We start from the raw sequence: 71,291 nt of genomic DNA on the forward strand, positions 1-71,291 counted from the left end.
TTGTTTCTCTGGAATCCTAAGTTCCTGTTGGAAAGATTATATAAGCTGTTTCTGTATTTTGTCAAAGGACAGACTTTTTCCAGCTCCTGAAGATGGTAGAAGAGAACATGTTTTAAACTCTGCCTCAAGTATTGTTGCAATTGCATTCTTTGACTGCCTGGACCTCAGGTGAAATTGTAAGATATATTGCTCTATCACGTGCTCAGTTAACTTAGCAGATCCTTGCTCTACTTCAGCAGTGAATTGTGATCCTGGTAGTTTTTGAAGTGGCATGGCCAGCACAAAAAGTTGCTTCTCTACCAGATTAACAATTTCCAAATTGCTAATTTGGCAGAGCCCTGCCTACTGAACAGGCATGCCTCCTACACCGAGGACTTTTTCCATACCTGTCGACCGTAAGTACTTCAAGCTGGCTTTTGAGTGAGTTGCATTTGAGAATAGTGCAAGTGCTGATATGTAGGAAAGAAATACAGTCTGTTTAAAAGAATGAAAGAATGCCTAGTGACATGCCAGTGTGGTACACATCCTCATTGTGTTGGGCAGTGTACAGCAATGCAATTAGTCAGGACAGGCACTTTTCCCTAGTGCTATTTAAAAACAGTGAAGCAGACGATCCTGGAGTGCCTTCACCATCACTTTAAATATCCTGGGTTTAAAATAGAAGCAGCATTTCTGTGCTCGCGGTGTTTCCCTGGCAGGACTGCGGGGGGACAGAAGGGGACGCTGTGTCAGCAGGGAAAACTCAAGAGGCATCAGCTGCGAGGAAGTGGAAACCTTTGGGGGTGGGAGTGTGGGGGTGTGTATCTCAGTTGAGGGGGGCTGTATATCCCGCAGCGCTCAAGCATTGGGAGTTACAGTTACGACTCATGTCAGAAAACATCCCTGGTGTATTTGTGTGCCAAACAGAAGATCCGTTTAGAAAGGTGAGTCCCGGAACCAAAGTTCCTCGGTGTTAATCAGTAATCCAATAGAGAGCTTCATCCTCAGGATAAAGCAGTGCTAGTGAAACTCAGAATGTTCTATGTCCTACAAAACTACTTTCAACTTCTAGGTTGAAAGTTTCAACCTTTTAACAGTCATGTATAGCTTAACATGCTACTGTGTAGGGTTATCAAGAGAGCAATGACATCCCAGGAGGGATGCTTTTTATACCACAAGTGACACAAAGTGAGGCTTCCAGGATACGGCTTTAGCCCTCCTCAAATCTCAACACCCATTTCACATCCTGGTGGAGTCTCTGGGTGCTAAAACTGTTTTCCTGATGATCTGCATTGGCTGCCACCTTTTCATTTCAGCATGGAGGAAGATGTTTGAAAGAAGGAAGCTGCTTCCTCATTTGCTTTGGCTATTTTAGTCATGGCACAGCTGAAGAGGAATTACAGAGTGCTTTCTTCTTTTTATCAGATGAGACAACTTATTTCTATGATTCTGTGACATTTGTGGCTTTTGCCTTTGGAATGCTATGCCACCAAGTCATGGTATATCTAGCTTATCAATACTTTCAAAGAAAACAAGTTTAGCCTGTTAATAAGCAGTCAGTACCATTGTGGTAATGTTACAGTTGCTGTCTTTTCCCACACAGCACAGATTCAGCTCTCTCCCTTCACTGTAATCACTATATATTATACTTTGCAGGGAATGTGATCCAGACAGGAAATGCCAATCCTAGATCTGTACTGGTATGATTGGCTATTCATGTAAACACTGTTTATATTTTTTTGCCTGATTGTAACATTGCTGTAGTGATCTTTACGTACTTCATAAAATAATGGGAAGATGTAAGCTGGTGTTTATCTAGGAAATGGCACTGGGGGCATCCTGGTATTATTTAATTTGTCTTTTTTTTTTTTTTTTTTTTCCACAGTGGACAGCTCTGTAACTACAGCTGCGGTTCTGATAAGTCCTGTATTATCCCACACTGGGAATGGAAGTTTATAGGTCATTAGCCAGCTCATTCTTCAAGCCATAGGACATTTCATCTACATGAGTGAAATGAAACAGATTTCAACAGTATACAAGACTTGAAAAACATTTGGAAATACAAGCTTTGTGGATGCAGGTTTTTCACTGAAAGATGGTCTGGGATCTCAGAAAAAGAACAATTCAGTGTAACACTTTTTTATTTTGCAATGTAAGTTGTAATTTCACAAACCTTCATTACAATCACACAGAAGATAACCCATCTGCCCAGTCACTGATAAACTCCATTCCCACCACAGTAGACAATAAGTACTGGGACAAGAATATGTTAGATGACCATCATCTCACAGAAAAAACCTCACTGTTTTATGCTTACCTTTACAAATAGGTTACAACCAAATTAAAAGTACAGAGGAGAGAGGTACCTCAGCAGATTCTGTGGAAAGCCTGGAGTACAAGCATCTGTTCTGCTGTGCTGAGATGATCAAGGGATAGGGACAGCAGTGGCAGGGCTCTCAGACAGCTACTCCACACACCCTGGTGTATCAGGAGCCAGACAGGAAACAGAGCTGGGCGAGGCAGGTGCAGAGGAGAACCTGTATGATTTTGCACAGGGAGCTGTGTTCTTCCCTGTGCCATTGCCTACTCTGTCTCTGTTTAGAGCTGGCTGTGGTGATTATAACAGCACCATACCATTTTCTTTTCTAAGCGCTTTTGTCTCCATAAAGCATCTAGAAAATTATGAGTGTTTCAGTCTCAACAGATTGGGAAGTGACTGTTGTTTAATCAGAGCAGTCATGAGTTTGGGAGCTGGCAACAGTTTTCTCTTGGCTAACGTGGAACAAAAGAGAGCTGATAGGGTCGGGGCATGCTTGCCAGAGCGGTGACTATTGGAGTAATGTCAATGTCCTTGGGATCCACAATAGGCTTCAAAGTAAAGTTCTGCAGGATGGATGTTAAGAATATGAATATCTCCATCCGGGCCAGACCTTCTCCTGCACAGACACGTTTTCCTGCAAGAAAAGAGAATAATAAAAATTGAGGTGACGCAGTATTTTGCTTGCTAACTGCTTTTAACCACTGTTCCTTGACAGTTCAGACATCTCAGAAGGCACAGGCAGCACTGCAGCATTTTGGGGAAGCGAGTGAATTAAACTGGGAACTAAGGGTCTAGAACAATAAGAGTGTTCAGTGGGCAAAGGTGGTTTGAAGGCTCTGGTTTCTCTTGTTCTGCTGCTGTTTGATGGTATGTTTGGAGAGAGAGAAGTTGCATGGCTGAGTCCCACTTTATACACCTCTTCTTGGAGAAGGCATTGAAGGAACTTCTGTGGTTGGTAAAAAAGGAAGTCAACTGCAACTCTAATGCAGGGGTTACAGCTGCCCAGAAGTGAGTAGCAGATGTCAGCAGACATCACTGTACAGATCATGGCAATGGAGCCACTGCAATTTGCAAAGAGATTCTAGGAGAGGATAGTCTAGGATCTGAAATAGGAAGAGGTCTTACCTGTAGAAAATGGCATAAAGTAGTCACTCTTTTTAAAGGTACCATTTGCATTCAGGAAATGTCCTGGGTCAAATTTTTCTGGATTTGGAAATTCCTTGCTATCATGTAGGACAGCAGTCAGCATAGGGAATACTATAGTGCCCTGAATTGACAAAAAGAAAGGTACAATGGAGATTTGCTAAAGCAAAGAGGGATTAAGAAGTTCCCAGAGCTAAATAGAAGGGTAGTCAAAGTTTAACCAGTTTAAAATGAGCATTTAAGGAGTGAAAATATAGGACATTGGTATGGCAAAGACGGTTTTTTTAATGAATTTTAGTGGTGAGTCTGTTTAGAGTATTTCAAATTGCTCCCAAATAGAATACAGCTTACATTTATGTAAAAAAATAGAAAGCTCTACTGCCCTCTTCTCATAGAGGATGAAAAATCTTTTTTTTTCCTTTTCCTTTTCTAATACAAGGAATTGGACTCAATAACTACCAGAATCCCCTTCCAAACAAAACTGTTCCAATTCAATATCACATTTCAGCGCTTTTAAAAATTAAATAAAATACAAAGAATAGAACATATAATTGTTTTCAGGAGATTATGACCTTTCTCAGACACAATGCAACAGACCTTGGGGATAAAATAGTCTCTGAACTTGGTGTCTCTGGTCACAGCATGTGGGACATTCAGTGGAAGGAAATCAATGTATCTCTGGATTTCATGGATCACAGCCTCTGTGTAGGGCATCTGGCTCCGATCTGCCATGCGGGGGCTTCGGTCCCGGCCAATCACAGAATCAATCTCCTTTTGCATTTTCTCTGTTAGGAAATAAGGAAATGCTCAGTGGACAAGTAGCCCATCTGTTTGCCTAAGTCTCTGCCTGTATTTACAACACAACTTGCTTTTAGTAAATTGGGAATATATGAATATACTTAGTACTAACATCTCCTTCTTGTGAATAGGACTAAGATAATACACATTTCCACACTGCAAAGACATGTTTCTTAGTCAGGGGACCATTGCCACATGCAGAAATGACAGGAATTTTCCAGATTGATCCTGTAACCTACTAAAACTTTTTACATCATTTATTTCCTTTTCTATTACCTACTATCTCTGGGTATTTTTGGAGAATCAGAATTCCGTATCTCAGTGTGAGGCTGGTGGTCCCAGTTCCTGCAAGGAACAAGTCGAGAGTGGTTCTGGTCAAGGTCTCAGTGGTGAATTTTGAATCGACATTTCCTTTCTCCTGCAAGAAGATTTGGCAGAAGGTTTTGAATGACAAAATCAAGCAGTGATTTCCTTATAATCCAACAAATCTATACTCTTACAATACCTGTTCCATTTTGTTAAGAAAAGCATCAATAAAATCTCGAGGACAAGTGGGATCCAAGGTTTTCTGGTGCTCCATTACAATTTCTGTTGTAAATTGATCAACTTGTTCAATATTTTTTATCAGTTTTTTATGCGGTCCTGGTATTGACTCCATGAGAGTTGGGAAAAAATTATATAGCTGTAAAAATAAAATGATAAAAAAGCACATTCTGATTAATGCACATACAATAATATTTTCCCCTAATTGTAACTATGAAAATGGGGCAATTAAACTGTTTTGGAATGGTAGGTCTTTTTTACTCAGGATTTGAATGCCATTTACTTTATGGTTTTACTACACTCAAGGATAGACTGCACTTCAGCAACTTTTGCAATTATATCCTTTGGACATACAATCACAATTCCATAAGATAAGGAAAAAACAGTAGGATCTGGTTATTTAACTGTCTTTTTCACTTTCAATTTTTTTTGTTCCAAATTTAGGAATATCCCGTGTAATTAAAAATTAATAATATGAATAAATATACATTAATAAAATATTATAATAATAAATGTATTAAATATAACCATACACACCTGTGTTTGTAGAGAGGACTGAAGCCTGTTGTTTTCATCTATCAAATCGATTAAAGTTAGAAATTTCTTGTCCTCATAATCAAACCGATCCCCAAAGACAACGGAGCAGATGATGTTGGAAACAGCATGGACTAGGAAGTTGCTAGGGTCGAAAGGTCGCTCTGCCACAACAAACAAAAGAAATGTTATCTTGCTTTCAGTATTTTGGGGATCATCTCCCCCTCTAACACCACAGGGTAGTTTTACATCCTCTTGAGATCCAGAGTTTTGCAGTCCTTTGAAAGAATGGTGAAGGGCTTGTCCAATTTATTCTTCTCTTCTTGAAGTGAACTAATTTCACTTCAACTAGAATGGTTTAAGTATCTCTTTTGCCCTGTTCTCAGCAGAAATCTTGTCTGAGTGCCTTAGTTCTCTTCAGCTGGCACACACCTGTCTGCCTTATACATTGTTTATTAGAAATGGCCTAAGGATTCCCACAAAATCCCAGTGAAACCATGAGGACTTTGCCTGAACCATGGGTTTAGGTGATTGCATTCTGTTTATGAACTCTATTAGCATAAATTCCATTGTAGAGCCCTCTCCTAGGGGTTCAAATGCCTGTGATCAAAGTCCAGTTTCAATAGCACAGCTGCATTAATTTCTAAGAAGAAAACTACAGCATAAGAAAAAAGCAAGATTAGACCCAAGAAAGAAGGAAAAATGTAGTGATAGGTTGCATCTCAAGGTTTCGAGAGGAGAAACAACAACATGAAAAGGGATAAAATCCTGAAAGAAAACCAAGGAGTCAGAAAATGTCAACTTGACAGCATTGAGAATCAGCCTATTCCAAGCAGTAATGGCACCAACCCTTCTCTGCCTGGCTGGTGACTCCCTGGCCACTGAAAACTCAGCAGATGTCTCATCAGAGGTGGTGAGGATATTAATGCTGAACTTAGAAGATACTAATCATAGCTCTTTGTTATTTGCACTAGGGGTAGATAATGGCTTTATCCTTTTCAGTGGTACATATCTGGCTTGCAAAGCCTTTTAGTACACAGCAAAAGATGCTGTAACGAGGTAAGCAAGAGTTGGAGGTTTGTACAAGGGCATAAGAAATACTTATAACTGTATAAAAGCATAAGAAATAAGTATTACTGTGTAAGTCAAAGGATAAAAGCAATGCAGGTGAGAGTGTATTCTCTAATTTGTAACAGGAATGTTTATCTATGAAGCCAGACTGAATTAGTGGCTCATGGAAAACAGTGATGCTTCATCATTCTGTCAGATCCATCTGCTTTTTCCGCCTTGCACAGTTAGCCCACACTGAGAGCTTGCTTGATGGAATGTGGAATGGAAGCCTGGAATTCAGGCTGGTACTGTGCCACTCTCAGGGGAAGGATTTAGAAGTAACATTGACCTGCCTACTACCAGAAAACACATTTATAAGTGGAAACCAAAGGGCTTACCTTATACCCTGCCCTCAGAAGCAGCCCCTGGTCCCACTGGACAGCCCCACCAATGTGGGAGGTGTGTCTATCTAGCGTTCAGATGGACTGGACCCAACCCCAAATATGTGTAAATGAGTTCTCTAGTCACCCACTTCTTCAAGAACTGTTTACGTGGAGCTGCAGGAGACAAGGGGAGGAAGTGCATGTTGTTTGCATGCTGGCAGTGTCCAGCCCTGTCTCCATGGCTGAATTCCATCAAACCCTTGGCTTTGTGGCAAAGCTGTTCATTTTACCACTTCCTGTCTTGTCGCTCAAGCAGAACAGGTAAAATGATACTTTCCAACCCTGTCTCCTACGTTTATCCTCCCCACTGTCACCGAGCCTTTGATTGACTGACTGTCAGGAGTGACAACTTTGCCTATTGAAGCAGGGAGCAGAAACAGCAACCATATGCCCAGTACTTGGGTCATGGATTTTGTGAGGCAGCCCTATATGCCTCTGTCTCATTGCAAAGATGCATGGTGTCTCAGCAGGCACAACGTCCTTATCTTACCGTGAGTGTTCTTGATCCTCTCCACCAGAAAATGAGCTTCCTCCTGGATTCGCTCCTCGATGCTCTTTTTCCCCATCCCAAAATCCCGCAAGGTGGTGAGTGCAAATCGTCGGAGCTGCTTCCAGGTCTCGCCATTGCTAGTCACAATGCCTGGCACAGGGAGGAAAAATAGACCTTCATGAGGAAACAGATGTTTTTTCCCTAAATGGGAGCTACACAGTAAGTACGCGACCTGAAAAGACAGCTCTCTGTGGAGTTACACTGCTATTGCTATATACCCAGAGCATATACTTATTGACAGGATCATTGGAACTGCACTGTATATAATGCCATGGAATATGTTCTGTTTACCCAGAGAAATGCCATACTGGGGACTGACCTGGTGAATAATCTCATGGCCTAATCCTGAGTCTGGCCCTTACCGGGTCAGCCTATATTATCTTATCTTTGTTGTGCTGTGGACTTTCCTTTTACTGATTCCTTAGCTGTGTGTATATTTAGAGTATTTTCAGAAATGGGAGAACGAATGTAAGACCTTACAGGTACATTTAATGAACAATATTTTAGCCAGAATGTGAGGCATGCTGAAAATAGAAAGGCAGTCAATGAAGCTGTCCTGGGACCTTAAACAGTTTTCCAGGGGACCAGTTTACTCAAGGGTCCAAGCATGAGTTGGGCTTTTGATCTTTGATTACTGGTTTGTTTCCACAAAAGTAGTAAATGAAATCCACCACTCCCTCCTGCACTGCCCTCTCAGCTGTGTTCCTGCAGCACTGAAAGAATGTGTTTTTATGCTAACATTACCAAGGACATACCTGTGCCTTTGAAGAGTTTTTCAATCAGTGGTAGAAGGCCTCTTCCACTGAAGTCATCTCCTTGATCAATCAGAGCTTCTTTCATAACATCATAACCATACAAAACCACAACCTTTTGTGGGCCTAAATGTACTGTGAAGACAGGACCATACTTCTCACTGAGCTGTAGGAAAGAGGAACACAAAGAACAACAAGTCTGAATGTTAATCACGTGAAAAGGATTTTGTAGCAAAGGGGTCTGAGCGGTGATCTGCCATTGTCCCAGCATCGCTGGGACATGACATTGATTAACAGCAGTGCAGAGCTCTTTCAACTATGAATTACAGACAATTATACAAGAAATAGGTGATAAGAATGGAAGCAGTAAGGTATCAAATCCAAATCTGAGAAAAGAAAATAGTCCTTCATAGGGCTGGCAAAACATTCTGGGAGGCCTTTCTGCAGGGCATAGAGGATAACAGTTTACATGAGCTCAAAACCAAATTGTATACACACATGGAAGCAAATGCCTAAAGGGTTTTTGAGCACAAACAGCAAAGCTGTTTCTCAAATCTCCTGGGCCACAGACCCCTGAAAACTGAGTGAGTGTATCAGCAGTCACAGCATCCTTGCACTAATCATGTACTCCTTTTCAGGCATCTGCTCTTGGCTACAATTGGGGATTCTCGGGCTATGTGGTCCAATCTGGAATGCTTCTCATGGTCACTTTATAAGACCAAAATAGATGAAATCCTGTGGTTTTTTCATGGTGGGAAACCAAATCACTTAGTGCTCTGAAACACAGCAGAATGCCTGCAGGTGCTCATGATTCTCAACATTCACAAGCACAAGGGCAAAAATGAGCTTATCTGAGTATGTGTGCATCTGACAATACACACAGTGATGTCAGCCACCACCACCATTTTGCTCTGAAGAACCCGGGGACACCAGCCCTTTCCATATATCTGTCACCATACCCTCACGATCCCCTAAGGAACAGGCATTTTGGATGAACATTCCTTCCAGACCTTGCAACACAGAGGGGGTTTTTTGCCAGAGGGGTGACATCAGCCAGGGGAGGGAATGGACTGCACAATCCACCTCCAAACTTTTTTGTTTCAACTTCTTAACTTGCTAGTTCCACTCCCAGGTGATCGTACCTATCTGCTGGGGAGCAGAGGCAGCAAAATGGAGCAGGGTTCTCCCCAAAAGGGGGCCAAGCCATCTTTCCATCACGGTGAGGAGCTGGGCACAGGAGGATTATAATGCATATTGCAATAGCATCAGGGCCTTGATTGCAAGTCCAGTGCCAATTGCAGTAATGCTGTGAGGTCAGCGTGGGACTCCTCATTAGTATGATCATTGCAAATACATAAACTGACTTGTAATATATAGAATTAGATATATAGATTTCAGAAGCATGTGTATCTGGGAAATCTTTTGTTTCTATTTGAGTCTAACCTTTGGTCAGTGCAAATTAAGCTTGTGAATTAAGCTGAGACTGCAGGGACTGGGCTTTATTTTATATACAGTGAAGATAACATAGAAAAGAACAGAACAGTCCCTTACCTTCTTCAAGCTTTCAGGCACATTCCACGGGTTCAGCTGGAGCAGGTTTCCAACAATGGGAAGTGAGAAGGGACCAGGAGGCTCCTTCCCTTTTTGTGATGTGCTTCTCCATGTGGCCAAGAGAAGAAGGCATGAGATACAGACAAGCAAGAAAATAGTAGTTGTTCCCAGGAGCTCCATGGTGGGCTGAGGCAGAGAAGTCAAGTGTCAGAAGAGCCTGATGTTGGACCTGTAAATCCATGCTTATTTATAGGCTGTGATACCAAAGCACGTGGTTGAAATTAGCCAATAGTGCCTTCCTATTCCTGCAGAGATATGAGATTACTTATTAATCTGCTCTAGATAAAAATGAATGTTACTAAAGTTGATTTTTGTGAGTTATGTAATAATCCTAAAGCAATGGTAATTCAGACCCAGTGGAGCCCCAGTAAGGAAACTAATAAACAAGAGAAGAGGACATGTGTAGAGAGCAGAAAATGCTAACATCTGCAGCTTAAGAAGGGGAGTGGAAACATCAGTGGAATTTAAAAAAAAATAGTTTCATCACTGAAGGAAGTTTTCGTGTAGTAAGAAGGAGACATGACATTACTCTTAAAGCCACCCTGAATTAGAATCAGTGCAAAAGGAGTTTATCTCTGTTTCTCTCTGATCTATGAAACTGGTTCCAACATTATCCAGCAGTGGATAATAAAAAGAAAAATGGATAATGGCAAGAAAAATGAAGTTGGTCAAAGAGAGTTGCTCTGTACCAAAATCTCCCTGGAGAGTTCTGTTTGAAACAGCTTCCTTCCCTCCCCTCCTGCCTGTCCCCCCCCCCTCACCACCTCCCCTCTGTTGTTGAGGAGCTTTATGTTTTACAGCCCCATATCTCTAGCAAGAGAGCAAAGTCCCCCTATCTGTGCTCCCTGGGTAGGTCTTGTCCCACAGAAGAGCCCTCCCCCATCACCCCATAAACTCTGCTCACACTGACCCCTCTCCTGTTCTTTGCTTCACATACCCAGGTCTCTGTAAAGCACCTGGTAATGGGTGAGCATTAAATGGGCATCCGTGTCCTCTGGCAGGGCCTGTTTCTCTTCACACACTGGAGACGGAGCTTATCCAGATTTTCAGACAACTAATGTCACATTAGGGGGATTCCACCCAACCAACCACATCAGGGACCATTTCAGTCAGTGAAACAGGCTCTGCCACCTGCCAACACTCAGCCCATCCCATTCTTTCCTTTGGGATACAAAGCCAAAATGATACTGACCCCTTAGATGCTGTGATGGTGGAGGGATGTGTTAAAATGGATATAATCTTATATTATATTCTGTATGTATATACTTACATATGCACCTGGATCTCTTATTTATCTCCCAGGTAATGGTAATGGGCTGGGAAGGTAATTTTCTTTCTTGCATGAACTCATTGACTCAGGACTTAAATCCACGTCGGTTCAATCAGTTTTTGAGTGCTCATGTGCACAGAAATAGCCAGACATAGTGTAAACACCAGACTTTGTTTTCTATGGAGTTGTCCAAATGGGGTTTATAGGATGGGCAGACTTTATCTTTAGCTTAATTAGCTGAGTAATAGCAGATTCTGCAGCACTGAAGAAGGAAACATGTCCCACCTAAATTTAGATATGAAAAAGGTATACAAATAAGCTTGTCTGCCCTGTTAGTGAGGAAATACTGATAATTCCAGGGAATGGGTCATCTGACTTTTCTTATGAGCTTATTGTAGTGTGAGTCAGTCACTGAAGAAGTTTGTTTCTCTTGACTGCAGAGGGAGGCTCACAAAACATATACAGATGGACATGTCCGACTGCTAGGGATCTGTTTTGAGGCAAATGACTCTAATTCCCTGTGCATTTCTCCTGGTCCGAATGATGTTTTATATCATCAGCAAATTCTGCAAATTCTAGTACAACAGGCACTGCTCTGAATACTGCACACCAGGGTGTTTAAAACCAGAAGTTGGCAGATGAATGAAATTGAAAGCAGCCTTCTAGGCTTTGGAAGGATGATTATATTGTTGAGAACAGTCAGTTTTACTGTCATCAAGTTAAAACTTGTTTACATTGTTGTTTACATTTTCTTTTCCTTTACTGTTGTAGATAAAGTGCCTTGCACTCCTTTATTGGCAGCCTTGAGGGTGACAAACTGCTGCAAAGCCCAATGCACCAGAAAAGCAGGGCTTTGCTTGCAGCATCATCTCACATCCAGATGTGGCTTTTTTATTATTTATCTAAGTACTCATGTAATCCTTGAAGGGTTTCAAAATGCTGCTTGGAGGGTTCCAGGAGTTTAACTGGAAAGAGATTTAACTGCCAAAGGCCTTAGGTCACTTCTGATGACAGAAAGACAGGAATTATTCAAGAGTGAAAGGCTATTTCAGTGTGAAAGGATTATCTGGGTATACAAGACCCAGTCTGATACAGTTCACAGTCACAAGAAGCTCCTGAAAAGACTCTGCTTTCTTCCCAGTAGAGTAGGAAAGCAAATGCTGGGGCCTCTGGTCTTCACAGAATCACAGACTATACCCAGTTGGAAGGGAACCACAAGGACCATTAAGTCCAACTCCTGGCCCTACACAGGATTATTGAATCCAACTCCTGGCCCTGCACAGGACCATTCCCAAGAGTAACACCATGTGCCTGAGAGTATCATCCAAACACTTCTTGAACTCTGTCAGGTTTGCTGTGACCTCTGCCCTGGGGAGCCTGTTGCAGTGCCCAACCACCCTCTGGGTGAAGAACCTTGTTTTAATATCCAGCCTAAACCTCCCCTGACACAACTTCAGGCCATCCAACAGCAGCAACAGCAACAATCATGATGATGATGATGATGAAAAGGAAATTAAAAAATCAAAATAAAACTCCAGAAAGACAAGGGATGGAAATTAAAAACTCACTACTAACCAACTGATGCCCAGCCACCACTGAGCAGTGGCCCCCAGCATATTTCCCCCTAGTTTATATGTTCAGCATGGTGCTCTATGGTATGAAATATCGCTCTGATCAGTTGGGATCAGCCATCCCAGCTGAGTCTCCTTGTGTTCTTGTGCAACCCCAGCTTATTTGCTGGCAGGGTGGTAGGAGAAGTAGAAAAGGTCTTGAGGCTCTGCAAGCACTGCTCAACAATCATTAAAACATGCCAGAATTATCAACACTGGTTCCAGCACAAATCCAAAACATGACCCCATACCAGCTATTGCGAAGATTAACTCCGCCCATCCAAAACACGGACAGCAGGTTGGCAGAGTAGCCAAAGGAAATTATCTTTCCTTGTCTGCTGTGAATAGCAACAGCTACTAAACTTACCACTTTTAGATAGGACTTTCCTTAGTGCCACGTAGAAAATAAAAATATCAACCTCTGCCTTATTTCTGGCAGCAATTTGACAAAGGATCTGCCGTGACCAGCAGATATTAAGGTTCAGTGATAACTTCAGCATTCAAAATGTGTGTAGCACCCATATTTGTAAAATGCTACACGTAGTTCTAGAGATAAGATGCAAAGCACATTGGTAGTTTTCAGATCACAGAAATTACATTTGACTAGGGAGATCAAGAAACTTGGTTAAATATTTGTGTATGAACTCACTAGACCCAAAACATAACTCAGCTGAAAAAGGATGAAATCAGTGAAGTTCATCAGTCATTCGCAATAGCTGGCAAACTGCTTTTTAGTCATCAGAAGGGCAAGGAAATGAAGCTGATAACAGCCTCCCCTTGACCTGTACTATGACTCCACCAACAGTTAATCACTATATTGCTCCTATACCCCATCATCTTTCAATAAAGCCAAGGTGCTTAGTTCTAACCTATGGCCAGCATTAAGAAAGAACAGGCACTTCCAATCAAAAAAAGAGTTAGGAAATGGGAAAAGTGATGTGCTATACATGGTAAAGAGAAGCACAGAAGTGAAGGCTGTGAGTTTCCAAGAGGGTGTCTGAGGTCAGCAGAGTTCCTGAGGCTGCTGCTCTCGGCTGTCTGCACGAGCAGTGGAGCTCCTCCTGAGCCAGCTGCAGAACCACCATGGTGCACAGCAGGTCATCCAGAAGGTCCATGCCCTCGGAGATAAAGCAGCAAAGGGGCAACATTATCAGCTGGCCCCATCTGTAACACCGTCATCAAAGGGCAGAGGGCCCACTGTGTCTTTCCAAAAGCTGAGCAGGGAATCTGCAACATGAACAGGACCTGAACACAGACCTGCTCAAACTCGGGCTAGGGCCCTAACTAGAGGCATTCTGAAACTTTAAAAAGTTACTTATCATCATCTCAAAAGATCATGGAAACATGGAACTTGCTGGTAATCTTTATAGTCTGAAAATAGTGTATATCATGAATAAAAATGATAGCGTGAAAATTCACCAAATGGCAATTTAAAATTCAAGAAGAATTCAGCAATCATCAAATAACAAAACCTTTGTTAACACTTCATGATATCCAGTAACAACAGTGATAAGGAAAACAGATTATGAATCATGCATTTAAAATACAAAAAAAAAAATAGCAACTGATGCTGATGCCAGGTGATATAATGTAGGCCTTCAATGTGCCTTTCAGTCCTGCCAGACACAGAAGCAGGGAGGTGGCAAAGTGGCTTGAGAAGTTAAAGGAGGAAATCCAAGAAATAGTACAGCCCTAAGAAGTGATCACACCACAGTGTCACAGCCAGTGCTGGACCCTTCTAGCAGGAGGATGATGGTGGAAGAGGAATCTTCACCTTGGTGACACCATCCCCCTGTTGATTGTGTAGATAGTCAGGCTACAGCAAGTTCCTCAGTATCATGTAAGAAGCCCCTATTGCAATACTCCCCAGGTAGAACACAGAGAACACACCACTGGCTAATCTTCTCATCTTCCAGACCAGTTTCCACTGATGGATTTACATCATTTCCTACTGTTTGGGAAGTTGGTTTTTGAATGAAGAAAATTCTAGAAACTAGCAACATTTTAACTTCAAGTTTACAGGTAATGGTATCTGCCAGTCAGGCTGTCCTCCTAAACATGCAAATTATGGCAAGTGCAATAAAAGTGCAATTCATGTTTCCCTACTCTAAATGGTAAGCAAAGAAATGCAGAGAAACTTGAGAAAGAAGAGCTGTGTCAGAAGATGGAAGAAAGTGAGAGAAACATTTACTACAAGTCAAAGAGAAAGGCAGAGAGCCCAGGACAGGGTGGAGGGCACTGCCTGGGAAGGACCTTTCTCTATAGAAGTCAGTGCCAAACTGAGTAGGTAGTGTATGTAGTGGGGCTGGAGGGTCCTAGGACAGAGACAGGTGAGACAGAGAGGACCAGTGCTTGCCGTGGCCAAAGACCCCAGGTCATTCCCTGTGTGAGGGTTTACATCAGCTACATGGTGACTGAGGGAAAAGGAGAATTTGCAGGGCCAAGGGAGAGTTTCTAGGATGTCTTTTCTACTTGTCATGATGGAAATCAGCCATGAAATGCTCTGGCAGTGAATAGTGAACTGTCGCATCAGTCATGGCCTGCATCCCACAAGGAACAAGAACTGAAAGATATATTTTCCCCACTAAAGAGGTATGAAATATATGATATTTCAATGAAAATATTGTCAATAAAAAATTAAATAACTGGGTATGTACCTCTGCCTTTTTTCTCTGTGACTGTCAAATAAAGTTACTAATTGCAGTGAGTCTCCCAGTAGTGCTAAGGCAAAAGATGAAGAGTGATCCACATGTGGCACTGTACAATACATTCTGTTCGTATTCAACAGCTCAGATGGCACAGCTGCTAGAAGCAAAACAGCCATTGCACAGCTGATCTGATATTTCACAAGGACTTGGTAAGAAGGACATTTGATTTATCAGTGCAAATGGATTGGTTAAATATTTCTTAATGAACTCAGTTAATCCAGGCATCAGTTGAAAGGTTTCCAACATCAGACTTTGTAACTAGGTTTTGCGGAAAAGGAAGACTGAACTTCCATGACCTCTTTCAGTATTCCACAACCTCTTTCACTGCACCTTTCATGTAAGGTACATTGGCTCTTTAGACTATTTGCTATTAAGAAAGGATTATGGTTTATTATTTGATCCAGCTGTACCTTATAGAGAGTATTTAGATCATATGAGGGCCAAGGCCTGCCTAAAAATTTTTCAGCTTTAATGAAGGAAAAATTGAGAAAGAAAAAAAAAAGGAACTTTGCCACCCTCTTTTTACATAGTATAGGGTTTTTCCTAAGTGCAAATCAAGTTTCACCAAGCCCTAGACTCATTACTGGATTCATCCTTAAGAGTGGTTTGTGCCATTCCTGGAGACAGAGCAATTTGGTTTGCTTTCCATTGGTCCATCTTAATATTGCTTCCAGACTGCAGTCAGCCTCCTGGGGGAAAATAAGCCATTGAGGCAGAAAGTCATCAGCCAACCCCCAAGAGCAGATCTTGAACGTTGAGTGTCTCAGACTATGTATTTGGAGGCCAAGAAGAGAGAGGGCTCTAGGTAAAATATGATCCTGGAAAACCGGCTCCAAGCAGCGTGGATCCACCATCATTCCCCATAAGAGACTGCTCAGATGCAGAGGTCTCAGAGTGCTGCCAGCAGGAAGCTTCAGCACAAAAACCTGGTCAGTAAGCAAGAACTATCTGGGGGTAGCAGGTTGACACAGTTAAAATACATGGCAGAATAGATGCAGGATGAGGGCACAGCCCATGAGCAGCAGGTTTCTCAAGGGGGGGAGTGACTCCACTTCTGAGATCCTGCAGGGGACTAGGGGCTGCAGAGGAGGGAGCAAGAGGGAGAGATAGTGGTAGGTGCCCAGGCAAGAGGTCTCATTTCATTCCATAGACAAAACACACTGTGCTACTGGAAAGTAAAGGATGTACAAAGATCAAGAAGGCACTTTTGAAGTGCTTCCCCTTCTGCCACAAAGGCAAATATATCCTGGCTTATATAAAGAGCAACAGAAGGCAACAAACAAATTTAGGTGAGATGAAACAGTATTTATAAAACCAAACACAGCTATCTGGATAATACATAACCATGGTATACAAATTTTAAAAGGATTCTAAACTACTTGCCTCAACCATTGTTTTTTCATTTAATTATTTACTCATATATAAGGAAATTTGAATCTTCTGGAGTCATGCATATATAGTCTCATTCTATCAGTGTGATAATATGATAAATTCCTTATGTCTGTGCTGGGTTAAGTAGATTTTTCTCCATTTTAATTCAGCAGCAGAATATTACTGCTGGGAGTAAGCTCTGAAGAAACATACACCAAGTCAGGCACCTACAGACAACAGTCTATGGGAGAAAAAACCCTTAAGGAGCCCTTCCTAAGAATTTTCTTCCAGTCTTGTCTGGCACTGATGTGGGAGAACTTGGAGTAATGTCAGTAGACCCCTGTTCTACCTCTAGTTACACAGGGGAAGGTCTTCCTTGCAGTCCATCAACATCACACCAACCAATGCTGCAAATATTTGCTTTCCTTATTCTTCATACTCCAGACATATTTTTATTTCCCAAATCAAAACCCTAAATAAGAAGAAGCCCCAGTGAGAGGTGGCACTGCACAAAGACAAATGCTACAAGTGTCCCTCTTTTAAGAGAAGAAATATTCAGAAGGAGCTGCAGAGCCAGAGTCTTACAGGTGCAGCAAGGTCATCTCCATCATGACAGAACATTTCTGCAGAGCACTTCTTATGGACCTAGAGATTTGTTTGCTCCATATGAAAAAGTCCTGTGTCACTGTGTAGTCACAGACTGACCTGATGCTCCCAGCCTGAGCAAGAGACCCTCTGCTCCCTGATGTGAGAGAGCACAGAGCAAAGACAACTATGGCAGAAGGACTTCTCTTTCCCCTCCCTATCCAAAGACACAAGTCACTATAACTATTGTTTTGAGAGCTGGATTACAGAGATCTCTAACTTCCATGACCAGGCCATTTGGTAGGAGTCCTTAAAACAGGGAGAGATGAGCTATGGGTGGTCTAGGACATTCTTCCACTACTTTTTTACTGCTGGCTAGCTTATCCCAGGTCCAAGGAGAGGTACCAGGGTTCACATTGTCATGATAAACAAAATGACTCCTTCAGATCACTGCTCACCAAGTTTTGTGCTGGAGAAGGTGAGGTGCTGCAAATGTGCTGCTTTCTCAGATGCTCTGTGGAGCCTCTTTGTTTCCAGGCCTCTGGCCAGACACGTTATTTGTCCCAGTTTTGACAATGTGTTGTACAACCTAAATGGCCACGTGCAGTGTGATTGCATCAGTAGAGGAGGCTCATATGGACCATATCTGACATACCTGAGCCTGTAACATGGGGATATATGCAACCTTTAGATAGGCTACAGAAATTTGGACGAATTTGTGTGATGTTCATTTAAATCTTGTGCTGAAAGTCATACACTCCTTGACAGAGAGAAGGATTGCTCTGTGCCCATAGAAGCTGGATGCCTACACAGGTGATGTAACACCTGAGATCCAGACATCTTACTTTCTGTGTTACAGGCTGCTCCTAAAGCAAACATGAGACATCAGTTTATCCCTCAGGTCAGTTTTTGGTGCTGCCATCTAAGGCAAAACAGCTCTGTTTTCTGTTCAACCTAAGAATTACACCCTTAATCTCATGAACTAACCAATTAATCCCATCAAGAGTTACACAACTGAAATTCCTGCTACAGTCCCTCACTCAGTCCTCTTCCTGTCCTGTGACTGAAGGGGTAAGGAAAGCCTTGTCTTCTCCCTCAAACTCCACCCTTCTGACTCTTTGACTGTCAATACAGAGTGTGTTGCAAGCAGCCAGAAGTGCGTGCCCTACACTCATATATCATGCACTCCCAGCCACTATCAGACAGTTTTTGGCATAGATGGAACCTTAGCCTGACCCAGGCTTTGGGGCTGGCTCATTTTACACTTCTTTCACACACATTTCCAGCTGTATGTTGCTATACAATTGAGGATGTGCTTAGTTCACTGAATGGCAGAGATGATGTAGTGGGGGGACAGAATTTTAACTCTTCAGCAGGAAATGAATTCTGGTTCTGTAGTCTAGTTTTCATCCAAATCCACCAACAATGTTTTCAAAGAAAAAACAAAACCCAAACAGAACACACACACACACAATCCCCCCAAAACCAAACCAAACTGTTTGTTATCACAATTGTGTATCAGCAAAGAAAATTGCCTAGTTCCCAAAGGTCATGCACTCATATATTAACATTAAAAATGCTATTTAAAAGTGAACAGAAGCAAAGTCCTTGAAGTACAAAGTCCTTGTGGAGGTCGTTTATAGGAGGTGGCTGGGTTCCTGGCCACCACTGATGCATTCTCCTTGCCAGAAGAGAAATAGTGTGGAATGCTGTCTGGAAATAGTGTCATTATTAAACAGACCACAGAAAGGCTGGTAGGTGCCCTATGGCAAAAGAAACCCCCAACCAACCAACCCAACCCAACCCATAATAAAAGCCCAAACCAAAACAAAATACAATTGGGTGAATACTCTCTGTTAACTGGTACTATGTTATTTTGAGAAATGAACAGCTTCTGTTGCTTGGCTAGTTTGTAATAATCAGAATGGGGGGATGCAGGAGGGGGTGTGTGCTATTGCTATTCAGTCCCTGTGAATTCAGTGACTGTGGAAGCTGCTCAGGGTCCTCTGAGTGTTTTGAGGTCCCAGTGCCCTCTCCTGGCTGGTATTGCCTCTGCTGGAGTTTTCATCGGCCACAAATTGAGGATTTGCAAAGGTACAACATCTTGGGTTTTCCATCTTTGTTTTTTTAAAGTCAGTTAATGCCAGTATTATATACCATCCAGTCTCCTTGAAAGCAGCTGGGCTCCTATTTATTACCCTCTTTGCCTCAAACTCATAAACCACCTCTCCCCATTTGTCTCATTTGGAGAAACCAAGATCACTTCCTTCTAACAGCTGGACCTGGGGGTAATGCCAAGGTCCAACACGTTGCCCACAGCTAGTGGAAGATCAAGGTCTGACTCTAAAACCATATTGTAAATATGGCTGAAGGAATCCTCCTCTCTCCACTGCTGTTCAGCTCCTTGAAATGCACAACAGGCAGAGTAGCCAACAGCCACAACCACAGAGCACTTCATGCAAACAGTTATGGCTACATGGTGATTTCCCTACTCAGGGAAGGACTTAGCAGCCTTTACCAGGCAGTAAAGATTTACAACGTCAGCAAAGGACAAGAAATATTTCTAAAAAATTAACAACATGATCTAGCAGCAGCAGAGGGCACCAGTGACAAGAACATCTGACTTCTTCAGAGCCCAGAGTAACCCTGGCCAGGGCAGTCCCTTTCACCCTGCAAGGTCCCTTGGAGGCTCCAGCAGTTCTCCAGGACTCTTCTTTGCATCTCTGCCAGCCTGCTTCACTTCTCTGGCTGCTCAGCTTTGGACTCTGCTTCAGTTCCACTTACCTCTCATGTTACTTACCCCAACTCCTTACTTACCCCGGCTCCTCCCTGTGTGATCCTCACCGATGCCATGGCCATTCCCACCCTCAAAGCTTGTGCTCTAAGCACCCTCAACACCTTTCCCTCTTTACTTCAGGTGCCCTGCCCCAGCTGGAAGAAATCCCATCACAAGTACATTTCCCTGCCTGCGCCACACCCTGTGGTACCTCCCCAGAGATGTGCCTGCCCTGTGATTTCCCCTCCAAGGCTTTCACCACTCCTTCCCATCCTCCACAATGACCCACACCTGGAATTTGAGAGGTCATGGCCACTATGACTCTCATTTCGTAAATCTATCGTAAGACACTCTAGAAAACTCTGATCTCATAATTTTGCTATGAAGAGAGAGTTTCTTTTCTCAGCCCTCCTGATGATCTTCCAGGGCACAGTGGACTGGCTAAACATAATCACAAAGCTACTTCCAAACTAAACACCTTCCACCTGAAACAAGCTGGGTTTCAGGAGTGCAAGAGAATAATGGTGGCAACTATGGAAGACCCACAGTATCAAAGGCATGCAATTCGTATCAGAATTCACATCACAGTTGTGTCAGGTATTTCTCTCGTGTTTTCTTTTCTGGCTCACACCCAAACTCTTGAAAGCCAAAACTCTCCTACAGCTGCATCACATCTGCCCTCTCTTATCTTCCCTCCAGGTCCAAATGCACAGCCGTCCCCTGCCAGCACTCTGTGCATGGGAAGTCAGGCCACAGACGCTGCATGCTTGGTGACACAGAGAGATGGGAGAGCTGGCAAAGCTCCCACAAATCACTCCTGCTGCACTCGCCAGCATGCTGGCCATGGGGAAGCAGTGCATGATTTCTTCTACTGCCAGTATGTTCTCATCTTTATGGAGAAAAAGACAGAATTTAAGTCTTACATGTTATGGCAGTGAAGAGCCAAGCTCATCCTTCAATAACCACAGGTAAACCAAACGGACTTTTCAGCTGAGTCTTTGCAATGGATAAAAGTTGCACTTACTCGTCCTATGAATTTAATTAGCTCTGTGAATGACTGAAGATTAAAAAGAATAAAAGAACAGTTTGGTGATTTAACTTTGGATTAGGAAGAAACAAGTGAAATTTCCCAGCTTTACGTGCCCCAATACTTGGAAAATCAATAATAAAGGTTACATGATAACAAAAGCAACAAACAAAACCATAAAGAAGTATCAGAGAAAAGCTGCAGATATATAACTTCTCCGATTATATTTCTTTTCCCGTTGTTCAAGGATTTTTCCTTATTGATGCTTTAGAATAAACTGCTGGGTAAAATTTACTGGAGCAAAGTAAACTGCTCACCAGCTTAGTGCATTCCATAGGCTCTAATTCTGAAAGCACTCCACAGCACCACTAATTCACAGAGACTTGAAGGATATATGGTACAGATGACCAGTCTGAATTTGTGCTATCAGTTTTGTAAGCATAAGTGTCTAACTTACAGAGTAAGACTAGAAATGTGAGGAATTAGTAAATTTTTCTCTCAAAAAAAAAAACCAACCACAAGTGAATTCATCAGCTTAGTTGATTTTTGCAATTCACAAAAGGTCATTCTGATTTTGTAACGTGTTATACCTGGATTGCCATCCAAACTGTACTCTACATTTTTCTCTTGGTTTGAAATCTCTTGTCCTCTTGAAGAGTCTGCACATGATTCAAACCACACCAGCCTTTAATTAAAATAAACTTTATTCTTTTTTAAGCCACCAGTGAGGACTACAAACTCTTGGAATTCTATGATTCTATGATTCACAGGGCCAAGTGACAGGACATTGTGTCAGGTTTGCCACAGAAAATTCGTATGGTCCTGCCTGGTTCTGCACATGAGCAAGTAATGCACTGTCTGCCCTGTCCCTGCAGAAGAAAAAGCCAAGGCTCACTGTGCACTAGCAGGCAGGGAGAGGGAGCAGTGTGGCTTCATGGGACATGTAGAACTTTCCAGCAGTGGCTACTTTTTTTAGTTAACCCAGAGCTAAGGTAAGCAGTTTTTGGTTACCATTGCACTGCTTTTTATACCACAAGTGACACAAAGTGAGGCTTCCAGGATACGGCTTTAGCCCTCCTCAAATCTCAACACCCATTTCACATCCTGGTGGAGTCTCTGGGTGCTAAAACTGTTTTCTTGCTGATCTGCATTGGCTGCCTCCTTCTCTTTTCAGCATGGAGGAAGATGTCTGAAAGAAGGAAGCTGCTTCCTCATTTGCTTTGGCTATTTTAGTCATGGCACAGCTAAAGAGGAATTACAGAGTGCTTTCTTCTTTTTATCAGATGAGACAACTTATTTCTATGATTCTGTGACATTTGTGGCTTTTGCCTTTGGAATGCTATGCCACCAAGTCATGGTATATCTAGCTTATTAATACTTTCAAAGAAAACAAGTTTAGCCTGTTAATAAGCAGTTAATACCATTGTGGTAATGTTACAGTTGCTGTCTTTTCCCACAGAGCACAGATTCAGCTCTCTGTCTTCACTGTAATCACTATATATTATACTTTGCAGGGAGTGTGATCCAGACAGGAAATGCCAATCCTAGATCTGTACAGGTATGATTGGCTATTCATGTAAACACTATTTATATTTTTTTGCCTGATTGTAACATTGCTGTAGTGATCTTTACGTACTTCATAAAATAATGGGAAGATGCAAGCTGGCGTTTATCTAGGAAATGGCACTGGGGGCATCCTGGTATTATTTAATTTGTCTTTTTTTTTTTTTCCACAGTGGTTCTGATAAGTCCTGTATTATCCCACATTGGGAATGGAAGTTTATAGGTCATTAGCCAGCTCATTCTTCAAGCCATAGGACGTTTCATATACATGAGTGAAATGAAACAGTCAGATTTCAACAGTGTACAAGACTTGAAAAACATTTGGAAATACAAGCTTTGTGGATGCAGGTTTTTCACTGAAAGATGGTCTGGGATCTCAGAAAAAGAACAATTCAGTGTAACACTTTTTTATTTTGCAATGTAAGTTGTAGTTTCACAAACCTTCATTACAATCACACAGAAGATAACCCATCTGCCCAGTCACTGATAAACTCCATTCCCACCACAGTAGACAATAAGTACTGGGACAAGAATATGTTAGATGACCATCATCTCACAGAAAAAACCTCACTGTTTTACGCTTACCTTTACAAATAGGTTACAACCAAATTGAAAGTACAGAGGAGAGAGGTACCTCAGCAGATTCTGTGGAAAGCCTGGAGTACAAGCATCTGTTCTGCTGTGCTGAGATGATCAAGGGATAGGGACAGCAGCAGCAGGGCTCTCAGTCAGCTACTCCACACACCCTGGTGTATCAGGAGCCAGACAGGAAACAGAGCTGGGCGAGGCAGGTGCAGAGGAGAACCTGTATGATTTTGCACAGGGAGCTGTGTTCTTCCCTGTGCCATTGCCTACTCTGTCTGTGTTTAGAGCTGGCTGTGGTGATTATAACAGCACCATACCATTTTCTTTTCTAAGCGCTTTTGTCTCCATAAAGCATCTAGAAAATTATGAGTGTTTCAGTCTCAACAGATTGGGAAGTGACTGTTGTTTAATCAGACCATTCATGAGTTTGGGAGCTGGCAACAGTTTTCTCTTGGCTAACGTGGAACAAAAGAGAGCTGATAGGGTCGGGGCATGCTTGCCAGAGTGGTGATTACTGGAGTAATGTCAATGTCCTTGGGATCCATAATAGGCTTCAAAGTAAAGTTCTGCAGGATGGATGTTAAGAATATGAATATCTCCATCCGGGCCAGACCTTCTCCTGCACAGGCACGTTTTCCTGCAAGAAAAGAGAATAATAAAAACTGAGGTGACGCAGTATTTTGCTTGCTAACTGCTTTTAACCACTGTTCCTTGACAGTTCAGACGTCTCAGAAGGCACAGGCAGCACTGCAGCATTTTGGGGAAGCGAGTGAATTAAACTGGGAACTAAGGGCCTAGAACACTAAGAGTGCTCAGTGGGCAAAGGTGGTTTGAAGGCTCTGGTGTCTCTTGTTCTGCTGCTGTTTGATGGTATGTTTGGAGAGAGAGAAGTTGCATGGCTGAGTCCCACTTTATACACCTTTTCTTGGAGAAGGCATTGAAGGAACTTCTGTGGTTGGTAAAAAAGGAAGTCAACTGACACTCTAGTGCAGGGGTTACAGCTGCCCAGAAGTGAGTAGCAGATGTCAGCAGACATCACTGTACAGATCATGGCAATGGAGCCACTGCAATTTGCAAAGAGATTGTAGGAGAGGATAGTCTAGGATCTGAAATAGGAAGAGGTCTTACCCGCAGAAAATGGCATAAAGTAGTCACTCTTTTTAAAGGTACCATTTGCATTCAGGAAATGTCCTGGGTCAAATTTTTCTGGATTTGGAAATTCCTTGCTATCATGTAGGACAGCAGTCAGCATAGGGAATATCATAGTGCCCTGAATTGACAAAAAAGAAAGGTACAATGGAGATTTGCTAAAGCAAAGAGGGATTAAGAAGTTCCCAGAGCTAAATAGAAGGGTAGTCAAAGTCTAACCAGTTTAAAATGAGCATTTAAGGAGTGAAAATATAGGACATTGGTATGGCAAAGATGGTTTTTTTAATGAATTTTAGTGGTGAGTCTGTTTAGAGTATTTCAAATTGCTCCCAAATGGAATACACCTTACATTTATGTAAAAAAATAGAAAGCTCTACCGCCCTCTTCTCATAGAGGATGAAAAATCTTTTCTTTTTTTTTTTTCTTTTCTAATACAAGGGATTGGACTCAATAACTACCAGAATCCCCTTCTAAACAAAACTATTCCAATTCAGTATCATATTTCAGCGCTTTTAAAAATTAAATAAAATACAAAGAATAGAACACATAATTGTTTTCAGGAGATTATGACCTTTCTCAGACACAATGCAACAGACCTTGGGGATAAAATAGTCTCTGAACTTGGTGTCTCTGGTCACAGCATGTGGGACATTCAGTGGAATGAAATCAATGTATCTCTGGATTTCATGGATCACAGCCTCTGTGTAGGGCATCTGGCTCCGATCTGCCATGCGGGGGCTTCGGTCCCGGCCAATCACGGAATCAATCTCCTTTTCCATTTTCTCTGTTAGGAAATAAGGAAATGCTCAGTGGACAAGTAGCCCATCTGTTTGCCTAAGTCTCTGCCTGTATTTACAACACAACTTGCTTTTAGTATATTGGGAATATATGAATATACTTAGTACTAACATCTCCTTCTTGTGAATAGGACTAAGATAATACACATTTCCACACTGCAAAGACATGTTTCTTAGTCAGGGGACCATTGCCACATGTAGTAATGACAGGAATTGTCCAAACTGATCCCATAACCTACTAAAACTTTTTACATCATTTATTTCCTTTTCTATTACCTACTATCTCTGGGTATTTTTGGAGAATCAGAATTGCAAATCTCAGTGTGAGGCTGGTGGTTCCAGTTCCTGCAAAGAACAAGTCGAGCGTGGTTCTGGTCAAAGCCTCAATGGTGAATTTTGAGTCGACATTTCCTTTCTCCTGCAAGAAGATTTGGCAGAAGGTTTTGAATAACAAAATCAAGCAGTGATTTCCTTATAATCCAACAAATCTATACTCTTACAATACCTGTTCCATTTTGTTAAGAAAAGCATCAACAAAATCTCGAGGACAAGTGGGATCCAAGGTTTTCTGGTGCTCCATTACGATTTCTGTTGTAAATTGATCGATTTCTTCAACATTTTTTATCAGTTGTTTATGCGGTCCAGGTATTAACTCCATGAGAGTTGGGAAAAAATTATATAGCTGTAAAAATAAAATGATAAAAAAGCACATTCTGATTAATGCACATACAATAATATTTTCCCCTAATTGTAACTATGAAAATGGGGCAATTAAACTGTTTTGGAATGGTAGGTCTTTATTACTCAGGATTTGAATGCCATTTACTTTATGGTTTTACTACACTCAAGGATAGACTGCACTTCAGCAACTTTTGCAATTATATCCTTTGGACATACAATTGCTGTTCCATAAGATAAGAAAAAAACCAGCAGGATCTGGTTATTTAACTGCCTTTTTCACTTTCAATTTTTTTTTTGTTCCAAATTTAGGAAAATCCCCTCTAATTAAAAATTAATAATATTAATAAATCTTCATTAATAAAATATTATAACAATACATGTATTAAATATAACCATACACACCTGTATGTGTAGAGACGTCTGGAGCTTGTTGTTTTCATCTATCAAATTAATTAAAGTTAGAAATTTCTTGTCCTCGTAGTCAAACCGATCCCCAAAGACAATGGAGCAGATGATGTTGGAAACAGCATGGACTAGGAAGTTGTTAGGGTCGAAAGGTCGCTCTGCCACAACAAACAAAAATGTTATCTTGCTTTCAGTATTTCAGGGATCATCTCCCCCTCTAACACTACAGGGTAGTTTTACATCCTCTTGAGATCCAGAGTTTTGCAGTCCTTTGAAAGAATGGTGAAGGGCTTGTCCAATTTATTCTTCTCTTCTTGAAGTGAACTAATTTCACTTCAACTAGAATGGTTTAAGTATCTCTTTTGCCCTGTTCTCAGCAGAAATCTTGTCTGAGTGCCTTAGTTCTCTTCAGCTGGCACACACCTGTCTGCCTTATACATTGTTTATTAGAAATGGCCTAAGGATTCCCACAAAATCCCAGTGAAACCATGAGGACTTTGCCTGAACCATGGGTTTAGGTGATTGCATTCTGTTTATGAACTCTATTAGCATAAATTCCATTGTAGAGCCCTCTCCTAGGGGTTCAAATGCCTGTGATCAAAGTCTAGTTTCAATAGCACAGCTGCATTAACTTCTAAGAAAACTACAGCATAAGAAAAAAGCAAGATTAGACCCAAGAAAGAAGGAAAAATGTAGTGATAGGTTGCATCTCAAGGTTTCGAGAGGAGAAACAACAACATGAAAAGGGATAAAATCCTGAAAGAAAACCAAGGAGTCAGAAAATGTCAACTTGACAGCATTGAGAATCAGCCTATTCCAAGCAGTAATGGCACCAACCCTTCTCTGCCTGGCTGGTGACTCCCTGGCCACTGAAAACTCAGCAGATGTCTCATCTGAGGTGGTGAGGATATTAATGCTGAACTTAGAAGATACTAATCACAGCTCTTTGTTATTTGCACTAGGGGTAGATAATGGCTTTATCCTTTTCAGTGGTACATATCTTGCTTGCAAAGCCTTTTAGTACACAGCAAAAGATGCTGTAACAAGGTAAGCAAGAGTTGGAGGTTTGCACAAGGGCATAAGAAATACTTATAACTGTATAAAAGCATAAGAAATAAGTATTACTGTGTAAGTCAAAGGATAAAAGCAATGCAGGTGAGAGTGTTTTCTCTAATTTGTAACAGGAGTGTTTATCTATGAAGCCAGACTGAATTAGTGGCTCATGGAAAACAGTGATGCTTCATCATTCTGTCAGATCCATCTGCTTTTTCCGCCTTGCACAGTTAGCCCACACTGAGAGCTTGCTTGATGGAATGTGGAATGGAAGCCTGGAATTCAGGCTGGTACTGTGCCACTCTCAGGGGAAGGATTTAGAAGTAACATTGACCTGCCTACTACCAGAAAACACATTTATAAGTGGAAACCAAAGGGCTTACCTTATACCCTGCCCTCAGAAGCAGCCCCTGGTCCCACTGGACAGCCCCACCAATGTGGGAGGTGTGTCTATCTAGTGTTCAGATGGACTGGACCCAACCCCAAATATCTGTAAATGAGTTATCTAGTCACCCACTTCTTCAAGAACTGTTTACATGGAGCTGCAGGAGACAAGGGGAGGAAGTGCATGTTTTTTGCATGCTGGCAGTGTCCAGCCCTGTTTCCATGGCTGAATTCCATCGATCCCTTGGCTTTGTGGCAAAGCTGTTCATTTTACCACTTCCTGTCTTGTCGCTCAAGCAGAACAGGTAAAATGATACTTTCCGACCCTGTCTCCTACGTTTATCCTCCCCACTGTCACCGAGCCTTTGACCAACTGACTGTCAGGAGTGATAACTTTGCCTGTTGAAGCAGGGAGCAGAAACAGCAACCATATGCCCAGTACTTGGGTCATGGATTTTGTGAGGCAGCCCTGTACACCTCATTGTCTCATTGCAAAGATGCATGGTGTCTCAGCAGGCACAACGTCCTTATCCTACCGTGTGTGTTCTTGAGCCTCTCCACCAGAAAATGAGCTTCCTCCTGGATTCGCTCCTCGATGCTCTTTTTCCCCATCCCAAAATCCCGCAAGGTGGTGAGTGTAAATCGTCGGAGCTGCTTCCAGGTCTCGCCATTGCTAGTCAAAATGCCTGACACAGAGAGGAAAAATAGACCTTCATGAGGAAACAGATGTTTTTTCCCTAAATGGGAGCTACACAGTAAGTACTCAACCTGAAAAGACAGCTCTCTGTGGAGTTATACTGCTATTGCTATATACCCAGAGCATATACTTATTGACAGGATCATTGGAACTGCACTGTATATAATGCCATGGAATATGTTCTGTTTACCCAGATAAATGCCATACTGGGGACTGACCTGGTGAATAATCTCATGGCCTAATCCTGAGTCTGGCCCTTACCGGGTCAGCCTATATTATCTTATCTTTGTTGTGCTGTGGACTTTCCTTTTACTGATTCCTTAGCTGTGTGTATATTTAGAGTATTTTCAGAAATGGGAGAACGAATGTAAGACCTTACAGGTACATTTAATGAACAATATTTTAGCCAGAATGTGAGGCATGCTGAAAATAGAAAGGCAGTCAATGAAGCTGTCCTGGGACCTTAAACAGTTTTCCAGGGGACCAGTTTACTCAAGGGTCCAAGCATGAGTTGGGCTTTTGATCTTTGATTACTGGTTTCTTTCCACAAAAGTAGTAAATGAAATCCACCACTCCCTCCTCCACTGCCCTCTCAGCTGTGTTCCTGCAGCACTAAAAGCATGTGTTTTCTATGCTAACATTACGAAGGACATACCTGTGCCTCGGAAGAGTTTATCAATCAGTGGTAGAATGCCTCTTCCACTGAAGTCATCTCCTTGATCAATCAGAGCTTCTTTCATAACATCATAACCATACAAAACCACAACCTTTTGTGGGCCGAAATGTACTGTGAAGACAGGACCATACTTCTCACTGAGCTGTAGGAAAGAGGAACACAAAGAACAACAAGTCTGAATGTTAATCACGTGAAAAGGATTTTGTAGCAAAGGGGTCTGAGCGGTGATCTGCCATTGTCCCAGCATCACTGAGACATGACATTGATTAACAGCAGTGCAGAGCTCTTTCAACTATGAATTACAGACAAGGGAAGGGGGAATTATACAAGAAATAGGCAATAAGAATGGAAGCAATAAGGTATCAAATCCAAATCTGAGAAAAGAAAATAGTCCTTCATAGGGCTGGCAAAACATTCTGGGAGGCCTTTCTGCAGGGCATAGAGGATAACAGTTTACATGAGCTCAAAACCAAATTGTATACACACATGGAAGCAAATGCCTAAAGGGTTTCTGAGCACAAACAGCAAAGCTAGCAAAGCTAGAAGATTTCTCAAATCTTCTAGGCCACAGACCCCTGAAAACTGAGTGAGTGTATCAGCAGACAATCACAGCATCCTTGCACTAATCATGTACTCCTTTCCAGGCATCTGCTCTTGGCTACAATTGGGGATTCTCGGGCTATGTGTTCCAATCTGGAATGCTTCTCATGGTCACTTTATAAGACCAAAATAGATGAAATCCTGTGGTTTTTTCATGGTGGGAAACCGAATCACTTAGTGCTCTGAAACACAGCAGAATGCCTGCGGGTGCTTATGATTCTCAACATTCACAAGCACAAGGACAAAAATGAGCTCATCTGAGTATGTGTGCATCTGACAATACACACAGTGATGTCAGCCACCACCACCATTTTCCTCTGAAGAACCCGGGGACACCAGCCCTTTCCATATATCTGTCACCATACCCTCACAATCCCCTAAGGAACAGGCACTTTGGATGAACATTCCTTCCAGACCTTGCAACACAGAGGGGGTTTTTTGCCAGAGGGGTGACATCAGCCAGGGGAGGGAATGGACTGCACAATCCACCTCCAAACTTTTTTGCTTCAACTTCTTAACTTGCTAGTTCCATTCCCAGGTGATCCTGCATATCTGCTGGGGAGCAGAGGCAGCAAAATGGAGCAGGGTTCTCCCCAAAAGGGGGCCAAGCCATCTTTCCATCACGGTGAGGAGCTGGGCACAGGAGGATTATAATGCATATTGCAATAGCATCAGGGCCTTGATTGCAAGTCCAGTGCCAATTGCAGTAATGCTGTGAGGTCAGCGTGGGACTCCTCATTAGTATGATCATTGCAAATACATAAACTGACTTGTAATATATAGAATTAGATATATAGATTTCAGAAGTATGTATATCGGGGAAATCTTTTGTTTCTATTTGAGTCTAACCTTTGGTCAGTGCAAATTAAGCTTGTGAATTAAGCTGAGACTGCAGGGACTGGGCTTTATTTTATATATAGTGAAGATAACATAGAAAAGAACGAAACAGTTCCTTACCTTCTTCAAGCTTTCAGCCATGTTCCGTGGGTTCAGCTGGAGCAGGTTTCCAACAATGGGAAGTGAGAAGGGACCAGGAGGCTCCTTCCCTTTTTGTGATGTGCTTCTCCATGTGGCCAAGAGAAGAAGGCATGAGATACAGACAAGCAAGAAAATAGTAGTTGTTCCCAGGAGCTCCATGGTGGGCTGAGGCAGAGAAGTCAAGTGTCAGAAGAGCCTGATGTTGGACCTGTAAATCCATGCTTATTTATAGGCTGTGATACCAGAGCACGTGGTTGAAATTAGCCAATAGTGCCTTCCTATTCCTGCAGAGATATGAGATTACTTATTAATCTGCTCTAGATAAAAATGAATGTTACTAAAGTTGATTTTTGTGAGTTATGTAATAATCCTAAAGCAATGGTAATTCAGACCCAGTGGAGTCCCAGTAAGGAAACTAATAAACAAGAGAAGAGGACATGTGTAGAGAGCAGAAAATGCTAACATCTGCAGCTTAAGAAGGGGAGTGGAAACATCAGTGGAATTTAAAAAAAAAATAGTTTCATCACTGAAGGAAGTTTTCGTGTAGTAAGAAGGAGACATGACATTACTCTTAAAGCCACCCTGAATTAGAATCAGTGCAAAAGGAGTTTATCTCTGTTTCTCTCTGATCTATGAAACTGGTTCCAACATTATCCAGCAGTGGATAATAAAAAGAAAAATGGATAATGGCAAGAAAAATGAAGTCGGTCAAAGAGAGTTGCTCTGTACCAAAATCTCCCTGGAGAGTTCTGTTTGAAACAGCTTCCTTCCCTCCCCTCCTGCCCTGCCCCCCTCGCCACCTCCCCTCTGTTGTTGAGGAGCTTTATGTTTTACAGCCCCATATCTCTAGCAAGAGAGCAAAGTCCCCCTATCTGTGCTCCCTGGGTAGGTCTTGTCCCACAGAAGAGCCCTCCCCCATCACCCCATAAACTCTGCTCTCACTGACCCCTCTCCTCTTCTTTGCTTCACATACCCAGGTCTCTGTAAAACACCTGGTAATGGGTGAGCATTAAATGGGCATCAGTGTCCTCTGGCAGGGCCTGTTTCTCTTCACACACTGGAGAGGGAGCTTATCCAGATTTTCAAACAACTAATGTCACATTAGGGGGATTCCACCCAAACAACCACATCAGGGACCATTTCAGTCAGTGAAACAGGCTCTGCCACCTGCCAACACTCAGCCCATCCCATTCTTTCTTTTGGGATACAAAGTCAAAATGATACTGACCCCTTAGATGCTGTGATGGTGGAGGGATGTGTTAAAATGGATATAATCTTATATTATATTCTATATATATATTCTTGCATAAACACCTAGATCTCTTATTTATCTCCCAGGTAATGGTAATGGGCTGGGAAAGTAATTTTCTTTCTTGCGTGAACTCATTGACTCAGGACTTAAATCCACGTCGGTTCAATCAGTTTTTGAGTGTTCATGTGCACAGAAATAGCCAGACATAGTGTAAACACCAGACTTTGTTTTCTATGGAGTTGTCCAAATGGGGTTTATAGGGTGGGCAGATTTTATCTTTAGCTTAATTAGCTGAGTAATAGCAGATTCTGCAGCACTGAAGAAGGAAACATGTCCCACCTAAATTTAGATATGAAAAAGGTATAGAAATCAGCTTGTCTGCCCTGTTAGTGAGGAAATACTGATAATTCCAGGGAATGGGTCATCTGACTTTTCTTATGAGCTTATTGTAGTGTGAAATGAGTCAGTCACTGAAGAAAGATCCACAAGGATCATTAAGTCCTACTCCTGACCCTACACAGGACCATTGAATCCAACCCCTGGCCCTGCACAGGACCATCCCCAAGAGTCACACCATGTGCCTGAGAGTATCATCCAAACACTTCTTGAACTCTGTCAGGTTTGATGCTGTGACCTCTGCCCTGGGGAGCCTGTTGCAGTGCCCAACCACCCTCTGGGTGAAGAACCTTGTTTTAATATCCAGCCTAAACCTCCCCTGACACAACTTCAGGCCATCCAACAGCAGCAACAGCAACAATCATGATGATGATGATGATGAAAAGGAAATTAAAAAACTAAAAATAAAACTCAAGACAAGGGATGGAAATTAAAAACTCACTACTAACCAACTGATGCCCAGCCACCACTGAGCAGTGGCCCCCAGCATATTTCCCCCTAGTTTATATGCTCAGCATGTTGCCCTATGGTATGAAATATCGCTCTGATCAGTTGGGATCAGCCATCCCAGCTGAGTCTCCTTGTGTTCTTGTGCAACCCCAGCTTATTTGCTGGCAGGGTGGTAGGAGAAGTAGAAAAGGTCTTGAGGCTCTGCAAGCACTGTTCAACAATCTTTAAAACATGCCTGAATTATCAACACTGTTTCCAGCACAAATCCAAAACATGGCCCCATACCAGCTATTGCGAAGAAGATTAACTCCGCCCATCCAAAACACGGACAGCAGGTTGGCAGAGTAGCCAAAGGAAATCATCTTCTCTGTTCTGCTGTGAATAGCAACAGCTACTAAACTTACCACTTCTAGACAGGACTTTCCTTAGTGCCACGTAGAAAATAAAAATATCAACCTCTGCCTTATTTCTGGCAGCAATTTGACAAAGGATCTGCCGTGACCAGCAGATATTAAAGTTCAGTGATAACTTCAGCATTCAAAATTTGTGTAACACCCATATTTGTAAAATGCTACACGTAGTTCTAGAGATAAGATGCAAAGCACATTGGTAGTTTTCAGATCACAGAAATTGCATTTGACTGGGTAGATCAAGAAACTCGGTTAATAATTTGTGTATGAACTCACTAGACACAAAACATAACTCAGCTGAAAAAGGATGAAATAAAGTGAAGTTCATCAGTCATTTGCAATACCTGGCAAACTGCTTTTTAGTCATCAGAAGGGCAAGGAAACGAAGCTGATAACAGCCTCCCCTTGACATGTACTATGACTCCAATTAATGTCAGATAATCACTATATTGCTCCTATATCCCATCATCTTTCAATAAAGCCAAGGCACTTAGTTGTAACCTATGGCCAGCATTAAGAAAGAACAGGCACTTCCAATTAAAAAAAGAGTTAGGAAATGGGAAAAGTCAATCTAGTGCTATACATGGTAAAGAGAGGCACAGAAGTGAAGGCTGTGAGTTTCCAAGAGGGTGTCTGAGGTCAGCAGAGTTCCTGAGGCTGCTGCTCTCAGCTGTCTGCACGAGCAGTGGAGCTCCTCCTGAGCCAGCTGCAGAACCACCATGGTGCACAGCAGGTCATCCAGAAGGTCCATGCCCTTGGAGATAAAGCAGCAAAGGGGCAACATTATCAGCTGGCCCCATCTGTAACACCGTCATCAAAGGGCAGAGGGCCCACTGTGTCTTTCCAAAGGCTGAGCAGGGAATCTGCAACATGAACAGGACCTGAACACAGACCTGCTCAAACTCGGGCTAGGGCCCTAACTAGAGGCATTCTGAAACTTTAAAAAGTTACTTATCATCATCACAAAAGATCACGGAAACATGGAACTTGCTGGTAGTCTTTATATTCTGAAAATAGTGTATATCATAATAAAAATGATAATGTGAAAATTCACCAAATGACAATTTAAAATTCAAGAAGAATTCAGCAATCATCAAATAACAAAACCTTTGTTAACACTTCATGATATCCAGTAACAACAGTGATAAGGAAAACAGATGATAAATCATACATTTAAAATACAAAAAGAAAAAAAAAATAGCAACTGATGCTGATGCCAGGTGATATAATGTAGGCCTTCAATGTGCCTTTCAGTCCTGCCAGACACAGAAGCAGGGAGGTGGCAGAGTGGCTTGAGAAGTTAAAGGAGGAAATCCAAGAAACAGTACAGCCCTAAGAAGTGATCACACCACAGTGTCACAGCCAGTGCTGGACCCTTCTAGCAGGAGGATGATGGTGGAAGAGGAATCTTCACCTTGGTGACACCATCCCCCTGTTGATTGTGTAGATAGTCAGGCTACAGCAAGTTCCTCAGTATCATGTAAGAAGCCCCTACTGCAATACTCCCCAGGTAGAACACAGAGAACACACCACTGGCTAATCTTCTCATCTTCCAGACCAGTTTCCACTGAGGGATTTACATCATTTCCTACTGTTTGGGAAGTTGGTTTTGAACGAAGAAAATTCTAGAAACTAGCAACATTTTAACTTCAAGTTTACAGGTAATGGTATCTGTCAGTCAGGCTTTCCTCCTAAACATGCCAAATTACAGCAAGTGCAATAAAAGTGCACTTCATGTTTCCCTACTCTAAATGGTAAGCAAAGAAATGCAGAGAAACTTGAGAAAGAAGAGCTGTGTCAGAAGATGGAAGAAAGTGAGAGAAACATTTACTACAAGTCAAAGAGAAAGGCAGAGAGCCCAGGACAGGGTGGAGGGCACTGCCTGGGAAGGACCTTTCTCTGTAGAAGTCAGTGCCAAACTGAGTAGGTAGTGTATGTAGTGGGGCTGGAGGGTCCTAGGACAGAGACAGGTGAGACAGAGAGGACCAGTGCTTGCCGTGGCCAAAGACCCCAGGTCATTCCCTGTGTGAGGGTTTACATCAGTTACATGGTGGCTGAGGGAAAAGGAGAATTTGCAGGGCCAAGGGAGAGTTTCTAGGATGTCATTTAATGTTTAATAGTGATTGGTTCAGAGCCCACAGGGATCATTCTCTTCCATGACAACTGTCCGGATTCAGGGATTGATTCTCTTGCCTCATTCCAAAGCATGTAACAATTTCTTCCAGTCCTCCCTCACGACAGGTTTCAGATATGGGATCACCAGGTAAACAGTGCACACGTAAAGACTCTTCTGCTGCAGCTCTCATCCCTGCCTCCCTCAAGTGTGAAAGGTGGCTCCTCCCCTCCTCCCTACCATCGTCTTCTCCTGCACATATCACCTCCTCTGGAAATGATGGTGCCTAATGCATTCTCTCTCATAAACACGAAAGATGTCCCCTATCCTTTGTCATTTGGAACACTGAAAGAGGAGAACATCGACTGTGATTTATTTTCCCCACTAAAGAGGTATGAAATATATGATATTTCAATGAAAATATTGTCAATAAAAAATTAAATAACCGGGTATGTACCTCTGCCTTTTTTCTCTGTGACTGTCAAATAAAGTTACTAATTGCAGTGAGTCTCCCAGTAGTGCTAAGGCAAAAGATGAAGAGTGATCCACATGTGGCACTGTACAATACATTCTGTTCGTATTCAACAGCTCAGATGGCACAGCTGCTAGAAGCAAAACAGCCATTGCACAGCTGATCTGATATTTCACAAGGACTTGGCAAGAAGGATATTTGATTTATCAGTGCAAATGGATTGGTTAAATATTTCTTAATGAACTCAGTTAATCCAGGCATCAGTTGAAAGCTTTCCAACATCAGACTTTGTAACTAGGTTTTGCTGAAAAGGAAGACTGGACTTCCATGACCTCTTTCAGTATTCCACAACCTCCTTAACTCCACCTTTCATGTAAGGTACATTGGCTCTTTAGACTAAGAGCTATTAAGAAAGGATTATGGTTTATTATTTGATCCAGCTGTACCTTATAGAGGGTACTTATAGATCACGTGAGGGCCAAGGCCTGCCTAAAAATTTTTCAGCTTTAATGAAGGAAAAATTGAGAAAGTCCTTGAAGTACAAAGTCCTTGTGGAGGTCATTTATAGGAGGTGGCTGGGTTCCTGGCCACCACTGATGCATTCTCCTTGCCAGAAGAGAAATAGTGTGGAATGGTGTCTGGAAATAGTGTCATTATTAAACAGACCACAGAAAGGCTGGTAGGTTCCCTATGGCAAAAGAAACCCCCAACCAAGCAACCCAACCCAACTCAAACCATAAAAGCCCAAACCAAAACAAAGCAAACCAAAACAAAATACAATTGGGTGAATACTCTCTGTTAACTGCTACTATGTTATTTTGAGAAATGAACAGCTTCTGTTGCTTGGCTAGTTTGTAATAATCAGAATGGGAGGATGCAGGAGAGGGCGTGTGCTATTGCTATTCAGTCCCACCAGTGACTGTGGAAACTGTTCAGGGTCCTCTGAGGGTTTTGAGGTCCCACTGCCCTCTCCTGGCTGGTATTGCCTCTGCTGGAGTTTTCATCGGCCACAAATCGAGGATTTGCAAAGGTACAACATCTTGGGTTTTCCATCTTTGTTTTTTTAAAGTCAGTTAATGCCAGTATTATATACCATCCAGTCTCCTTGAAAGCAGCTGGGCTCCTATTTATTACCCTCTTTGCCTCAAACTCATAATCCACCTCTCCCCATTTGTCTCATTTGAGAAACCAAGATCACTTCCTTCTAACAGCTGGACCTGGGGGTAATGCCAAGGTCCAACACGTTGCCCACAGCTGGTGGAAGATCAAGGTCTGACTCTAAAACCATATTGTAAATATGGCTGAAGGAATCCTCCTCTCTCCACTGCTGTTCAGCCCCTTGAAATGCACAACAGGCAGAGTAGCCAACAGCCACAACCACAGAGCACTTCATGCAAACAGTTATGGCTACATGGTGATTTCCCTACTCAGGGAAGGACTTAGCAGCAGGAAGGCTGCAAAGTTAACAGTCTCATTCCTCTATCTACCTATAAGTATCCTCTTGTACATAGTCTGGGACTCCAGCTCAGGAAATGACAAACCCAAGCACCAGCTAATACAACAAAGAAAATCTCTGTATTTTATTGGAGTGAGAAGGACTCTTCACTCCAAAACACTAGTACAAATATGCAGGAATTCAGTTCAGAAGAAACACTTGGATGGGAATGTATAAGTGCAGAATTATCCAGTAATACCTTCATCATCTTCAAATAGACCCCTCCACAGTAGGATAACTGATTTTCAATCTTGGCCTGGCAGGCTCCTGGGAAAGGAAAAGCTATGATACAGTTCTGATATGATTATAAAAGTCAAATAAGTATAGAAAAAGTCCATTGATAACAAGCCGAAAACCATTCTGCTGTGGAATTAGACAGTAAATATAATTTTTCTGAGCTCTCCTCTGCTTTCAGAGATAAAATAATTGATCTTTCTCTCCCTGCTTTGCTCTGACTGTAATTTTCGCAAGGGTTCTGCACAAACACAGACTTCCTAAAATGAGCAAATTTATATGTCATGCTTCCTGGAGCCTCCTGTTTCTGCCACTACACATACTAATGCTTGCACACTTGTTGCTATCAGAAGACACACAAAGTGAATAGCAGAAGCTTTCAACTTCAAAAGTGTTGAAGGTGCAGATAGACACAGAGCTTACGGACTGACTGGTTGGTGACGTGATCTGCCTGAGAGCACTCCAGTAGTCACAGAGCTTGGGACAGCCCCAAAGGCCCCACACTGATTCCTGTACATCATGGACACATCACTGCTGCTGTGGGACTGCTTTTATCATCACTCATGGGGGTCTCTTTGTACTCCTCCACTCACTCCAGAAATTACTGCTCTGGTGTTTCTGCTGTGGCTGAGAAAAGAAGAGAGTCTTCTGTGTGGTCATACCTTGGAGGAAGTGCTGGGGACAACTTCAGCAAATGTCATCAACATATTTTATGATCTCAGATAATGAAACTTGTTGACTCTTCATCAGGGAAAAAAATGTTGTACCTACCCAAAGCATGGGAATGGTGTCTATACAAAATGACTCAGTGTTTTTGTACTGATAACCACTGAGTGAGAGACAAAGTCAATGGCAGTTAGTCACATAAAGCCATGTCTGTGTGATTAAAACTGGAAAAATCAGTGTACCAGGGGAATGTCAGACATGTCCAGGTGAAAACATAAGCTCCTGGAAAATCTGAATCTGAGCTCAGTGCTGATTCCAAAGGAAATAAGACCAGCAGGGATCAGTAGGGACAATTGCACGACTTGCTAAGATGTAAAGAAGTGAGACCTTAGGATTTTCCTCTTTGATAGAGTCTTACTTCTAAGCAGTAAGCACTATCTCCACGCTTACACATGCTCTCTTAAAAGTAGTGAGATGTCAGAGCCCTTCCTTTACCAGGCAGTAAAGATTTACAGTGTCAGCAAAGGACAAGAAATATTTCTAAAAAATTAACAACATGATCTAGCAGCAGCAGAGGGCACCAGTGACAATAACATCTGACCTCTTCAGAGCCCAGAGTAACCCTGGCCAGGGCAGGGCCCTTTCACCCTGTAAGGTCCCTTGGAGGCTCCAGCAGTTCTCCAGGACTCTTCTTTGCATCTCTGCCAGCCTGTTTCACTTCTCTGGCTGCTCAGCTTTGGACTCTGCTTCAGTTCCACTTATCTCTCATGTTACTTACCCCAACTCCTTACTTACCCCAGCTCCTCCCTGTGCGATCCTTGCTGATGCCATGGCCATTCGCGCCCTCAAAGCTTGTGCTCTAAGCACCCTCAACACCTTTCCCTCTTTACTTCAGGTGCCCTGCCCCAGCTGGAGGAAGTCCCATCACAAGTACATTTCCCTGCCACACCCTGTGGTACCTCCCCGGATATGTGCCTGCCCTGTGATTTCCCCTCCAAGGCTTTCACCACTCCTTGTCATCCTCCACAATGACCCACACCTGGAATCGTAAGACACTCTAGAAAACTCTGATCTCATAATTTTGCTATGAAGAGAGAGTTTCTTTTTTCAGCCCTCCTGATGATCTTTCAGAGCACAGTGGACTGGCTAAACATAATCACAAAGCTACTTCCAAACTAAACCACCTTCCACCTGAAACAAGCTGGGTTTCAGGAATGCAAGAGAATAATGGTGGCAACCATGGAAGACCCACAATATCAAAGGCATGCAATTCATACCAGAATTCACATCATAATTGTGTCAGGTATTTCTCTCGTGTTTTCTTTTCTGGCTCACACCCAAACTCTTGAAAGCCAAAACTCTCGAAAGCCAAAACTCTCCTACAGCTGCATCACATCTGCCCTCTCTTATCTTCCCTCCAGGTCCAAATGCACAGGCATCCCCTGCCAGCACTCTGTGCATGGGAAGTCAGGCCACAGACGCTGCATGCTTGGTGACACAGAGAGATGTGAGAGCTGGCAAAGCTCCCACAAATCACTCCTGCTGCACTCGCCAGCATGGGGGCCATGGGGAAGCAGTGCATGATTGTTAGACTCCTAGCATAATCGTTCAAAATTCAGCCATGCTGAGCTCAAAAATTGCTGGTGACAATAAATCTATCACCAGTCCTACTTCTTATTTGAATTTTTCTCTCTTTAGCTACTGGCTCTTGACATGGCTTTGACTGCAATGTTTAAGTATTTCTGTTGATAAAGCAGATGAAGTTTTAGAAGAGATAAAGTGTTAACAATGAAAGTGAAGCACTACATGTTTTTGCTTCTCTAAATGTGCATTGGGTGAATCACTTTTCTTGAAGTTTCTTGCCTAAAGAAACAGCAAGACAAAAATACAAGGAAGCCTGTTTCTATTCATATATATACCACCTGTATGTTGCCATTTGGGCATAGCTGTATGAAAAGTTACACCTATTTATCTATATATTATTTTCATATTTTTAAATAAAGTGTGTTTAACTCTCCACTCCACCAGGGCGGGGTCATAGATGATTCTTGCAAGTCTTCCCAGGAAAGTAACTTGTTCAGAGCAATATCCCACCAAAAGAACAAGCTTCATTCTTCCCCTCTGTGATGCTCCCATTTCTAGTACAGCAAGTTCTGCCAAAGGTGAAGGAAATTTGAATGGGGAAGCTTAGCCCATGCAGTGAGGTTGCACTGCATGTTTCTGAAAGCAGCTGAAGCCTTCAGACAAAAACCTGTTTGTAACACCTTTATTTTTGTTTTTATATGTTATTGTTGTTCCTGTATTTATATACTGTTCAAGAAGCATTTGGGCAACATTTCAGGCACATGGCGTGATTCTTGGGGTTGTCCCGTGCAGGGTCAGGACTTGGACTCAATGAGCCTTGTTGGTCCCTTACAGCTCAGGATATTCTGTGATACTGTGATTCTCATAATTTCTGAGATCTTTCAGGGATTGATTTCACAAGATCTCAGTGTTTATAAAGTCTTAAATTCTTACTGTTGACCCATCACCTGTGGTCAGTCCCATTGAGTCTCCCTTGGCAGTTTCGCACACACTGTATCAGCTGCTGAAGCACAGATTCCCTTTTCATGATTGATAACACCTTTTTTGGGAGATTTTTCACATAAACAGAGCCAAGAACAACCTTCATCCAGAACTCATCCAGACTGTGGGTGAGCTGCTAACTTCTCCCCAAACTTACATTTCTGGATCTCCATCTGTATAACTCTGAAAAAACCTATGGAAAGACATTTTACCATTAGATGTTTTGATCAATTTGTACATCTGAATATGATCCCAATATGATTCATTAATTCAGCAAAGCCCCTGACCTTTCTGTGAGTTACCCAAATGCAGCCCCACTCTCTTGCTTCCAGTACATGCATTTTGCAAAGCCTCCTGCATCCTCCTATTATTACATCTCTTGATTTCCTTTTGAGGCACAAGTACTGTTATGAAAGTTTTCTTTCCAGAAACATTTCCCATGCATGCTTTGAGAAAACTAGTTTGTATCTTCGCTGTCAAGTTAGCCCTATAAAACAAAAGGGAGAAGAACTAAATTTTGGCCAATCTTATTTATTATTTCTTCTTGCTTCCATCTACACAGACAGAAGTACAAGCACCCCAACCTTTAAATCATGTAGCACTCATTAGCCTTTAAGATCAAATGATGCCAGAAAAAATAATGTTTCAGCAGTGCAGATCCTGGGAAGGAGAAAGCTTCCAGATGGCCTTTCATTCCTCAAACAGAAAAGGTTTGTGAAATGCTGCTGCCAAAACAGCTTGAATACACTGAAGCAACCCAGTAGGATTCCAGCGGTGTAAATCCATTGCTTTTAGGTTAAAATGTAAAAAACAATTTTTCTTCATGCCAAAAACCTACCTGATTTTATGTAATCCGCTATCAAGTCTGTTACATAGGTACTTTTACACTGGGCCAAATACAGTGGCCAAGTGAAAATAAGGCAACACCTACATACCTCCCACAAATACAAGACACTGCTTCTGACCTGTTGTTTCCACAAGGCCAGAGAAACCAGATTTGCTTGTTTTAGGCCTGCCCAAACATAGGGCAGGCCTAAAACTTCCTACCATCTGAAGCTCAGCGGTGACCAGGCAGGTACCAGGCAAAGCCAGGCTATTCAAAGTTTTACCCAAACACTTTGTGAGACCTGATTATCAGCATATCAGGCTGGCTTTGCCTGCATGCAGGTCTGGTTTTCAACAAACATGCTCTTCAGACAGATTGTCCTACAATTGTTAGGATAGTGATTAATGCTGATTATTGATTACTGTTTAACATTGATAGCTACTAAACATAAGTAGATATGTGAGTGGCAGCAGCCAGTGCCATAGACATCACACTCTGGAATAGGCAAAAAAGGTATTTACGGAGTTAGTAGATCTGAAAAGTTACCAAGCTTTGACCCCTATAATATCTTCCTCACAGATGAGAGAGAACTGGCTCATTATGTCATGTAGCTTGTCCAAATCTAACCCTAGAAACAGAAAAGAAAACAAAGGCTGGAGAGTGTATTTGATATGGCCCGAGCCCCAAGGGCAGGAATGGAACTCCCTTTGCTGTCATGACTGCAGTATCTTTGAGACAAAATGGTATGACTCAGCTTATTGATGAAATGAAACAAAACATTTGTCGAAGAGCCACAAGCTGCAATCAAAGAACACTGTATAACAGATAAAGTATCTACAGCCTTTTAAAAGAGATGAGAGTCATCCATATGCTTCAGGTCCCCTGGAGACAGTGGCTCTTATATTGATGTGCTTCCAGGAGAGACAAAAGGACTCAGAGGCTGCTGCCAGGTCTTCTGGAAGACCAACGTACCACTCGTCCATGAGGATTTCTCCTGAAATGGATACTGAAGAGGCAGCAAGTCAAAAAGGAGGATCTATGTGTGGCAGCTGTTAGTTTGCACATAACATTAATCACTTCATGCATGTGAGGAAGGTGCTCAGAGAAGGTACTGAAGAGTGAATGAAGAGCTCTATGGATGAGCACCAAGTTAGGAAAGAAATGGTTCTTCAGTGTGCTGTATAAAAGGATGTTGTCAGTCTAGTTCCCACTGCCAATGCAGACTGCAGTAATTGCACTGAGTGTAGAGCATTCCCCTGCTGTGCCTGTACATTTCTGCTGAACTGGCTGGCCAGGCTCCCCAGAAACCTCTGCTGTATATTGGTATATGCAGGCAGACAAAAGCCTGAATTACTTTAGAGTGAACCCTGATAAAGTTAAATATAGGTTAAATATTTCTAGCATTGGACGCTAGAACCCCCCACGGCATGGGGGTTAGAACCAGATGATCTTTAAGGTCCCTTCCAACCCAAACTATTCTATGATAGCTCAGCTACATAATTACAAATTGAGCCTAACCACTAAGTACAGGATTTTAAACACTGCCGATCTAAAGTTAAAAGGCTGCTAGATATACAGTGTGCTCCCCAGAGAAGCTGAATTTGAAGCCTGATGGAGACCTACTGGAGTACCAACAGCTCACTTAGTATTTCTCTCACTCACTGAAGGTATTGCCAGCCACTTGCATACACACAAACAGGAAATTTGTGCACTAACACAGATAATTTGCTGTGGGTTTGTGACATAAATCTAGGGACAAACTGCATATACACAGTTGCAAGGAGGAAATGCAGCCTATGAAATATTGACTGAAATAGCCATTGAAACATCATTGACATCAACTGCCCACATGCTGCCCACACAGTGGTAATAGATAAGCGTTTTAAAGAAAGTCTTACAGCAAAAGAACGCAGGAAAATAATCTATTCAGTTTACAAAAGAAAGGGGAAGAATGTAGTAGGGAACTGGTCAGAGAAGGATCTTCAATCACACAAAGCTACTGCAAGAAGCTGTCTATTGCGAGATGCAAAGGCTGAATGCATGCAGAACTAGAAGCAGTGCGTATCTTTCACAGCATGAGGGATTCACCAGCGAGACAAGTGACTCAAACACCAGGGTGAATTATGTAATTCCAGGTTTTGGTAAACCATGAGTGCATATGTTCACAGAAGATTCCTGTATCAAGCACTCCTGTATTGAGTTTGAAGAGGGAAATCCTAAGGCCTGTGGTATGCTGAAATCAGTCTAAGCAATCATAGCCATGTCTTCTGGTGATAAAAACTCATGACTCAGTTAACCTCTAAATGTACCAGCCATGTCTGATTATGCAATATTTATGCCTGCTTATAGTATAAATAAAGCAAACTATGCACTTGTGCGACTATCTCAGTGTGCACAATTTCTTCCTAGATACTATGTCTCTACTACTGTGGCAGGAAACACCACTTGCTGATTGAAACTTGCTAGTAAGAAACTTATCTTCTGTGGTCTATTTTATGTTCTGCTCAACATGCAGCAGAGTAAGCAACCCTGAAAGGCCAAGCCTGAAAACTGTGTCTGCTCTCCAGGCAGCCAAAATTAGCACGCTTCCAGTAAACAACTTTCTCATGTTCTTTCTAAAGGAAGCACCTCAATTCAGAGCTGATCTGGTGGACTTCATTGCTCTTGTTCCATTTTCCCACCTGTAAAATGGGGATTGACCAGAAGAGAGAAGGGTAGCTTACTTCCTATGGAATGAACAAGAAGTATGTGAGCTTTTTTTCCAGAGGCAGTGAGAATCATATTATTGCAAGGGATGTTTGGGGGTTGGGAAAGGGAATATGCCAAAAGAAGTCTATAGAGGCAAAGTCACCCTGCAAAAAGAGGAAAGCACAGGAGGCCACTGATGAGAACTAGGCTGGCTGTGGAGGCCTAAATCCTCACTGTCATTGATGAACCCAAAGAGTCAGAGACTTCAGCAGGGAAATGCCTGCCCTGTCCCCTCACTTATGGTCCCTCTCTCCATCTCATGGCCTCCTTTTCTCTTATGGAGAGATTTTTTTGAATCTGCTTTGGGAGAAAACATTAGGCTTTCTCCTCTACTTGTGGCAGTCCTCTAGGACAATGCTTACCAGTTCATTTCTCACTAGCACTGGCATTTTATAGTCGAGTGTCCTCTCCAGTGACCAAATGCCAAAGAGGAAGAGCTGAGATGACAGAGCCACCTGAGTCACTGCCAGAATTTCCTGAATCAGATATCTCCTAGTTCAATCCTCCAGCCAGCTGAGAATCACTGCAATTGGAAAAGACAGCAAAGAAGCTCAAGTTGAAGAGTCAGGCTAAATTCCCTTGGACTGGCCAGTAGCAACAGCCACCCAGCCAGGACACATGCTATTGTTGGGCTGATGCACACCAAGCTGCAGTTCCTATTGCAAAGCTGAGTGCACGACACACTTCAGAGACAGCTGATACTTTCATTCCCACCTAGGAGCCATCCTGCAAGTAGACACTCTACCTTAGCACCATGGCTTAGGAAATACCTCTGTGCAAGTCATGGCTAAAGATGTAGGGGAGGAACCCATGGCCCATGCACAGCAAGATGACTTCCTGGTGGAAAGAGAACTGAAAAGGAGGCAGGACTGGGAGAGCAATATGTGTACCCAGACCCCCTGAAACAGTAAACACTTTATTACTTGCAAGTATCTGCTTCCTTTCTGGTGCCAGTATTACTTTTAACCTCTTTACCTCTTTCCACAGCCTCTCCTGCTGCTGAATCAGATTGCTACCACCAGTCTTCAAAGCTGCACAGTCAATTACCCAAATCTCTCACCAGCTGTCCTAGGTCCACAGGCTACAGCAGAGGGCACAGATCCAAGATAACATCCGTCAAAGTCTTCTCATATTTTGTTTTCTAGACAGGTACTTGACTATGCAAATCATTATCACATGAAAGCAAGAGGACATTCTCTGTACACAGGGGAAGGACAAGAGTTAGAGCTTGTTGGATATATTGCATCAGCTTGTTGCAATTTTGCTTTCAAGTTCTTGCATTCAAGTTGCACTTTTCTTTCCCACCCCCCCTTTTTTTTAATGGAGAGATGGGCTCACAGGTTGTTGTCTGTGATCCCTTGGTCTTGTTCCAGTGTCGCTGCACAATTGCATGACTCCACTCCTGCACTCATCCCTTCCCATGGACTGCAGTAAGAAGATGATGAACAAATCATAAATGTACTTCCTCAGTAACTAGAAATGGTCTTACCTCCCACATCTTTCTCAAAGTCTTTAGCTGGGGGGAGAAAAAGGGAATCAGTCTGCTGTAAAGGGTCTAAAATCAGTTTCCACACCTGTTTCATATGAAAGTTTGTATATTTTAGTAGTACCCTTTTCCAAATCACACATGAATGATAGAAATAACTATATTTCTCAAAGACCAGAAGCTGCATTTCTCTACACAGCACATTGTGTTTATTCCTACAAGGTTTTTGAGACATACAGCATTAGATACTGAATTAGGAAATAAAAGCTAGATGTTCAGTTTTGTTTTATTAGAAGAAGCTTTCTTATCTATTGAGAAAATACGTTGCAGGCTGGTGCACTTAGTACAAGGAACAAATTCTCAGAAAAATAAACCCAAATTGTTATCACCAAAAGCACAACTCTTAAATTTCTCAAACCTCAATTTTGCTTTCATTATCTCAGTGACTTTCTCAACTTTAGCCAAAGCCCAAGTATTTGAACCTATTTACCTCTAAACAAAACAGACAAAACTCAGTTGTCTCTAAGATGGAACATGTTAGTTTTGCTTAACCAGTCAAATCTAAGATTCCTCTTAGAAGCTGTCGATTAAGCCTTCTCCAGAAATTCCTCCATTATATGAAGTAGCCTCCTCATTCCCCACAAAACAGAACAAACTGTCCACAAAACCCAGCAGCCTCAAGCAAGAAAACAAACTGAGCATAGGCACTGCTAGGTCTGTACTTGCTGCTGTTGTGCTAAGTAAAACATTTGTCCGTACGTGTGAGGGACATCAAACTCTGTTGGACAGGCTAAAACAAACCTGTCTAGTTTTATGCAGAAAATACTTAAGTTTATGTAGGTACAAAATTTTCGTCTCTTATGAGATGCTGTTTCACATGAACTTGGTAAGAAAGTGATAAAATCCCATCAGCTATGTTAAGAAAATGTCCTTTTTTTACCTTTATCCTTATTAGGATGTTCACAATTGTTGTGAAAATATTTAACATTTGTTTTAATCAGATTAAAACCAATGCATATACATTAAAGATTACATTCTTCTATGTCATCGGTGTCACCTATTTAAAACAGGAAGGATGTTATAGATGTGAATCTGTGATTGCATTGTTTTGTCAAGGAGAGGGCAAGGTAACAGAAACATGTATATTGATTCTAAGATTAATTTTAAAATCCTGGAAAAATAAACTTCTAACAAATTTGACCTAGAGGGTTGTTGACTAGACTTTGTCTGCAAGGTTGGTCATAACCACATGTGTTCTGAAAGTTCAGATAGACTTGGAGGGGGTGGGTTTCTTATCCATTTCTGAAAGTTAATTGAAGAAGCATATGTAACAGAAAAGCATCATTAGCTTTACATGCCTCCAAACTCTCCTGGCTATCTCTTCAAACAGCAACACTGTTGGGAATGCGATCTGGGGAAAGGTAGTAGTAAGGAAGCTTTTTGTTCTTGTTGCGTTCGGTGATGGTGTTGACAATCTCATCCAAATTCTTGCGGAATTTTGCCATAGCCTCTTTCACTGGCTTCTCCACGAAGTGTTCATCTGGGTACATGCCCAGAAATAGCTAATTGAAAAACACCAAGAAATCATGCTTTAAGTAAGCAAAGGCAATTCTGTTTCAACATTATGTCATCCAGCAGAACAGCATCCAGAATCTCACCTCACAAACGCTACTATTAAAATAGTACTAGCAATATTTAAGCTAGTCTACATCGAAACTGCCAATGAAAGATGCTCTGCTACCTCCCCTCCCCTCCATTGCTGGCTGCTTCTTTCCATCCTTGCATCTTTTTGCAGCGCTAGTTCAGGTGTCTATGTGGCACCTCCTCCACCTGTAGAGAGCTCATCTGCTGAAAAACAGGCACTTTTCAGGCCAGTGGTCAGTCAGATGAGCTTCCTAAGCCAGATCTCTGCATAACCATGCAAACATTTATGCTGCTAGAGAAAAAGACAGCATGAGAGTGGAATTAACAGCCAGAGATGAAAAAGGAAGATAACTACTTCATTCAGTGACAGTGCAAGTTTCTGTTGACTTAAAACTGTCCTTCAGAGTTTCAGTGACAGTTGCTTTAGTCAGCTTGGACTCGAAGGGTGCTCTGAATACTGCACTGGCAATATGCACACTTAGGTGACTATTTCCCATGATACTACTCATAGTACCAGCTTCTCTGCTAGTACTGCTATTTTTTAGAGAGAAACTTAATTTAAAGTGCCCTCTGTCCATCATCATCCATTTAAGGATTTCAAAACATATCCCCAAGACAGAGCCCTTGGGTGAAACAACCAAGTACTGACAACCTTATTTTACATGAAGGAAATGGCTACACACCATGCTTGCAAAGCCTTCCACAGGCTTGTTTTGTTTTTGCTCCTCACCAGCCAGGCACGAGCCACCACTGTAGTGCACGTGGCACTGGAGCAGATTTTTCAAAGGGACAGGACATGGGGACAGAGAAGTGCTGTACCTTCTTCCCCAGCACTGCTGGGGCAAGGAATGGAAAAAACCCTTATGACTCTGCAGCCCTCTTCCTCCCACACCAGCATCCTTATTCAGCAATGCCATGGACAAGCTTAGAAACTTTCATTTGAGCTGAAACAGAGTCTCAGTATAAGTATGACTTCTTGCTCAGAGCTGGTTTGCATCTGGCAGAATAAGGACAAACCCACACCACTGACACATCTCTACAGAAAAGTAAACATAGTCAAGTCAAGCACAGAGCAGCAATACAATCTTGTGAGTCTGTGCAGTCTTGCCATGGCCCTCATGGTCTCACCTACATCTCCACCACCCAGAGAAGGGAGGTTGACTTACTTCTTTGTCCTGGAATTGGCTTAAGGCCCAAACAGCTCCAAGATGCCAACAGGAACGTCCCCTGTCTGGTAGACTCTCCACAATTTGCTCAATGGTGACAGTCCCCTTTTCTGTTGGAGGAGGGCAGCGCATTGTTGGTGGGGCATTGGGAATCCAGGAACACCAGTCATACTGCACAACAGAGCAAGAGAGCACAGTGAAAACCTACAGTGGTTGGTATTTAGGAACACAGTGAAGAAAATCAGGAGTTTGACAACCGGGAATTTGCTTCTGTCTTATGAGCCTTTCAGAAAGAGAGGATATTAAGACAGGGAGATGCTCTAGAGAAGGACTGGAGGTGACAAGGAAGTCCCTTCTGTTTTTGCTCAGGAACTCACAAGAGAGTCACCTAAATGGGAGTAGTTATTCTGCTAACCACAGGCATGTGCCACACAGCCCAGATTCACCAGCCAGGCTAAGGCCTTAGCTATTTTATTAAACAAAGACCTTTTCTGATAACCTGAGGTGACATCTGAAAAAAAAAAAATTAAAATCCCCTTTTCTTCAGTTTCTCTTTTCTGCAAAATTTCCTCCAAGAACATGCCCACAGTACTGTGGTCAGGCAGTAAGAGAGATAAAGGATGTTGTTTCATCAAGTAATATGGAATATGGCATGCAGATATGGCCATGGTGAGTGGCAGACTGGGAACTCAGAATCACTTCTGGCCTGCTTCACTGTTGTGAGCTGGTGATGTCTCCTTTTGCTTCAGATATGACCCTGAGTTTTGCTGCAATCTGAGATGATGCACTTCAGCTTAAAACTTGCAATACTGTCTGTCACAGTACCCTTCTGGACAAAATGTCCAGCCCACAGTTGAATAAAAATATCATGTGGTGGGTGAGCAATTGGCTCACAGGTCAAACACAAAGGTTAATAGTGAATGGGTAACATCAGACTGGTGACCTGTCACTAGTGGGGTTCCACAGGGCTCCATCTTGGGCCCTGTGCTCTTCAACATCTTCATAAATGACTTGGACACAGGACTGGAAGAGATACTAAGCAAGTTTGCAGGTGATTCAAAACGTGGAGAAGCTGTTGACTCCCTTGAAGGCAGGGAGGCCCTGCAGAGAGACCTCAACAAATGAGAGGACTGGGCAGTCACCAACCATATGAAGTTCAACAAAGGGAAGTGCCAGATTCTGCACCTGGGCTGAGGCAAACCTGGATGTTCATACAGACTGGGGAATGAGATGCTGGAAAGCAGTGCCATGGAAAGGGATCTGGGGATCCTGGTTGGCGGCAAGTTGAATATGAGTCAGCAGTGCCCCGGCAGCCAGGAGGGCCAACCCTGTCCTGGGGGGCATCAGGCAAAGCATGGCCAGCTGGTCAAGGGAGGGGATTGTCCCGCTCTGCTCTGCACTGGGGCGGCCTCTCCTTGAATATTGTGTGCAGTGTTGGGCACCACAATATAAGAAAGACATTAAGCTCTTAGAGAGTGTCCAAAGGAGGGCAATGAAGATGGTGAAAGGCCTTGAGGGCAAGCTTATGAGGAGCGGCTGAGGTCACTTGGTTTGTTCAGGCTGGAGAAGAGGAGACTGAGGGGAGACCTCATTGCAGTTACAACTTCCTTGTAAGGGCAAAAGGAGGAGCAGACAGTGATTTCTTCTCTATGGTGACCAGTGACAGGACCCTACGGAATGGCCTGAAGTTGTGTCAGGGGAGGTTTAGGTTGGATATTGGAAAAAGGCTCTTCACCCAAAGGGTGGCTGAGCACTGGCACAGGCTCCCCAGGGAAGTGGACACAGCACCAAGCCTGACAGAGTTCAGGAAGCATTTGGACACATGGTGTGACTCTTGGGGATGGTCCTGTGCAGGGCTAAGGGTTGGACTTGATGATTCTTGTTGGTCCCTTCCAACTCAGCATATTCTGTGATTCTGTGAAATTAGCACAACTTACAGCAGCAACCCACAGTAATCACCTGTGCCTGTGCTCACAGCAAAGGCAGAGTAAAGCCACTTAGCACAACTCACTGCATTTCATTGCAGAATGGGCCTCACACTACCATCACATCTCAAATCCAGGCAGTTCAGGTGATGTGTGAAAAACATGGTAGCTAGGCTGGACACCTGAACCCTTCAGCATTCCTGAAAGAGGTCTTACCAAAAGCTTGAAAAAAATTGCTCCTCATAATAAAATCAGTAAAACTAAAACATACAAGTTAGAACCCCTAAATCTGAGCTTTGGTACATATGTAGGACTCGGAAGGCCTTTCTCAGCTTCCAAATTACTGCAGTTTCTGTAGACTTCATGGGGATTTGCAGATGGCTCTGCAGTTATTTTGACCAGAAACAACAGTGTAATTCTGTACATCTACTAAAAAATACTTCTCAGACCTTGCACTGGTAGATGTACCTCCCAGTCCAGAAGGAAGAACGGTCTTCCCACAAATTCCTACCTGACCAAAGTTCACAGCTGCATGTTGAGCCGATGCGGTGAATATTATCACTGTGAGATATTCTGCTAGTGTCTCTCGTGTCCTGATCATCTTAGGAAACCCTAAATGAGAGAGAAGAAAAGCTTAAGTAACCCAGCTATGAAGTAAACCTTTTATCCAGCAGTAATCAAAAGAAAGGAGTAAGAGGGCTATGAAGCAGTCACTGAGGAGCAGGGCATTCTATGAGTCTTGCTGTGTGGTCTAACAGAAGCTACTCAACCTCTCTATGCCTTGGCTGTGTGGTTATAAAAACAGGGTGATCCTGCCTTACCTTATACAGGTTTGTGAGGTATCACCATTTGCAAAGTATGTGGTATTCCGTAAGGGAAAGACAAAGTGTAATTACACCTTTAAAAAACACTGTGGCCCTGTCCTACCTACCCTGCAGCAAAGCACCCAGACAGTCCACAGGGCAGGGGCCTCAGATGCTCCATTTTTCCTCAGTCTGTAGTGCAAGCAGGGAAGGCTCATGTCAAGGAGGAAGTGACCATGTGCTTGTATTTATAAAGGTCTGAGGCTCAGCAATCAAGTGTACTGTGAGAAAGAGAGCAGGGAGAGCTTATTCGCTGAAATGGGAAGTGAGGAAATGAGAACTTCTGAAAGAGAAACAACAGAATGAGGAACAGAAATACTTGCATTAAGCTGTCTTTGAAGGAGAATAATCAAATGGAGCTATATAAAGAAAGAATGCAATAGTCAGGGACTAGGGCAATATTTTGCAACCAAAGCAACCCCAGGCCTGTATCTCTCTTATCCTCTCTAAATAACATGGTGCTGTACTTCCTGTCCCATTCCAGTGTGACCACAGGTCCCAGTAAACCTACAGCTCTGTCAGTACCCTGGAGCAAGCTGCCCCTGCTCAGCTGCTTCACACCTCCACCACCAACCTGATGCAGATGTGAACTCAACATGAGACAGGGAAGAGGCACACAGTATCTCTGGTCAGCACTAAGCCCCAAGTGGAGAGGATGCACCATCCCCTCCTGTGTTCTGCTATCCTAAGCACACTGTGCTCATCTTTAAAGGAGTTTGGTATTCTCCCAGTCACAGCAGCCCTCACAGGGAAGAAATAGAGACTAGAGGGGGAGCCCCAAGTGCCATAGCCTCCCCCATTTATCCTCCTCCCATTCTTTACAGACCCAGCCAAGTCCCCCTGCTCTGGAGTGGCAGCAGTGCAGACAGAGATGGTGCAGGCCTGGCAGGCTTCCCATTTGCAGTGGCAGCCCTGCCCCTGGTGGTGCTTGTAGCTTCCCACCCCAGCTGTAGCCCTGGAAAGGCTCAGTACTTGTCCCATATCATGATGCTTAGGTCAAGCATGAAGTTCCTACAAGAAGGCCACTTCTAAGCTTTTCCTAAGAGACAACTTGACAAACAAAAAGGATAGCAACTAGGTGTATCCCGATGGTTTGCTTGACCAGGAAGAGAGAGTCCAGGAGGCTGTTATACACCAGCATATACTGCTAATGATTGGAAATACCACAGGTTTGCCTGGACATCTTGCACTCAAATGTGTGCCTGCAACGTCAAAGCCATTTGCCCTAGGTCACTGGCCAACAGGTGTTGCCAGATGTAAATCAGCCAGGACAGTGTCAAGAATCCTCACCCACCTCTATAAACTCCTGAAAATCTGCTTGGAAAAAATGTGAGTGGAAGTAAAAAACCCCCATGTTTAGGGAAAGATAGGGGAGTGTTAAGTCACGTGGGAGAATTGAGCCATGTTACAAGTGAGAGCTTCCATGGCCAAGTAATGGTTTGCAAGAAAAGAGAGGCAGTGAGAAGAGACAGAGTAAAGGAGAATATTTCTCAGAAATAATTATGAGTATCTTCTCTTGTAGAACAGCTCAGTGGTGACATAGATGCTGAACAAATAAAAAGTGCAGCAAGATACTCCTGGAGAGGTTCTTACATGTTCCTATTTGGTGCAAGGTTTGAAAGAGAGGATTCAAAGGGGTCTCACCGCTCCTTGTGATTTCTGTCAGTGTGCCTGGTGGTTCCAACAGTACCTACAGACATCATCCCTCCCCAATGCTTAAAGCATAAGCATACAAGATCAAAGGACCTGTCCCAGTGCAGAGAGATTACACGAGTTGCCCAAGCTCATAATGAGAATCTGTGGCAAAGGAAGGCACTGTCTCCTGAGGGAGGGCCTGATCCAGGGTCTCACCCATAAAACTGAGCATCTTTGGGCCAAGAAGAGAGAGGGTCTCTAACAGCTCAAGGCGTGCTGTGCACGCAGCACTGCTGTCAGCAGGGAATCAACAAGCTGCAGACCTGGTAGGGCCATCACACCTTACCTGAGGCTTTCACACCCCTCATCCCATAGACGTAAATGTCTTTGACGAAAGCCTGGAGCTCCACATCCTCACACACCACCTCATCGCTCTCATAGTAGATGTGGATCACATCCTCTGCAAAACTGCGGGCAGGAACAAACAAATAAAACAAAATCAAAAGGAGAAAGCAAGTCTGCTGTTCCTCAAGGTCGTCTACTGCCCTTGGAAATGCTGCGTGTGGAAAGGGATAAGGGCAAGAGAAGGTCTCAACACTCTCCTACCTCCTTCCTACAAGCAGCGGGAATGCACAGAGGGAACTTTGATTCATTTGGGACTGCAGCATCACTTCTTCCCCCAACAAGATGCTGGACCACACTGCATCTCCTGAACAATCTTGTGCACTTTATTCTCTTATATCAGCCTTTGCTCCCACCCAGACTTCTATCATATTTACATTCTTCACTTAATACAGACTCTCTCTTGCATATCCATGTGGTTCTCACATTGGTAAGTGGGGTTCCCAAACTGTGATACCAGTACGATCCCCTTCATGTGGGACACTCCAAGGCTGCTCCTGAATACCATTCAAATAGTTGCACCTCTTCTACTGGACATCCTTTTCATGAAACACAACTGGCACACTCCAAAGTGGAGGTGGCTCAGGAAATTTCTCCCGGGGAGAAAAGATCTAGAGCTATTTCCTACACCCACTTGTTTACAGCAGACATCACCTCCCTGTTCAGTTCCTCTTTTCAAGGTCCCTCTTTATACAAAAGCTCCCCAGGCTAACTCACCTCTGAAAGAAAGGCTCTTAAAACACTATGATAACAGAAAGAGTTCTGAAAGCATTAAAAATAGGTAAGCCTGATTTCCTGAAGATTTGCAGTTCATGACTGAATGACTGATTAATTTGGTTATGTGCTGAGATATTCTGTCAGCTCTGCAGGTACCTATAATCTCTTGCTAAATATTTTGACAACAACCCATAGGGTGAAACATTTGTCTGCAGATGCCGACTGATGCAATTAAAAACTGTTATTCAATAGAGATTTATCCCTTAATAAGAAAAAAAACCTATACATTTTATAAATTTATTGCAATTTGGAGACTTTTATTAATCTGTCAATGTGGTTCCTATCAACCAACAAAGTCAAGAGTTGTCATTGAGGCAGACAACTGCATTAACACCAAGAGTTTAAGCAATTTTAGCTTTTAGAGGAAGCCAAAGGAAAAGAAAAATTCTGCTAAATGCAGAGAGAAAACTGCATGAGTTCTGTCTCCATGCATTTGGCACAGGTGCCAGGTGATATGTAACGTAATCCTCCTCTTACAAAATGGCAGTGTTTTAGACCCCATTGCATAGAAATATAGGTTAGCATATGAAGTGCAGATGAAGCCTTTTGGGCTGCAGTATCTTGGGTTGATACGTCTATCTGCAGTTAGATCAGAAAGAGGAAGTTGAGTATTAGAGAAGGGGTTTACAAATTTGCCTTGTGAGACTCCTTGTTTCTATAGGGACAACCTTATCAGCTTTCTTAAGTCTACATCATCTACCACATGTGAAGTAATGCTGGGAATAGAAATTATTTCATCAAAAGTGAAGACTGATAACCCCGCAGTGTGGGAGATTCATGGTGACTAGACACATACACAACCATGTCAGGAATCCTGACCATGGGTCAGGGTCTCACACACTCTAAAGGGTACTGCCTACACCATTTATAAATCAAATTATTCACCTATGAAGAATCTCTCAGCCAAGTTTGAGGCAGTGTAACACAATCCTCCAGTGAGGTTAACACCCACAAACAGTCAAACTAAACTGAGTTGACTAAGTACTACCTGGTATTTGAAAGTCATATCTTGATATGCAAAGAAAATACAGGAAAGAGAAGGACAAAAAAAATGGACTACATAAAGAAAACAACCACAGCAAAGTTATAACTTCCTTTTCTCTCAAATGGGCACTAACAATTGCAGGAAATTTTGCAAGATAACCCCTTGTCAAAACACAGAGAAAACACAGGAGACAAAGATATACCCAAAATTTCGAACATTATGCTTGCATCATAAACGCTCTATTTTCTGTACACAAAAGATCTAATTTTTAATGAACATGCTTTTCAAAAGTCATGCAACCAGGAACAGCTGCATATTTAGTAAGCAACTTATGCTATGCAAAAATACATTGTTTGTTAAACTAAACATTGCAGCAGAATAAAACCCTTATGAATCATTCCATTCTGAGGCAGCGTTTCAGACCTGAAAAGGAACCACATTTGTGTGGTTGATCAGCCTTGCAGTAGCTCTCCTGACTCAGAATTGCTGCCCTCCCTGATTAAACTAAGGCCTTGCAATTTTAAAGCATTTTTTAAGAAAGGTTTTGCTCTAATCAGTTAATACCTAATTTATTGAGTTTCAAAAGACAACTTTCACAGAAGTCAATCTTACATTTTCACTCCACAAAAACCTTGATGAACTCATGTGGCTGGCTCAGAGAGCTGGGTCTTCTTTTCATTTGTGCATAGTTAAAAAAATTGTTATTAAATTCCCTTTGCAGGCTAAATTCCAACTCAGTAAATTCTTGAAATCCTACAGAAGAGTACTTATAAAGGGTGCTCTGAAATACAGAATACAAGAAAACTGAAAAAAGCAGGAATTAACAGTCTTTCAAGAGTGTGTGCTTGGCTGTATCTTTCTCCTCCAATTAGATATGCTGGATGGAAAAGGCACCACATTACTAAACAGCCCATGTATTGTTCTCAAGAGAAGAAGTGAAGAGAAAAAGTGAGCAGAAAAAAAAAGAGATCTGTGTCTCTGTGACAGTGACTTTATGAGCCATTTCTTGAACTATGGTCTTTTACCTCTTTATAGCCTCCCACACTTTAATGCCATCATCCCGGTAGTAGTAGTAGGGGATATCCTCTTTGCTGTCCATCCCTTTAGCTTTGATCTCCTCTGGGAAGCAGAGGGAACGGTAAGTCAGATCTTTCATTGCTTTCTGTACCATTTGTACATGTCCTCCTCCACCCGTAGCATTTGCCTGCAGGAAGAATGGCAAGATGGGAACAGTGTTCACTTTGTGCCAAGACTGGCTTTCCGAATTTGCAGGAGACAGTATTCAGAGTGCTGATGAATCTGTTTTTCAAGGAGAAAACCACATCTCCACACAAAATACCAAACTGCAGAGTTCTACTGGAACTGTGCATTTTCACTGCAGAGATTTCATACCTCTCCCATGAATCACTGTTATTAACCACATTTTCACCATAGGTACAGCAGCTGCTTATACTGGAGTACAGCACCATCAAAGCATGGCACTTTCTGCTAGCCCTATGCTCCAGAATCAGTGCACGTGTGAAGGAAGGCAGCCATGAGCGTGTCAGATGACGGCTTTAGCTAAACTATGCACTGCTGCTACAGACTAGTTTAGGAGAAAATGTTTAGGGATGAAGGCTACCATTAGCCACCCTGGAATTTATGCCTGGAGATCAATCCTGCTGGGTGACTACTGATGAGGACTGGCCAGGGTTTCAGTATATTTACATTTGGAAAACACAGCATGTCTACAACAGATAGCACTTCAAAACTCTTTAGATAATCACTGCACAGAAGTTCCCAAATGTTGCTTTTCTAGCATATGATGTGAAAAGCAGCAGTAGTCACCTTACACTTACTGTCCTCCAGCTGGTTGTTCATCTACATTGGAACCAAGAAACTCTGGAACTCCAGGACCCTTGCTGGCAGGTTTTAGCCACACACTCTTCCCACATGCATGAGGTGCGGACATGATGCTTCTGTTTAAAGGGATAGGAGGTCTCCACAGTCTGCAGTGGAGTACAGATGACACAGAAGGTGGCTGGATTTAATCTCTCTATTTTGCTTGGGTGAAAAACTCCGAAGCAAGGAAGCTATTTTTGGCCTGGTGCAAGTGGTGTAAGGAAGACAGAGTTGTCCTGAAACAGAGGCTCCCTCTTTGAAAGGGCTTCTGAATCCTCTTCAAACTTAACATTTATTCCTAGCATGTTGTTACAGAGACTGCTCTGTGCTGACTTACTGTGGTTCCTAGATCCAGCATTCTGTTTCTCCCACTTAACTTGGTGTCATCTGTCAACTTCCTGAGGATGCACTCAACCCCTCATTCAAATCGTCGATAAAGGTATAATATACTGCTATGTTTCACTGGCTCAGATGAAGCTGAGATTTAATCCTAGCAGATCTGCTGTTTATGGCAACTCAAGAAGACAGGTTGGAATCTACACCCACTATTTGTGGGCTTCAAAATGTCTTACCTATGTGTCTTTCAGTGATGAAGATTTCAATTTGCAATTTTTATTCTCACAGAGTACTTAAAAGAAATTTGGGACTTAACTGTGTGCATACGTGTACAGAAATTTATGTGCGCAATATGATATCTTGCACTCCTATACTTATAACCCAAAGTCACATCAGCAATAAGTGATTGACTGACTGACATTGGCCAGTTCTGATTTGGCTACTTAGAGGTAAAAGAGAATATCTTTAGGATAACAAGCCATCAGTTCTGTGTGCCCGTTTCTCAGGTGATATTAGTTATCTTTGCCCTTTAGTAGCAAGGTCAAGAAATAAGGCAATATGTGATTAACAAAGGATATGTACATACATAACCACAAAGAACAACAAAGAACCGTGAACAAACATGAACAATGAAGATTCACAAAGAAGATTACCTACCTTGTCAAAAAGGCCACATTCACAGATAAGCTGTTCTCGGGCTTTGGTATTGATGGCTATTGTGAACCGCATATGTGGCACCAAGAGCTGTGAAATGGGACAAACAATGAAAGAAGGCAAATTCTCAGATTGAATTCAACAGCAACCAGATGTAAAGGTTGAAGTCCTGGAGGTCTTGGTAGTTTAGCTGTACCTTGCCTTGTAGGGCAGCCAGTTAAACTATTTTAGCAGAACTATCACCAGAACTTCCTTTTGGTTTGTCAACCTGATGTGATAACCACCCTAGCCCACATACATCCCTTCATGCAAGAACCAACCTTGAAGAGGGGATGTACAGCAGGCAGCTGCCGGAACATAGCTATGCTGAACACCTCTGAGACTAAGTGTGTCCGTAAGAGGTGGGTCACTGTCTGATGGACGTGGAAATCAGATGAGCGGACCCAAATTTTAGCCAGCAGCCAATCGTATGTGGCATCTGAAGGAAGGAATATGGGATTGTCTGGCCCAGGCTTTTGACCAAGCTGAAAGATACAAAGAACATGAAATCCCAAGTACTTCATGTTTAAAATGAGACAACAAGCAATGTGTCCCTTTAGAGACACTGACAGAAGGCCCACCTGGATTGCAATAGGTACAATTTTATTCTCCAGATTCTTATACAGCAGACAGATGGGTGCAGCCAAGTACTGTATTGTGCATGGGTCTGTTTTATTGGCATCCACACCATCAAGGACCTCATAGTCCACAATGAAAATGTTTCCTTGCTGTGGGGGAAAAAAAAAAAAAAAGGAAGCATGATGTGTTTTAATGGTGTGCGAGCAGCAAGGCTTGGAACAAAGAAATGAGAAGTTGAGAAGTCTTGACTTCTGCCTGGTGGTTACAAGCTACCACTGGCCTGGCCTTGCCCTTGCTCATAGTGGCTCAGGGATGATGCCATTGAGACATCAAGTACTATTTCACAAACTGACTGACTTGTGTCTGCAGAGTCTTTCAGCAAAGAGCATCTATGTGTTTGGCACTCATGCAGTGACACTCAGATGTAAACAAGTTTCACGCTGCCAGTTGAAGAGAACCCTGTGCTCACTGTACAAACAAAAGCGAGGCACCACCCTTGTCAAACTTTCTTCGGCATGTTAGTTCAACTCAGCAGGTGACAATAGGGGTAAGACCTGGTCTTGGTAAGATCCTACCAGGAAAGAAAGAGACACTTTTTCCCCCTGAGGCATTCAGTCAATCCCTAACCTTTTAGAGGAAACCACTGAAAAAGGACCCTTCACTTCCTGGTTACAGCTCTTCCACTGGACCTGCAGAAAGGCATGGCCTGCAGCTCCAGGACAGCAGGAGAAAACAGTCAACAGAAGTGCTGTCAGTCTGCAGAGACAAACGGCTTTGCCATGACCAACCAGAAAGCCTGAAGAGAGATGTGGCTGAAGCAGTTAGAACAGAGTTTGGAGGTTAGAGAATACGAGAAGGAACGGGTGCAGTCCAGCCTGATCCAGAGCTGTACCTTCACTTCCTCTTCCAGCGTCAGGTTCCTCTCCAGACTGCATTCTACCATATCCATAGTCACAGGCAGCTTCTTGGGTATCTCTGTGCATCTCTGTATCAGCACAGGATTACATCCATTCAGGAACTGGTAGCCAAACATAAAATCTTCCTTCCAGTGCTGCATCACATATTCTAAAGGAAAAACAAACCTGGAGCATCAACATTTGCACTGCATCAATATCCTACTGGAGGACTCCTCCTTTCCCCCTCACTTTTTTGTTATACTGCACTCCAACTTTGACTACAGAAAGCAACAGAAAAGGATTCAAAAGGTGATGCAGAATTTTAAGAAAAATCACTTAAGTTAAATGGAAAAGTTAATCTTTGCTTCTCACTTTAAGAAAAAATAAATTGATAATAATTTGTTTCTCCATGTACAGAATCAATGAGGAGCAAAATATTCCAATTCTATGAAAAATACTCTCTTCATCTGCAAATGACCTTCTCAGGTCTTCCATTATATTTTTAAATCTCACTCTTCAAATTCACAAGGTATATGCAGTACAGAGGGATAAGTCCAAAAACAGATGGCACAGGTAGGAGAAGGGCAATACACAACAAGGTGTGTAGGGGAAGAACCAGCAGTGGCTAGAGCAGTTCTCTTACCTGGAGTTGGGTGAGGGATATCTGGGGATGGGTTTGGATTTGGCTTTCACTTAGTAAAACTCCTCATTCATTATTTTGCTTGTTTAAATTTTTTCCCTCTATTTACTTTTCAATTGCTAATATAAACCCAGATTAACGTATCAGTAAAATTCTAGTCTGGGGTATTTCATCTCTTTACTATTACATATGTAGTACAAATGGATATTTTCCATAGTTGCAGTGTTCTGTTTCATAATGTCATGTCACCACTTCAGTGATGACTGATAGCCATCAGTTTACAAGTTCAGAGTCAGAAAAAACATGATTATGTGAAAAATGCCATTGGTGTCTTCAGGGAAAAAATTAAGCTAGTAAAGTTTTCCACTATTGTCTATTTTCAGACAAGGCAGAACTTTTTCTGAAAGCAGTTTATTTTTCTAAAGAGGGTAAAAAGGTGAAAAATATAGGCCCAAAGGAATGCAGTGATAATTAAAACAAAAAAGTCTCAAAACCCAGAATGCTCTCTAACAAAGCATAAAAACATTAAGTTTACATGAAGTGACATTTACATTATCTCTGTCAATTGCATAATGAGTCTGAAGCTGTATCTGAAGTTTACACCAAGCAAAAAATAATTCATCACCTTAGATAGAAACTGCATGACTGAAAAATGCCTTGAACCACCTTCTCCATTATCCCTGTTTCTGCCAAGTCTTGCAAAAAAGGCAAATTCAGAATTGTATTAACATAACTGATACTGACACTTAATGTTTAAATGTCACAGAATTGGAGCTTTCCTCGTGGGTATGGAAATGTTATCAATGAAATTAATTGCAGATCACATCTAATTCTTGTGTTAAAAGTATTTCAGGAAGCAATCTTATTAAATGTAACAAATTGCTGTAATTAGTTTTTAATAGCTTTGCCACCTCGTGTGCTTGGTTTTATACCCTTGACCACATAATTACTCTTATTTGCATGAACTGATCCTTAGGTAGCCTGAAGAAAGGTAAAACTTCAGAGCAGGAGGGAAAAGATTTTCCTTTGCAGAGTATGAGCAGCCTATTCACACACATTTGAGGAGTCACACACTAACCAATTTATAGTAGCTGTGCATTTATTATATCCAGTAACACAATCCAATAAAGTAACCATGGGTTAGAGCAGAAGGTTGGGCCTGGCTCACAAATCCAAAGCTCCCCAGCCCTGCTCTACACAAATGTCACCATGAACTTCAAAACCCGTGACCCTCTGCAATTCTTTTTACTGGGTTTTCAAGTAACTGCCAAGATTTTCGTATTGAAAAGGGCTAAAGAAAAGCAGTAGTTTATCTTTTATATGTTAATACTACATCAATGGAGTTTTTAACAGTAGGAAAGACACTGAAAAAACTGAACACCCCTGAAACCAAAAGTGAAACTCACACTCTGAGACAGGGATTTTTGTCTTCTAGTAAGAAGATGTGAGTATGAAATGGCAAGCACAAGCAAGATATTTAATGAAATATGCATAGCTAATTCTGACATATTTTTGACAAGAGACATTTTGGATAAATGCCACAAGCTTTTTCAGCTCAAGCTCACACTAATTTCCAGTAATAACCACAGTTCCTCAGAGTGTGGTCTGATGACTCACTCTGGCTCAGCAGGACGAGGTGAATGAGTTACAGTTCCCACATCATTCTCAGCATTTTGCAACCCATCCCCAGATCCGCTGGCCTAACAGCATGGGCCTTCATATTTGAGTTTTGTCAAAATAATCCCTGTGGGGAAAAATATACCCCTGGAAAGCATTTGAGCTGCCCCATGTCACTGACACAGATGGCCCACAAGAACCAAGAAGGAAGCTACAGGTCTTATGACAGCAGAATCAAGGCAGTAGCAGCATCCCTGTGTTGGAACAGGGTCGAGAAGCTGGGACTTTTAGCAGCAATGCAACTGAGCACATGGCTGGGATACTAGGCAACAGTCTTTGATCTTGTCTGTCAGAGGCAAGAGGGGTCACCTTCACACTTGCCCTTAGCAGAGAACAGTATCAGACTTGCCTTTTTGGAGATTTTCCATGTATTTAGATGGCTGAAGCGGGACATGCACAATCAAACTTTCAAAGATGCCTTAACAGCTAATATGATCTGAAAAGCACCCCCACTAAGCTATCTCTAGGTTTAGATGCAAAATACTTAATAAAATATATCCTATGGGACTTGTACATACTTGAAAATACATTTCTAAAACACAAAAGGGACTATGATGCCCAACTGGATTGACCTCCAGTTTAGCTCAGGACAGAAAAGGTCTCTGAGCAATTACTAGTAATTTTAGTTCCTTGTGAGATCATATCTTTGTTTTTCAGTCTTGAGGGTTGATGATCTGCAGTCTGAGATTACAGTTTACTTACTGGAGAGCAGAGAGCAGGTCAGCCACTTCCATCCTGATCAGATATGTACAAGACAACTAATTAATCATTCTATGAGGCAAACATGAGCAAAGGCTGATAAACCCACCAGAGATTGTGTTGCTGATTCTGACAAAGATCCTCTCAAAATCTGCAAAATCACTCCAGGAGGACTGGAACATGTGCATGAACCGGTTGATATAAAGATTCTCCATCCTAAATATAAACCAAAATGAAACATATCTGAAAAAAATGATCTTCAGTGTCCCCAATATCCTTCCCCATTCTTTTCCACCCTTTTATATATCTAAACAGAATAAATTTTTAGCAATGGAATATGGGATTCGTCACCCTACAGAATTAAATTTACAGGCTGTACCTTTACACACAAGCCTGAAAGGCATATCAAGGGCTCAGCTCTTGCTATTGCACTTACAGAACTCTGTTCTAGAGTTGTTCTTGGCAGCCTACAACAGTAGTGCTTTAGGACCTATGTCATATAAAAACTATAGTCAGAAAAACCAGTGCTTCACATGTTGTCAGTAGTTAGCATCAGCTGAGACTGCTGATTATTAACACCAATTCAGAAAGGGATATGGTAACACAAAGAGACTGAGTGATGTGCAGAACAAGTGAATTCAGAACAAACACAGCCCAGGATCAGTCAGCCACTATTCCTAAACAGCTACTGTAAGTCTCTATGTGATCAAGGCCAGACTGGATCCGTACAGTGTGAGACTTGAGCTTTTGAGAGCTTTCTATTTACTTGAGCTGCTGGTTAAACTTGGCCCTTAAACCTCAGAAACCAAATCACTTGGTTGCAGACATCACATGAACACAGCGGGCTGGGAACCAGATATATCTCATTTAAAGTGCAAATTCAGCAAAACATTTTGTCTACACCACAGCTGAGCAAGTCCCCTTTATATGAGATGACAAGTCCTAAATTATTACATAAATGCTAAACTGTTGTTATTAAATAGAAATCCTTTACTTTGACCAAAAAGCAAATAATGAATTTGAAAAAGAAAGCTGGTTTCCCACTAACACTTCAAATGCACACACAGCGCACAAAGATACACAGGGCAGATAACAGAGTAAAGAAAGGTCACAGTGTTGCAGGAAATTCTCCCAAACAGAATCTGAGGGAGGAAGAATCCCAGAAGGGTGGATTTATCATCACTAAACTTATAAAAAGTCTTGGATTAGAAGTGGCTCAAGAGGACCAAAAGTCTGGAGAAACAGCAAGTGGTAATCTGGAGGAGGGCTCTAGACCAGCATGACCATAACCCCCACAAAGGAGCTGCTTCTGCACTAAGCCCAGATGGGGTACGTGTAGAATGGGCTGTTTCTGCTGCTGCAGATGGCAGTCAAGGTTAAGAGGTGTCTGGAGGCATGCTAGGAAGGAAAACTCACACAACTGTCTAGGCTAGAACAGGACATGACTTCTCCAGAGGTCTCTTGTAACTACTGGGCAGGACTTTCTAGATAGGGACTAGGTATCTGAATCACAGATGACCTTCCAGAGGAAGTATGACCATCACCAGAAGTTTAAATTATTTTAAAAAACAAAACTTGGTAGCTTGAGAAGAGTTATTTGAGACTGTCTTATTTTAGAGTTTCCACTAAAGGTCCTGTAGAGCCTCTGCCCTGCTTCAGAACCAGACTAGGATTAGAAAACACTTGACACATGAACTGATATGTACTGCTCCTCTCCTGTTCGTCTTAACTGAGGGTACTGATCAAACCAAGCAGTAGGCACAGCACCTGGGATCTAGTCACAAATCTGCTGTGGTTTGACCTGCTGAATGCCAGGCACACATTCATTCTCAGGTGTTTCAAAGATTTCTTCCAAAAAGAGAAAGCTTTTCACATTTCCTATCTTGGAACAAACTTCTGAAGAACTCAGAAAATAAAACTTGCTTTCCCCAAGAAATCAAGTATTTCTTGGATATGGCACATACTAGAAAACAGAGCAAGTTAAAAATGGCAGAGTTTCTTGCAGAACTTAATCTGCCCAAATGCAACACTGGTCCAAAATAGGAACACAAGCCTGTATTTCTGGCACAGAATCGAGCCTGAGAGTTTCCATTTGCTAGATATTATAGGTCATGTCAGCACTGGACACCTTCAGAATTATCTCCACCTACACACAATTAATTCTGTAAACTTACAGAGTTATCCACTGCCAATAGCACCTAAAGATCCAACCTTGCAACAGCATAAAGAATATCTGAGACATATCTCCCCCCCTCTAAGTTCATTTTTGCAGTCCAAGTAAAAGGGCATTCCCCTCCCCTCTTCCACTACTCCCTATGTCTCACATAACTCTCATAGCTGTCACATTTTTCCTTAAATGTGCTACTTGCCCACTGCTACACCTTGCAACTCTACACCTTCCTTTGGATTTCCAAACACACCTCCCTGTCTTCCCTCCTACTGCACTCAAACTGAAGGCAGAACCTGTGCTTTCCCCCATGTATCTCTACTCCATTCCTGTAGATAGTTGCTCCAAGCTCCCAGTGTATATCAGGGTAGCTAGATAAGGGCTATCAAACTCATTCTTTGAAGATTTTCACAGATCACTCAACCAAAATCATAGGTGATTTTTCAACAAATGTGCCAGACAAAAAGCATTGCTATTCCTTGGAAAAATCTCTTTTGTGTCACACCAGTTATCCAGAATGGCTGGCTATCTGCAATACAGTTTCAGGTTCCTCCTTCATGGGGAGGACCCCTTACAGCCAATGACAAAGACAGATGTCCCTGCACTCTGCTGAATTGCTTCCAAGTTTCACTTGGCTGCAACTCAGGATCTCTGTCAACATGCCACAGCCTGGCAAGATAGGATTGCTGGAAGGGGAATGTAGCCTCCATGTGTCCTAATGGCAAACCTCTCATCTCTGGCATTCAGATGCTGTTGCTCCTGTATTACTCAGATCTTCTATATGAGCTGGGAAACAGCTGGCTAACAGTGCACTGGCTAACACTATGCTAGAATCAACTGCTCTTGGAAAACACAGGACCTGGAGAAGTCTGGAATAACATGCCATTGCCAGGGCAAAAAAAGATCTCAATGATCTTGCATGGGGTTTTGCATATTTTCACACCTTTCACCTCTTGCTTAGAAACTCTTCTTGGTTTTGCCACAGGTTTATTTACAGAAGCACAACCCAATAACTACAATGGAATTTTCCCTTTTTCAGGATGGCCTCACCCCTGTGTCTGTTTCATGATGAACAGGCTGTACTGTTGTTCCACTTGATTGAATCTCAGAGCACTTCACAAATATGCATGGGGTCTTCTCTGGTATTGCATTAAAAAGGTACAAAAGCACACACTCTCTGGCCTGTTCTGTCATTTTCCTAGCATCCTAGTTGGCAGGAGACAGAAAGCTAGAGACCCTAACTCTTCAAAGCTATTCATTTGCCTTATTCCAATTAGCTCTGAAAGACTGAGGTTCACCTAGTCATATGTGCTACAGAAACACACCCATCACCCTGTTCACACCTGCTGGACATTCATTCTGCTAAAAAAAAAAAAAAAAACAAAAACTGTTGAGGTTACAAAGCATCATTCTATTGTGAAAAACAGATCCTAGTGTGGTGAAGAGAGGAGGGAGGAAGAAATCTACAGCAGAGCTAAAACAGACAGAAAAAAACATTTGCTCTTTAAGGCTTCCGATATTCCAAATTAGAAAACAAGCATGTAGGTTTCTTGGAACAAGCCATGGGATTTGACTCTGTTGGTAGTGGAATTCAACTGCATAAATGCAACACCCAGAATGCTCTGACATGTAAACACCAGTCTTGTCTCATGTCAGACTATCCCACCACCTAATATCTGAGACACTGTGATGTGACCTGGGCATTTGAGACAGCACAGAAGGAAACTTACAGGTCAGAGAGGTCCTATTTGCCTCATTGACCCTGTAATATTCCAGAGCTCTGCAGGATTGATTATTCAGGTTCAACCAATGGCCATCCAATGTTTTTCTCAATTACATAACATGTGCAAGCTGGTGGACAGAGACTTTGTTGTCCCAAGCAGAAAACACTCAGATGAACTGATGAACTGCTCAGCAGGATGTCAAGGGTGCATTGATAGCATCTTCTTTGCGTATTATGTGACTGAAAGGTTTGATTATCACCAACAGTCAGATGAGAGAGAAGTATCTCCAGGGGGAAAAGCTGAGAACTAAGTCAAAAGCCCAAGGTCTGAGGGGCCTATAGTCCTTCTGCTTTTCACCAATGCCTCCTCCATCCACCTACAGCCAAAACCATGTCTAACAAGAATCCAGAGGCCCACTGTGAAAAGCTTAAATATTGATAATTAAAAAATAAAATAAAATAAAAAATCCATTCAATTCTTTCCTACTTTGATTGAGCAATGATCCAGCTGGGAGAAAGGAATCCAGTTTTGAGATTCAATGAAACCTAAAATGTGATCAGATCCTTATCCTGCCCCAAAAGAGATTCTGAAAAACTCCTGAAGTTCCACAAACACTTACGCTTTAGTGTAGTTCAGAATGAAGTCAATTCCCTTTTCATTGTCAAACTGGATGTCACGAGGCAGTTCACTGTGAGAATGGGCATCGATGCTCAGGGGAAAGCCAGGATGCCACTCCTTCCAGCTGAGAAAACAGAAGAGGTTTGATCAACCATATAACCTTACCAGCATGAGAGCTGTGTCTTTCCTTTACCTACTCTGCTTCTGTGACTCGCCCCTATAAAGGAAATTTTTGGCAGACTCAGGCCAAAAATAGTGACTTACATCACATCAATACCTACCAGTACCCTACAGAATCCTCAAGCACTGCTTGGCCATCTACCTTCACAAAGCTTGAAGTAACTTATATCTGCAGTATTTCTAAACACTTGTCACCTTTGATTGAAACTGGCATTAGCTCCAAATGCATTGGGAGGGGAGGGGACAGAGAGACAGACAGGTGTCCAATGCACACTCATTCTTGGGGCTGCATTTTTGCAGAACTGAGATCCGGCAGCTAAAATACTCAGACATGTATTTAGATTCCTTCAAAAGGCACTCTCCAGGAGACTCAGATATCCTTGATTCAATTCCTCAACCTCCTAATGGTCATGGCACACATTCTCTGCTCCATTTTTATTTCAAAACAGCAGAAAGTGAACTGTAAAGAACAGTGTTTCAGTGGTATTTCCAAATTGCCTGCCACACACAGACTGCATTGTGTGTTATCAGTTATGCATCTGAATTGTAAATAGCTATTTCCCTGAAATTACAAATGATTTTGCCTTCCTTCTTGCATACATAAATAAAATTTTGTGTCACACTTCTTTTCGAAACATATTTTTCTCTGCTCTATTTCCTCCAATTTGTAAGTTAGAGCCTTTCTTATTCAAATGATATCAACACCACATGGACCAAGCCTCAATCCATCAATTCTGAGTGGACCCTCTACCCTGATCCTTATTCTCATGATAAGGAGATGCAACTGCAAGAAACTTTTGTTATTTTAACAGAATATGTTTCTTGCACAAGAAAATGTCTAATGCCTTCTGGAGTTACTAGTTTATAAAAGACAGCATTTTCTCATTGTGACACTGATTAGGAAAAAATACCTATGACAGTATTAGGGTGGGTATCACAACTGTGTTCTGTTAGCACATTCCAGTCCACTCAAACAGGGACAGATTTTACACTGCACCCCAATGCAGGAAACAACTATAAGTAGCTTGCTGCAGCAGCCAAAAAGCTCCAGTCAGAGCTGACATGTTCACATCATGTTCCAAAACTGTAGTACTGCTCGTAACAGGCAAATGAAATATGCTTCCAAATCTTCCTTGAAAGCACAACTGTGTGCCAGAGGGCCCACAATTAGGCTGTATCACTGAATTTCCACTTAAGCCTTCCAGACAGCCTTATCTGAGATTCAAGTACCTTGTAATGTCCCTTGCACTAGGATGATCATCACTTAGAGTGAATTCCACCTAAGTAAAAACCAGATATGGCCAACATGGTAACTTATGCTTTCTCTTATCCAGGAGTTGAGTAATTAGAGCCATATGATAATCTGAACATACTCTCCCAAACTCTGAGCTGATGAGAACAGATCCTGGACCATCTGGGGAGCAGCAGGAAACTCACCGGTACATTTTCTGACGGGACTCAAGCTCTTTGCGTCTGTGCTGCTTCAGAATCTGAGTCTTGTCATCTCGGGGTAGCTTTGCTGTGAAACAGGGAAAAGAGACAGGGTTATGAGGTTTCCCCACCACCACTGCCCAGGTGTTGAGAAGGACAGCAGAGTTTTCAAACCTTCAAACTTTTGATCTATATCTTTAAAAAGTTTCGTGGAAAGTGCTTTCATGATCCAATTTAGTACTTTGAGTAGAGACACAGGTCCTTAATAGAATCTGTGGAAGGAGATAAGCTCCTAAGTTGGTGCCTCCAAGGGGCAATTAGCTCAAGCTAGGAACATCTGTCTCAACTGTATATAAAACCTGGATTCCTAGTGTAGACACTTGCTGTATGTATCTAGTGTTAAATGGTCTGAAGAGGGTCATGGGAATTAATTTTACAGTTCAGTATCTAAGGGAATTTTCATCAATAAGAGAAACTACAATATTGTTCCAGCTCATCTTCTCTGCTAAAAGACCTCTCCAGGAAACATCACTGAACCTCCCTCCTGAGAGACAGCTGTGCTCTCCCCATCAGCGTGGGGCAATAATCCCATCTTCCTGCCATGAGAACAGAAAGAAAAAACAAAGAGGCTTTATTTCCAGATATTTTGCTCTTCTGACCATGAATTCAACATACCACTAAACACAGAGACTTCCTTAGTGATCAGAGAAAGGGCAAGCTATGAGACTCACTTTGCATACACAAATGAGAGGGCAGATAAAACCAGCAGAAGTTTCATGACAACAGTGGTTTGAGGCTGGAAATATCAGAGATAACACAGCTGATAACATATATGGCTAATGGTTTCCAGCTGATAGTGTTTAAGTTACCAAGAGGGTTTTACTTGCTCTTGTCCTTGACCTCACCATACTCTGAAAGCCAAGCAAAGCTGTCTTCCATGGAAGTGTTACAGTTGTTATAAACCAAATTATGAAAAATTGGAAGTCCTTCTGGAGACCAAAAATAAACAGATACATAGTTGTAATTATAGGACAAAAGGCTTCAAATACAAAATTCCTCAGCCAGGAGTAGCCAAAAACTTAAGGGCAAGATAAACATTTATTTTCTACTACCTCATAACTTGTTTCAGCTGTTTTCAAGCACTCATGCTGCAGACCACCACAGCAGCCAACCTACCCCAGGTAGCACAGAGGGGAACAAGCAAACATAAATATCTGCCCCAACCCTGACCACAGCAAGTAGGTAGTCAGAGACAGTTAAAATGCTTTCCTCAGTTGGTCACCAGTACTTGCAGCAGTCATATCCATCACTCTGCCTTGTCCTGGACTTGACAGCATGCAAAGAGGACTGAAAAGTAAGCTGCTGTTTCAAGTCAGTCCTTGCATCTGCTGACCAGTCTTACTTTGGGATTTTATTTCACTCTTATGTAAACAAGACGATTCACAGGCAATTAATCATGGGCCTCTTGGGACCTTAGCATGAAACAACCACAGAACACTAATTCTAATTAGATCAAAAGGGCTTCAGCAATGGGTATGTGGAGCAGACAAAAATTTGGCATTAGGGTCAGCCCTTGAATACAAAACCAGTGTAACCAGCTAGCATAAGGACTCTTCCTTGTATGTGCTTCCCAAAATATCCAACCCAACTGCCAGTGCCTACACCAACGAGCTGCTCAGGAAGTATTCCTAGTCAGTAGGGAACGTCCATTCTCTAGGATGCAGCAGGGGACTGGAAGTGCCTCTCCATATGAGAGAGACGATTAGGAGGTACATGGAAAAAGGGGAAGAAGAGAGAGAAGAATTCCAGATGTTCTGCAGGAAATCTGGTTTCTTATGGTTCTCACCTCTTCCATCTCGAAGGACAACCTCCTTTTCATCTGTAATCCAACGGTAACATGGGAACTCCAAATAGTCACCCACTGGTGTTTTAACAGTGACATACTTAAGGTACCAGTCATCCTGGTACCAGTACTTTCGTTTCTCAATTTTTATTAGTTGAATTTCTCCAAGGTCTTCTTCCACAGTCACATCATAGGAGTCAACCTGCAGAGCAGAATACAGTCAGTGATCTACTGCACATGCAGGAAGCATCACCAGCATTGCACAGGCACACCTGGTCTTTCCAGGTTCTGGTGGGTGAAAAAAGGAAGACCTACTATGTGGTTATCGCTCAACTCGTACATAATCAAACATAGCTGAAACTACTGATTGCAAGATGTCTTGACCATCCTTTGATCTAGCAGCTGGAATGCTGTACGTACTCAAGAACAGGAATGATGTGGAAGAGTGGACACAAAAAAGAGATAAGGATCACCAGTTAGAGTTTAAGTATTTAGACCATGTAGAAAAACAAAACTATAAATCTATCTTTTGATAATGATTAAAACACACATGTGGTATATAATCTGTACTCTGTGCATTAATAAACTGATTCAGCATCGAGTTTGCTGTCTCCGAGTCATACGCTGCCACACTATTATTGGACTGCAATGCAACAGAAAGATGAATAAAAGAACAAACAAAAACATACAAAACATTCCAGAATCGGAGAAACATTTTTGTATGCAGCCTAAAAATGGTATTACTCCTTGAAATGTTTGCAAGTCTGGGAAAAATATGC

At 42.3% G+C, this 71,291-nt stretch overlaps 3 protein-coding genes across 4 annotated transcripts in view; all 3 read right to left on the bottom strand.

Annotated features, from left to right (window-relative positions):
- Window positions 1–2,106: 2,106 nt before the first annotated feature.
- On the bottom strand, window positions 2,107–9,900 carry LOC135417989 (cytochrome P450 2H1-like). The gene is made up of 9 exons (XM_064662758.1): window positions 9,664–9,900; window positions 8,116–8,278; window positions 7,301–7,450; window positions 5,321–5,481; window positions 4,746–4,922; window positions 4,517–4,658; window positions 4,040–4,227; window positions 3,425–3,566; window positions 2,107–2,933 (listed from the first exon to the last, which is right to left on the bottom strand). Exons 1-9 carry the CDS (start codon window positions 9,841–9,843, stop codon window positions 2,752–2,754), a joined length of 1,485 nt encoding a protein of 494 aa, XP_064518828.1. The 5' UTR covers window positions 9,844–9,900; the 3' UTR covers window positions 2,107–2,751.
- A 13,124-nt stretch (window positions 9,901–23,024) lies between these two features.
- Window positions 23,025–30,846, bottom strand: LOC135417990 (cytochrome P450 2H1-like). The gene is made up of 9 exons (XM_064662759.1): window positions 30,618–30,846; window positions 29,040–29,202; window positions 28,224–28,373; window positions 26,248–26,408; window positions 25,670–25,846; window positions 25,441–25,582; window positions 24,964–25,151; window positions 24,347–24,488; window positions 23,025–23,855 (listed from the first exon to the last, which is right to left on the bottom strand). The coding sequence occupies exons 1-9, from the start codon at window positions 30,795–30,797 to the stop codon at window positions 23,674–23,676; spliced, it is 1,485 nt and encodes a 494-aa protein (XP_064518829.1). The 5' UTR covers window positions 30,798–30,846; the 3' UTR covers window positions 23,025–23,673.
- A 14,996-nt stretch (window positions 30,847–45,842) lies between these two features.
- The window catches only part of ALOX5 (arachidonate 5-lipoxygenase), a 31,887-nt gene continuing 6,438 nt past the window's right edge, over window positions 45,843–71,291 (bottom strand). The window contains exons 2-14 of one of the 2 annotated variants that reach the window (XM_064662761.1): window positions 70,516–70,714; window positions 68,676–68,757; window positions 67,060–67,182; window positions 62,659–62,765; window positions 59,530–59,702; window positions 58,640–58,786; window positions 58,340–58,543; window positions 58,023–58,109; window positions 56,174–56,352; window positions 53,331–53,452; window positions 50,998–51,098; window positions 48,562–48,732; window positions 45,843–47,313 (exon numbers count right to left, since the gene is read on the bottom strand). In XM_064662761.1, coding sequence (XP_064518831.1) covers window positions 47,134–47,313; window positions 48,562–48,732; window positions 50,998–51,098; window positions 53,331–53,452; window positions 56,174–56,352; window positions 58,023–58,109; window positions 58,340–58,543; window positions 58,640–58,786; window positions 59,530–59,702; window positions 62,659–62,765; window positions 67,060–67,182; window positions 68,676–68,757; window positions 70,516–70,714 — 1,875 coding nt within the window. In that variant the 3' untranslated portion in view covers window positions 45,843–47,133. Of the gene's footprint in view, window positions 47,314–48,561; window positions 48,733–50,997; window positions 51,099–51,417; window positions 51,571–53,330; window positions 53,453–56,173; window positions 56,353–58,022; window positions 58,110–58,339; window positions 58,544–58,639; window positions 58,787–59,529; window positions 59,703–62,658; window positions 62,766–67,059; window positions 67,183–68,675; window positions 68,758–70,515; window positions 70,715–71,291 lie in introns of those variants that run through there. The other variant, XR_010432291.1, reaches the window with a different exon arrangement.

This window comes from Pseudopipra pipra, chromosome 8 (genome assembly GCF_036250125.1).
Source record: "Pseudopipra pipra isolate bDixPip1 chromosome 8, bDixPip1.hap1, whole genome shotgun sequence".
Lineage (NCBI taxonomy): Eukaryota > Metazoa > Chordata > Aves > Passeriformes > Pipridae > Pseudopipra > Pseudopipra pipra.

Bases quoted from the DNA above. Each gene is read 5' to 3' on its own strand.
- LOC135417989 (XM_064662758.1), bottom strand. From the start codon at position 9,843: ATGGAGCTCCTGGGAACAACTACTATTTTCTTGCTTGTCTGTATCTCA. The intron at 5,482-7,300 runs GTAAGATAAGGA...TTGTTGTGGCAG, and splicing joins GAGGATCAAGAACACTCACG to AGCGACCTTTCGACCCTAGC. The intron at 3,567-4,039 runs GTCTGTTGCATT...TTGTCAATTCAG, and splicing joins GAGACTATTTTATCCCCAAG to GGCACTATAGTATTCCCTAT.
- LOC135417990 (XM_064662759.1), bottom strand. From the start codon at position 30,797: ATGGAGCTCCTGGGAACAACTACTATTTTCTTGCTTGTCTGTATCTCA. The intron at 28,374-29,039 runs GTATGTCCTTCG...TCTCTGTGTCAG, and splicing joins TAAACTCTTCCGAGGCACAG to GCATTTTGACTAGCAATGGC. The intron at 26,409-28,223 runs GTAGGATAAGGA...TTGTTGTGGCAG, and splicing joins GAGGCTCAAGAACACACACG to AGCGACCTTTCGACCCTAAC.